At 51.2% G+C, this 60,948-nt stretch overlaps 6 protein-coding genes across 16 annotated transcripts; 3 read left to right on the top strand and 3 right to left on the bottom strand.

The window, feature by feature from the left end:
• The first annotated feature begins 2,848 nt into the window (after positions 1–2,848).
• LOC131587603 (polymeric immunoglobulin receptor-like) lies at positions 2,849–9,818 on the top strand. Its single transcript, XM_058855648.1, has 8 exons — positions 2,849–2,975; positions 3,960–4,295; positions 4,566–4,853; positions 5,493–5,819; positions 6,468–6,543; positions 7,316–7,431; positions 7,758–7,807; positions 8,269–9,818. The coding sequence occupies exons 1-8, from the start codon at positions 2,891–2,893 to the stop codon at positions 8,467–8,469; spliced, it is 1,479 nt and encodes a 492-aa protein (XP_058711631.1). The 5' UTR covers positions 2,849–2,890; the 3' UTR covers positions 8,470–9,818.
• Positions 9,819–10,221: 403 nt separating this feature from the next.
• Positions 10,222–15,501, top strand: TREM2 (triggering receptor expressed on myeloid cells 2). Of its 2 annotated transcripts, none has more exons than XM_058855659.1 (4): positions 10,222–10,609; positions 12,588–12,929; positions 14,010–14,067; positions 14,186–15,501. In XM_058855659.1, exons 1-4 carry the CDS (start codon positions 10,429–10,431, stop codon positions 14,397–14,399), a joined length of 795 nt encoding a protein of 264 aa, XP_058711642.1. In that variant the 5' UTR covers positions 10,222–10,428; the 3' UTR covers positions 14,400–15,501. The 2 variants fall into 2 exon arrangements, with proteins under 2 accessions (XP_058711642.1, XP_058711643.1); XM_058855660.1 differs by having other exon boundaries at positions 14,013–14,067.
• Positions 15,502–20,347: 4,846 nt separating this feature from the next.
• Positions 20,348–35,304, bottom strand: NFYA (nuclear transcription factor Y subunit alpha). 8 transcript variants are annotated; one of them, XM_058855658.1, is made up of 10 exons: positions 35,149–35,304; positions 32,787–32,874; positions 31,041–31,127; positions 28,845–28,991; positions 27,423–27,554; positions 26,686–26,791; positions 26,097–26,263; positions 24,876–25,049; positions 24,384–24,485; positions 20,348–23,603 (listed from the first exon to the last, which is right to left on the bottom strand). In XM_058855658.1, exons 2-10 carry the CDS (start codon positions 32,859–32,861, stop codon positions 23,550–23,552), a joined length of 1,044 nt encoding a protein of 347 aa, XP_058711641.1. In that variant the 5' UTR covers positions 32,862–32,874; positions 35,149–35,304; the 3' UTR covers positions 20,348–23,549. The 8 variants fall into 8 exon arrangements, with proteins under 8 accessions (XP_058711641.1, XP_058711639.1, XP_058711633.1 ...); XM_058855656.1 differs by lacking the exon at positions 27,423–27,554 and having other exon boundaries at positions 26,097–26,245; positions 35,149–35,302; XM_058855650.1 differs by lacking the exon at positions 27,423–27,554 and having other exon boundaries at positions 35,149–35,302.
• A 232-nt stretch (positions 35,305–35,536) lies between these two features.
• OARD1 (O-acyl-ADP-ribose deacylase 1) lies at positions 35,537–39,778 on the top strand. 2 transcript variants are annotated; one of them, XM_058855665.1, is made up of 6 exons: positions 35,537–35,678; positions 36,117–36,181; positions 36,798–36,942; positions 37,049–37,107; positions 37,824–37,936; positions 38,198–39,778. In XM_058855665.1, exons 2-6 carry the CDS (start codon positions 36,149–36,151, stop codon positions 38,298–38,300), a joined length of 453 nt encoding a protein of 150 aa, XP_058711648.1. In that variant the 5' UTR covers positions 35,537–35,678; positions 36,117–36,148; the 3' UTR covers positions 38,301–39,778. The 2 variants fall into 2 exon arrangements, with proteins under 2 accessions (XP_058711648.1, XP_058711647.1); XM_058855664.1 differs by lacking the exon at positions 35,537–35,678 and adding an exon at positions 35,685–35,823.
• A 175-nt stretch (positions 39,779–39,953) lies between these two features.
• Positions 39,954–44,775, bottom strand: APOBEC2 (apolipoprotein B mRNA editing enzyme catalytic subunit 2). The gene is made up of 3 exons (XM_058855661.1): positions 44,416–44,775; positions 40,703–41,250; positions 39,954–40,299 (listed from the first exon to the last, which is right to left on the bottom strand). Exons 1-2 carry the CDS (start codon positions 44,538–44,540, stop codon positions 40,710–40,712), a joined length of 666 nt encoding a protein of 221 aa, XP_058711644.1. The 5' UTR covers positions 44,541–44,775; the 3' UTR covers positions 39,954–40,299; positions 40,703–40,709.
• Positions 44,776–48,807: 4,032 nt separating this feature from the next.
• On the bottom strand, positions 48,808–55,062 carry TSPO2 (translocator protein 2). 2 transcript variants are annotated; one of them, XM_058855667.1, is made up of 4 exons: positions 53,503–53,706; positions 52,873–53,011; positions 52,062–52,241; positions 48,808–51,375 (listed from the first exon to the last, which is right to left on the bottom strand). In XM_058855667.1, the coding sequence occupies exons 1-3, from the start codon at positions 53,673–53,675 to the stop codon at positions 52,068–52,070; spliced, it is 486 nt and encodes a 161-aa protein (XP_058711650.1). In that variant the 5' UTR covers positions 53,676–53,706; the 3' UTR covers positions 48,808–51,375; positions 52,062–52,067. The 2 variants fall into 2 exon arrangements, with proteins under 2 accessions (XP_058711650.1, XP_058711649.1); XM_058855666.1 differs by lacking the exon at positions 48,808–51,375 and adding an exon at positions 54,969–55,062 and having other exon boundaries at positions 51,631–52,241.
• Positions 55,063–60,948: the final 5,886 nt, after the last annotated feature.

A 60,948-nucleotide genomic window follows, 5' to 3' on the forward strand; every position in this document is an offset into this window, starting at 1 on the left:
CCTGGGATGTCTCACAGGAATTTCCATCCACCTCCTGCCCAAGATTTGCAGCAAGGATAAGCCGGGATAAGCAAACTGCCGTGTCTGGGGACCTGCCTGCAGCAAGGGACGGTCCCTGAGCGGAGCCACTTGTCCTCAGGTGAAATGGGGAGGGGAATGTCACAAAGCCACCTGAGTGTCACAGACACTGTGCCAGCGGCTGCCTGGTGACAGGCAGATCCCTGCAGGTGTCCCAGGCCAGGCTGGACGGGGCTTGGAGCCACCGGGGCTGTGGGAGGGGTCCCTGCCGTGGCAGGGTGTCACCGGGGCTGTGGCAGGGTGTCACCGGGACTGTCTCAGGGTTTCACCAGGGCTGCCTCAGGGTGTCACCAGGGCTGTGCCAGGTTGTCACCGGGGCTGTTACAGGGTGTCACCAGAGCCATGGCAGGATGTCACCAGGGCTGTGTCAGGGTGTCACCGGGACTGTCTCAGGGTGTCACCAGGGCCATGTCAGGGTGCCACCGGGGCTGTCTCAGGATGTCACCGGGGCCATGTCAGGGTGTCTCCAGGGCTGTCTCAGGGTGTCACCAGGACTGTCTCAGGGTGTCACCAGAGCCATGGCAGGATGTCATCAGGGCTGTCTCAGGATGTCACCAGGGCTGTGTCAGGGTGTCACCGGGTCCGTGGCAGGATGTCACCAGGGCCATGGCAGGGTGTCACCGGGTCCGTGGCAGGATGTCACCAGGGCCATGGCAGGGTGTCCCCAGGGCTGTTACACGGTGTCACCGCGGGCTCGTTGCTCTCCGGGGGCTCTCGGGGGTCACCGGGGCTCATTCCTGAGCCTCCCCCGCCCCCTGGCGGCCCCGCTCCGCCACTGCAGCCCCCGCACTGCTGCTCCCCGAACCCAAAACCTCCCCGAACCCAAAACGTCCCCGAACCCAAAACCTCCCCGAACCCAAAACCTCCCCGAACCCCGACATTTTCAGCAAAGTCCAAGCCAGAGGAGCTTCTCTGTGTGTGAGAGCAACCAGAGTAAATCAACTGCAATTGCAGCCTTTCCTGGAAGGCAGCAGAAAGGAATTGGCTCCATCCTTAAGCTCCAAAGGAACTTTGGGGAATCCAAGGAGACAGTCAGGGAAGAGGTGGATTGATAACAGAGTTCAGAGAAAGGAGGAAAAATGATCCGAGTTGTCAGGAACACAGCTGAGAAGGGAAAATCAAAATATTGGGATGCAGCTGTCCGGAGTGGAAGCACTGAGGGGAGGAATGGAGGATGGGAATGATCTGATCTCCGAGGTCACAGTGGCTGCAGAGGCATTAAAGTGGAGCAAGGCATCAAAGAGCAGGGAGGCAGAGCTGGGAGGAGCGTTCAGACAGGGCTGGTGCAGCACCAGAACAGGAGAACACTGCAGCCTCAACTGGGTAAAGAGATCTTTAGAAATGACATGGACAGGCCTGATCCTGCTGTGTCACTGGGCTGGATTAAGTGACCTCCTGAGATAAGATTCATCTTCTCTCCTGCAATTCTATAATTAAAATCATATTGATCCTCTGTCAGAGGTGCAGCAAAAGGACCAACTTCATTACATCCCTGCTGCTCCAAAATGCCAGGATAGGACAGGCATCTCCTCACACCCTGTCCTGCCCCACAGAGCCTCTCCCCTTGGCCAGGACCTCCCATGGATGCAGGGAACGCCGTGGGAAGGGCTGAGGAACAGCTCTTGACTCAGTTTGGAGGCAACCAGTTGCAGCAACTGAACTAATTGCAGACTCCTGGGATTTGTTTGCCGGAGCCCGAGCATGTTCCCCCTTCTCGTTACCACGCATCAAGTGCCTGATGAGAGAGGGATTTGGGGACAAGACAATGCAGAGATATCTAGCACAAAATGATTAGCCAGAATGTATTGTTAATAAGCTGCTTATTCATATAATTGGAAATGATTTGCAGCCGGGGTGTCAGCGGAGCCTGTGTGTGCTGCTCTGCTGGAGCGGGGCAGGTACCGGCCCAGGGGACGCTGTGCTGGCACAGCAGCTCCCTGCTCTGCTCTCGCTCCTTCAAGGGCAAGGAAGGACACAGGGAGGGGAAGGGGAGGCAGAAGGGGTTGAGCCAAGTCCTGCTGATGAGGGACACGATTCCCAGTGTGGGAAGTATGGGGTGTCTGGGAGCAGAGAGAAGCACAGGCCTTCTCCAGCATCCTTACAGCAGCCAGAGAGAGAGGCTGGGAAACCTTGGCCTCGAGGCAAATAAGAACTGACACTGCTCCTGCTTCCCAGAGCAGCTGTTTGGGGCAGAACTGGGTGTGGAAGATCATGAGGGAGTCCCCCCAGAGCTGGGACAGCTGTCACCAAAGGGTACTTTGGTTGTGGGATGCACACAGGGCAGCTCCAGGACTGACCTGGAGGATTCCACAGGTGGCTTTGCCAGGAGTGCTGGCTTTGTATGGATTTGCAGGAGGCTGAGTTCCTCACAGAGGAGGAAAGGAGGAAAAAAGCGACAGAAACCAATCCCTATTCCCTCTGCTAGCCCAGGTTGAGCCCAGGCCTGCAAAGCACCTGGGTGCAGAAACAGGGAAGTTTATGTGAGACCGAAACCTGGAACATTTCTCTCCTACCAGCCAGGGAGGAAGAGGAGCCAGGTGGGTCAACCTGACCCTTCACTTACAGATGGGGGGACAGGAGGGTGACAAAACAAATGCCACCAGCCAGGCAGGAGCAGCAAGAGCCTTTGGCACCAGGACAGGCTGTGCTCTGAGCTCAGCCACTTCCCCAAAAACACCCCGAGATTATGTTCATATTAATGTTGTGACAAAACATGGGGAGGTGTTTCCGTTTGAGGCAAGAGCTCGGCACTTCCCCTGGCTGCGTCACTGCCAGGCAGGGGGATCACAGGACACCCACACTGGCACAGGACATGCCAGGCAGCGATGCCCCTTCCCTGGGCCTGAGGATGGCCATGGAGCTGAGAGCCCTGATCCTGCTGCCTCTCTGCTTCCCAGGTAGGAGAAGGGCTCGGCATGTCCTGGGGACAGGGACAGCTTTCCCCAGTTCCTGCAGCCTGGGGAACTCCTCCAGCACCAGCCAGGCTCTGATCCGGGTGGGAGGGAAGGGCAGCCCCAGTTGCCACCACACAGCCCTGGCTCCTCCAGGTTGCTGGGATGATCCACACTGGGAGCACAGAGCCTCTCCCAGTCGGCCTTTCCCACCTGCTCAGCTCCTCTGAGGGCAGTCCTGGCTCAGGGCAGTGTCCAGGGCAGCAGCTGTCCCTCCCCAGCCCTGCAGAGAGCACAGAGCTCCCGGCACGTGCTGGGCTGGGGAGCGAACCCACAGCCAGCACAGCCTCACAGCCATGAGCCGCTGGCATCGCTGAGGATGTGGCAGGGGGGAGCTGCTTCCCTCTGCTCCTTCCCACCATCCCAAACAGAGCCCCAGGGTGCTGTGGGGAGGGGATGGTCCCCATTTGCCTGCAGGGACAAGGGACAGCTGCAGACACTGTGCCACACGTGGCTTGAGGGCGCAGCACCTCTGTGCTTCTCTTCTGTGGGGTTTAATCCACGGCTGCATCCCCAGCTCTAATCCCAACACTGCCCTTCCCATTTCCAAGCAGGTGAATTCAGCATGGGGAAGGGATTTGGGGTTTTGGAGTTCTTCCAGCCACTGGAGTCCACGGGGAAAGGCTGGAGGCAGAGTTTCCCTGGAGAGGCTGTGGCAGCTCTGCACCTTCACAGAAAGGGAGATTGGGCTCAGAAGGGGCTGCCCGGGGAGGTGGTGCAGTCACCACCCCTGGAGGTGCTTAAGGAAAGACTGGATGTGGCACTGAGTGCCATGGTCTGGGTGCTGTTAGGACATAGCTTGGATTTGGTGATCTCAAAGGTCTTTTCCAACCTTATCGATCCTGTGTTTGCTTCTGTCGAGCTGCAGTTCTGTGCTCCTGTGGTTGTGTGATCAGCTCCCCTCTCCCTCACCACATCTGATCCTTCCAGGTCTCCAGGGCCAAAGCCCTGAAGTGCAGAGACGACGGGAAGGGGACGCTCTGTATTTCGAGTGTCCTTACACAGCACAGACTGAAGGCTGGCATATAAAATACTGGTGCCTCCAGAAAGGTGGAAGATGCCAAGAAGTGGTGAACACATATTATGGACACGAGAAAAAATTCAAAGATGGGAGAATTAAAATAGAGGATAATGCCACTAGTAAGACTCTGTTCATCAACATGACTGACCTCAAGGCAGAGGACTCAGGCACATATTTCTGTGCTATTTACCAACATTACAATCAATATATACCACTAAGGGTGGTCACACTGGATGTTTTCAAGGGTGAGTACCTGCACCCCACCCAAAGCAAAGTCTTGTCAGGAAGCAACATCATTCCATCCCCTGCTCTTCCCCTCGTTCCCCACAGCTGAGCAGCTTCCCCTGATCCCCCCAGCCCCTCCCCAGCCTCGCTCCCTGCTTTCCTTCCCACACAGGGAGTGAAGGAGCCCTGCAGACCTGGCTGGTCCTGCTGGCTCCCAGCTCCCCCCTGCCCTGCTGAGGGGCTCTCCTGAGGGAGTTGTGTGCCCAGCACACACCTTTGGTGTTTCACAGAGCTGCTCAAGTGGGAGCTGGACACCCTGGCAGTGCAGTGCCCAAACAGCAACAGCGTGGTCTGGTGCCGGAGAGAGCAGACTGACTGCACGGTCCTGGTGGAGGGACAAACATCTTCAAGACGGAGTGCAATTCAATCCCTGCAAGACAGAGCATCAATCAAGTATGCTCAAGAGACTCCCACTGTCACCATGGAGAAGCTGCAGACCCAGGACTCTGGAGTGTACTGGTGTGTAGTGGGCTCCGAGCACACACAGATAATGGAGGTCGTGCTGTCTGTGTTCAAGAGTGAGTTCCTGCCATGTTCTCAGTTTCCAAGGGTGGGTTCCTACTGCACTCACTTTCCAAAAATGGGTTCCTATTGCATTCTCACTCAAAAGTGAGCCCCTTCTGGCAGCCAGGTGTGGATGTGGGCAGGTCTCAGCCCAGGTGACACCCGTGTCTCCTCCCTCCAGCGCACACAGTGACAACTTATCCATAGGACCTTTGAGCCAGAGCTCAGGCCTGGCCCTTCATTCTCTGTCTGCTCTCAGAAGGGGCTTAGGAGAGGTTCCTGTGAGTCCCACAGATGAAGATATTCATCCCAGCTGCTCCCACAGGGCCAGACCGGTGGCTCCAGCACTGGTTCCCACTGGGAGCTGCTGGGACTCTCCCCCATGCCAGGCACTGCTCTTGCTCTGACCCCACAGCCACCAACTCTCCCAGATCCCAGGCTGAGTGTCCCACCCTGAGGGAACCGGAGGAGGAGGACAGGAGCCCCAAATTTATGACACCTCTGCTTGAGCAATTTGGGTGCAGTCCCCTTCTGCTTAGGGGAGGTGGAGGTGTGGAGGTGGATGCAGCTCCAGGGTATTCCAGTGCTGGGGAGGGGGTGCTGCTGTGGGATCCCGCTCTGGGGTCTCAGCACACATCCTGGCTGTTTTCCAGGGACCCAGCAGCACACGGCCGAGGAGTCGGGCAACATCTCTGTGCAGTGTCACTACAAGATCGCGGCCTACGGGGCAGCCAGCAAAGCCTGGTGCAAAAAGGAAGAGGGGAACACGTGCAATGTGCTGGTCACCACCAGCTCAGAGCCCCCAGCGGGCCCCAGCACAGCTCGGGAAGGTGTCAGGATCCAGGATGACACCCAGCAGGGCACTGTCACCATCACCATGGAGCAGCTGCAGGTGCAGGACTCGGGTGTTTACTGGTGCGCGCTCCAGGAGCGCTCCGGTCTGTTCCGCATGGAGGAGGTCACGCTCAGCGTTTCCAAGGGTGGGTATGGATCTGTCAGGACATGTTTGTACATTCCAGACTCTTTGCCCTGCTCTCTCCCTCTGCATTGCCCAGCTCATCCCACTTCCCACCTTGCCTGTGTTTGCCTGCCCAAACTCTACAGCTTTGGATCTTCTTGTGGCCACCACCCTGTGGAACAGCAGCAGGATGGGAGCAGATCCACACTGGTGCTGTGCTGCTCCTCCTTAACCTGGGAGCAGCTTCAGCTGTCCTGAGACAGCTGTTCTGTCACTCAGTGTTTGATATCAGCTCTTTAGAGTGACTTTACAGCCCCTTTAGAGTGATTCATCCTTTGGCTTTCAAAGACCTTCCCTCGGGTTGTCAAGGGAACAACTTCAGACTCGGATTTTACAGATCTGTGACTTCTGGGTTCTCTTTCAGACAATGTTTTAATGGGAAGGGAAGGCACTGAGACCCCTGGCCATGGCAGAGCAGCACCAGGCTGCAGCCTGGCTCTTGCAGAACTAGGAGCAAGCAGTGCAGATGATGAGAGGGGACATTGGGATGCTCTGGATAAACTCACGGGGTCAGGGCCCTGGGCATGGGAACAGCAGTGGCAGAGGTTTCACTGCTGAACACAGAGCAGCTCCACAGTGACCATTCCTCTTCTCATGTCTGTGATTGCAGCGCTGACTCCGGGAGGTTTTCCAGACACTGAAGGCAAAAGTCGCAAAATTCTTTTGGGTGACAGCCCAGAACCCAGGTAAGGCCTAAGAAGAGTCTCTGAGCCTGAGCACACACAAGATATTGGTGTTGTACACCTGGGGCAGGCAGGTCCTGGGCACTCCTGCCTGTGGAGGAACTGGATATGACAGGATCCTCACCAAAGGCCTCTCCTCCTCCAGCTCCTGCCCTAACCTTAATTCCGAAGGAAGAGGCAGATTGGTAAAATCATGTCACAGCCTTCTGCAGCCTCTCTACTTCTTTATCCTTCTCTCTTTGGGCTCTGCACTTTATATAAACAGAACCCCCAGATTCTGCCCCTCAGCCTTGACTTTACTCCTCATGTCTGAGTATTTAACAATGGGACAGTCCTGCTATTATTCCATTTACCAGTTAAATGTAAAGGATTTTTCCCCTTTTGTAGATCTGCTGTCATCAATGCTACAGCAGCATCTTAGAGCAGAATCATCCCTGCTGCAGAGAGCCTGGAATTGTGCTTGGAGCTTTGAACACTGAGCCTGGAGAATGGTTTAGGAAAAGCTTAGAAGATACAGCCAAGTAGAAAAATCAAGAATCAGGAAGCAGGGAAGGTCCCCAGTGCCTCTTATTCCCTTCTGGATCAGCAGGGACTTGCCCAGCCTCATAGATGTAGGATCCTACAGGATCTGCAGGAAATCTTGCAGGAGAAACAGGCCTTCCTTCCAAGTGCTTGAGCTGAGCACATAGAACCTGTCCCTGCCCCTCTTTTGGTCCCTGTTTGGTGATGGGCTGTCAAACCATCCCACAGTGGTAACTCCCTTCCTCTCCTCCAGCTCCAATGGGAACACCTTCATCATCCTGTCTGTGGTGCTGCTCATCCTGTTCCTCCTGGCCCTCATCACCTCCATAGCCCTGGGTGTCAGGCACTACAAGCTCCTGGGGAGAACAGGTAGGTGGGATTGTCCCAGGCAGAGCCTTCCCTCCCTGAGCCCAGGTGAGCTCATTCCCAGTGCCCGGAGCAGGTCAGGCTGGGAGACTTGAGCAGGCTCCTCCCTGCTTCCCCTCACCATAAATCAAACCCAGGTTCCTCCAGAGCCTGGACAGGGGTGCAAACACCTTGGAGGAGGAGTAAAGAGAGCAAAGTGTCCCCCAGGCCCAGGGCAGAGGCACATCCCATCACTGAGCAATCCCACAGCCTTCCCAAACCTCATCAGGCACAGAGCTTTTCATGGATTTCTCTGCATCTAAACCCTCTGATTCTGCCTCATTCCAAAGGTCACAGAGAAGCAGAGGACACCAGTGACAGACCAGAGGGCACAGCACAGGTAAGGAAAATGAAACATTTCCCACACAGTGCCAAATCCCTGACCAGCAGTCTGGGAGGAGCTGTCCAACCCACCTGGTGAGGAGCTTGGAGCTCAGTTTGGTTATAAACAGAAGAGAAATGGTATTTAAGGTCAGCAGAGAGAGGAATATTCCTAGCTGTGGAGAGAGGGGGGTAATTATTGCCAGGAAACTCCAGCAGGAACAAACCCATTGGAGCAAATTCTAGTAACCCCTGAGGAGGGACTCAAGGAGAAGCAATCAGGGTCAGAGCCTGAGGTTGTCACCTGTATCCAGGAGAGGTTGTGAAGAAAAAAGTTCTCTTTTCTTTCACCTCTGTCACAACCAAAGGTAAATTTTGACATGGCTTCTCCTTTCCTTGGGGGAAAATCTCATTCTCCTGGCAGCAGCTGTGGCCTGGCACTGACTCATGCTAACGACTGCTTTCCCTTTCTTCTCCCAGCCTGGCAGCGCTGGGAGGAGGGAGAGTTCCCAGGATGACAGCCAAGGGCCAGCATACATCAACCTGGATGTGCAATCCCAGCCCAGCCCCCAGGATCCTCTTTACTGCAATGTGGAACCAAGTCAGGCTCACAGGAACCCCCAACACGTGGAATACGCCGTCATCGCCTTCAACCACTCCCCAAGGAGCGGAAGGGAATGACACACAGGATCCCAAACCAGCCAGAAATGGGAGAAAGGAACTGGAATACAGAGTGGGAATGAGGAGCAGGAGGTGTGTGGATGGACAAGCTGAGTTTTGCTGCCATGTATGTGGTGTTGCCTGAGCATTTTCTGCCCTCCCTCGTGTTTTAGGGCCAAGCAGAGGTTTTGCCACACTTGTGGGTCAGAGAGAGCTGTGGGGGAATTCCAGGATCTCTTGTACATCTGTTTTTCCAATTCCATTAAAGTGCAGAGTCTTGCAGGGTCAGGTGTGGAGGCCTGGCCTTGTGAAAAGGAGCAGTCTGGACATGGCTGGGTGGGGTATTCCAGCTGTGTCCTGGTACAAACCCTGCCCCAATCCCAAAAATTCAGCTACTTTGGCCAAGCAAACTCATTCCAGCGCTGCAGGGATCGAACTCGAATCTCACTGTGGCTGGGTTAATTTTTCATGGAATGGGTTTGGCATGCGAGTGCTGGATTCTCAGAATAAGCGGAACCAAGTCCTGCACTTCCCTATCTCTGCTGGAAATGACACATTTTATTTAGCAGTCATGTGAGGAGCAACATAAAATGAGTTTATGGAACTCAGTTCCATTTCTCCAGGATCTCTGGCTCCCGATTTCCCTGTCCCAAGCCCTGCTGCAGGTGACAGACCAAAGGGGCCTGAACCAACTCTCATTCCCAGGCCAGTCACATCCAACAGGCTTCTCTTGCCAGGGCTGCAGCAGGGAGGCTGATGGAAATTTTTTGAGATTTTCAGAGTTGACCTGACAGAAAGAAAAAGAAAATGGTTCTGGAAATGGTTCATTCAGCCCAGCATTCCCCTAACAATTTGCTCTTCATGCAGTTGCACTGGGTCAAGCTGTGGAAGAGTAATAGCAAAAAACAGTGGAGTGGAAGAGACGCATTTTTGGGCAGATTCTTGAAGAGAATCCAGATTTGTGCTCACTGGAACAAGAAGGAAAAAACCTGCAATCAGTCACCTGACAGAGAATTTCTGGTTACTGTGAGAGATCATTTTCTTAACCACTAACTCGAGGAAAGGCACATTCAGGAGTGGCCAGGCCTGCAGGTTTAGCACCACTCCAGTTTAGAAGGCAGAGTCTGTTTGTACTTTCATGGAAGACCTCCAAGTAAATAAATCACCTCAAAAATGAAAAACCAGCAGCCCACTCCCATCAGTTTGCTGATGTTCTGAGGGGTCAGTGGGTGCATTCCTGAGCCCCTTCTGCACTGTGGCTGGCTCAGAATCGGTGTCCCCAGCAGAGATCCTGTGTCCTTTGTGCCAGGTACAGAGCACAAGTGGGTGTTAGGCTTGTTCAGGGCACCCACAACTTCTCCCTGAGCAGTGCCCCTGCCCTGCTGCGTGTGGATGGATTTCACACAAGGATGCTCCATGCACAGGCTCTTCTTTCTCCTGAAAACCCAGAGGATGATGTCCTTGTGCTCCTTCATCCTCAGGATGCTGCCAGAGCTACCATGAGAGCCTCCCTTTCAGCTTTCCAGAAATCCCCCCTGCACAGCTCCTGGAAATAATTGATCATGATTTATAACCATTGTGCTTGGAGAGCCAGCACAAGGGGAAGGCTTCCCACTACCACAGGGATTTTGGGATGGAATTCTTCCCTGTCAGGGTGGGGAGGCCCTGGCACAGGTGCCCAGAGAAGCTGTGGCTGCCTCTGGATCCAAGTGTCCAAGGCCAGGTTGGAGCAACCTGGGATAGCAGAATGTGTCCCTGCCATGCAGGGATGGAGGTGGAAGAGCTTTAAGGTCCCTCCACCCTAAACCATTCTGTGATTCCATGATTAAATCCTGCTCCAGTGGAAGCCTCCAGGCCTGTGGCTTAAGGCCACCACGTGCTGCTCCCTTCCAGGCTGACTGAGCTGCGGCTGGGACTGTCAATGCTGATGCCTGAATTTTCAGCCCACGAGAGCAGTGCCCATCCCTGGAGAGTTGCTCAATGTGCAGGATGAAAAAGATGCCAAGTTCCTGTGCTCCTTCCTTCCGGCACAGCGAGGAGGAGGGGGAGAGGAGCTGCCCAAGGGCAGAGCCAGCGTCACTCCTCTCCAGGCTCCTCTCCCGTTCCTTCTCTGCTCAGCTCATGGAGAAGCTCCTGCACCTCACCTTGGTCTTCCTGTCAGGTAAGAACCGCACGTGGCTTTGGGGTCAGGTAAAGGGTGAAAGACTGGGGCAAAGCTTTGTCTCTGTCTGAAGGCTCCATCCTCAGAGTTTTCCCTTTATTTACCAAAGGGCCACCCATCAAAGGGTGATCCCAGAACTCCCAGATTTCCTCACAGGGATCCTTTTGAGTCAGAACAGGAAACACTGATGAGAGAAGTCCTGTGTGCAATGTGAAATTGCAAAATCCTGGGTTGTTTGCATTAGCAAATGGGATTTACATTGATGCAAATGACCACAGGCAGGGCTCAGGGGGAGGGAAATAAAACCCAGTGAAGGGCACAGCTCTGAAATCCTGGACACCTGGGTTTTCCAGCTTGCAAAGGAATGTCCATCCAAAATGAGAACTGAGGTACAGGGCCCAGCTGGGGCACTCTGCAGAGATTTGGAGACCCCAGATCCTCACAGCAGTGCAGGGAAAGGCAACAGACTCGGGCTGTGGGAGCACAGGAACCTGGCCCAAAAATTGGGATGAGTTTAGAAAAAGTTCACTGTACGTTGCCCAGTGGCACCCAGGAAGAGAGGAGGAACATCAATAGTTTATGATCTGTCAGCAGAATTGGTTGAAAAGAGAATGACAGAACATTTTCCAGAGGGATATCAGGGAATCTTTCAGTGATTCTGTTTGAGAGATGTTTTGCAGTGCTGTGGGAATTCTGGGGCTGAAGGGGCAGAGCTGGAGGAAGGAAAAGGAAACAGGAGAAGCAGTTAAAGAGTTTTGGAGGGACTGAACAGGACTGGACTGGATATTCCCTGAGGTAATCCCTGACTGGAACACCTGAGTGGACAAACACATCAGGATAAAGCTCTGTAGGTGTTGGATACTTGCAGACCACAGATCCATTTTAGGTCTTCTTCTAGTCAAGCTAAAATAACTTCATATTTTTTCGTTTACAATTCACTTAGAATTGTTGAAATTATTGTAAGAAGTGTTATTAAAAGGCTCAGCCAGCACAAAGTCCTCACAAGAGCCTATTTTTAAATTTACTTCTGTTTTATCATTACTTATGGTCTCACAGAAGCATTTGCCTGTGATTTTTTTCACTAGAAATAGAGATTTCCACAAATACCACACTGCACTTCTCTCTGGAAGTATTAATAGCACAGACTGTCCCCTCTGCCTCTGCCTGTCACAAAGAGGAATGGAAATTAGAAATGAGGAACCAAGACAATTAAAAAAAAAAGTCAAGCAGACAAAGACCAGTTGTCAACAGAGTTAAAATTAGTAAGATATTAAAAGATAGGGTGGAAAAAAATGTTAAACTGGATTTGAAAATTTGGAGTGGGATTCAGAAGGAACCAGCGAGGGAGGCACTGGTTTGGAGGTGTCATTGGGACAAATTCCAGAATATCTGAGCCAAGATCTGAGTACACTGGGCTGGTCATGGGGGAGGTGACAGGTGACACCCTATGGGTGACAACTCTGAGGGTGACAGCCCTACAAATGACAGTCCTACTGGTGATAGTCCTGTGGGTGACAGCCTCATGGGTGACAGTCCTACAGGTGACAGCCCTATGGGTGACAGTTCCACAAGTGACAGCTCTAGAGGTGACAGTCCTACAGATAATAGCCCCATAGGTGACAGCCTTAGAGGTGACATCCCTATGGGTGACAGTCCTATGGGTGACAACTCTACAAGTGTCACCTATGGGTGACAACTCTCCAGGTGACAGCCCTATGAGTAACAGTCCTACAGGTGATAGCCCTGTAGGTGACAATTCTACAAGTGTCACCTATGGGTGACAGTCCTACAGGTGACAGCCCTATGGGTGACAGTCCTATAGGTGACATCCCTATGGGTGACATCACTGGAGGATGAAAACCTTCAGTATCCCCACAATGAGGGATAGAGCCTTGGCTCACCCCTCCCTCTGTCCCTCTGTCCCTCTGTCCCTCTGTCCCTCTGTCCCTCTGTCCCTCTGTCCCTCTGTCCCTCGTAGCATCCTGTGCTGCAGAGAACGTCACCGTGGTGGCCGCCATGGAGGGGGACACCATTTCTGTCAACTGCTCCTACGACCCCCGGCAGTGGTGGCGGGAGAAGAGCTGGTGCAGGCAGCTGGACCAGAGCCGGTGCCAGCAGGTGGTGAGCTCCCCACCCGCGTGGCTGCCCTTCCCCAGGACCAGGAGAGGCACCACCTCCATCAGGGACAACACCCGCACCGGGCTCCTGACGGTCACCCTGAGGCGCCTCCGCAAGGAGGACGCGGGGCTGTACCAGTGCAAAACGGATTTCCTGGGAGAAACAAAGAGCCTGAGGAAGGTGCGGGTGGAAGTGCTGGCAGGTGCGTCCTGGAGCTCCGAGTTTGGAAGGTTCCAGATGGAATTTCATGGGTTCCTGATGGAATTTCATGGGTTCCTACTGGAATTTCTCAGGTTCCTACTGGAATTTCATGGGTTCCTACTGGAATTTCATGGGTTCCTACTGGAATTTCATGGGTTCCTACTGGAATTTTTCAGGTTCCTACTGGAATTTCATGGGTTCCTACTGGAATTTCTCAGGTTCCTACTGGAATTTCTCAGGTTCCTACTGGAATTTCATGGGTTCCTACTGGAATTTCTCAGTTTCCTATTGGAATTTCATGGGTTCCTACTGGAATTTCACAGGTTCCTGATGGAATTTCATAGGTTCCTACTGGAATTTCACGGGTTCCTACTGGAATTTCATAGGTTCCTATTGGAATTTCACAGGTTCTTAGTAGAATTTCACATGTTCCTGATGGAATTTCACAGGTTCCTATTGGAATTTCACAGGTTCCTATTGGAATTTCACAGGTTCCTACTGGAATTTCACAGGTTCCTACTGGAATTTCATAGGTTCCTACTGGAATTTCATAGGTTCCTATTGGAATTTCACAGGTTCCTATTGGAATGTCACAGGTTCCTGATGGAATTTCACAGGTTCCTGTTGGAATTTCACAGGTTCCTATTGGAATTTCACAGGTTCCTGATGGAATTTCACAGGTTCCTGATGGAATTTCATAGGTTCCTATTGGAATTTCATAGGTTCCTACTGGAAATTCACAGGTTCCTACTGGAATTTCATAGGTTCCTAGTGGAATTTCACAGGTTCCTGATGGAATTTCACAGGTTCCTGCTGGAATTTCACAGGTTACTGTTGGAATTTCATGGGTGTCTGCAGCTGCCAAGGGCTCATTTGAATTAACATCTACTTTTGTCTCTCTCTAAAGAGGTTCTGTGCTTCACTGCCTCTTTTTACTCCTGATTTACAGCAGCGTGACCTTGCTGTTAGAGGGCATTTGGCACCCCCTTATTGCTCCCAGTGCCCTGTCTCACCTGGGTTATCTGCCCAGCTGAACTTCCCCCAGAAACATCTGCAGACTAAACTGTTTTGTTTCCATCAGCAGCTGACCTGGTGACCCACGTGCCAGAGGAGCCCAGAGCTGTGCAGAGCATCTCCAGGTGAGCCCAAAATTCCTCATGCTGAGATCTCTAATCTTCGTAGGACTAAGACAGCGCTACAAGAGATTTTTCAAGGTTGGACCATCCCCTTCATAGTTGCATTTCTGGTTCCCCACAGGTCCCCTCCCAAGGTGGATTTCACTGTTTTCTACATCCTCGCTGGATTCCTGGTGGCCAAGTTCATGGTGGCTGTGCTGGTCTGTGTTGTTGCCCACAGCAGGAAGAACAGGGAGAGAGGGCAGAACCCAGGCCTGGGTGAGCAGCAGGTGCTCCCGTTCCCTGCTGACCTCAGACGTGATGGAATTGGCCTCTCCTGGGAGAGCTCTGCATGAGCCAAGCCAAAGGGAATCCATGGAAAAGGAAAATCAGGCGTTTGCCACCTGCCGTAAGTAAAGGATCGCTACTCAACACAGGAAGAACCTGTCACTCTGGAGAGGGAACATCCTCATCTTCTTCACCACCTCTTCCCCTTGGCACCTCATCCCCAGGCAGTTATTCCAGGCATCATTCTCAGGACCATTCCATCATGGTCTGAACTGACACCCATCAACTTTCTGTCACCTCAGGGCACAGCCAGGTGACAGATTCTGTCTTTGCAAGGTGAGGAAGAGCAGCTCCCCAAAGCTGCTTTGGACAGTGGGAATGCTTAGAGAAAATCCCTGTGGAAAGGAGCAAGGAACTGCAGGATATACCAGGAAAGGGATGTGGTCTCCTTGCAGCTCCAAGCTGGTTTCCTCCTCTCTGAAGGCACTTTGTGAATACAAGAACAGTCTCTCTGTTGTTCTTCTGTGTTTTCTCTCCCATGTTCCTCCCTCCCCACAGTGAGGCTGCACTCAGCTCTCCCAGGCTCCAAACCCATGGGCACTCACATTTCTTTTTCCCTGCAAAACTCAATAAAATGCAGCTGATTCTCTGGCTTGGTGTGGATTCCTGCAGGACACCAGGTCACAGTCATGTCCCAGAGGAGAGGTGATGCTTGGAACACACTGGAGTGTTTAGAACATCCAGGAACACTCAGAGCCAGTGGGACAGGCTGGAACATCCAGAGCCAGCTCCCTGCAAGAACAGCAGCTCAGAGCCCAACCTCTCATTGCCCACAGAAGCAATGACTGAAATCTGCTTATTTCAATTACACTTTTGGGTTCTTATTTTTAGAGTAGTTCTGTGTTTTGTCCAGAAATTTAAATTCATGGTGGGAATCTGGCAGCCCTTGTCCTTCTGAGGCCTTTCCCTCTCACCACTGTGAGGTTCTCAGTCTTAAATCAGCAACTTTTGTGGAAGAAAATCTTTCTTTGTTGCACTTTCCTGGTTCAGACAGGTGACTTGCTGTATGACTGCATCCACAGAGAGGAATTTGCCATCTGAAATAAAGCATCTCCAAGGAAATGAAAAGAAATTAGTCAATAATTTACTGATTAACATCAAAAACAATGCATGTAATTTGGTAGGACTGTATTAATCAAAACCAAGTGGGTTTGGGACAGAAATATTTCTGGGGCTGGTTCTGTCCTTCCCCTGTTCCCTCTGCGCTGATGTTGGCTCTGTTCCTGTGCTGGGTGATCTGGACACTCCATGGGGGTTGTTTTTTCCTGTCTTCCCTCCCGATGAATCACAACTCGAGGTTCATCAGAACTTTTGGGGCTTTTTGCAAAAAAAAAAAAAAAAGGAACTCGGTGCTCCCATCCTGTGAGAGCCAACAAGAAACTGCAGCCCTGTGTTTGGTGCAAAATGCTGTCCCAAATTCAAGTAACTCTGATCAAAGTCTCATTAAAGCAGGAGGGACTGGGATGATTAATGAGTTCTCATGGAATATGATTAGAGTGCAGCTGAGAAAGCTCCAGCTTAATGACTTGGGAGAAGATCATCTCAGGAGCCATTTCCAGGGGAGAAACAAACCAAGGACCAGCATCAAGCTGGAAGTTTGGGGTGAGTTAATCAAAGAATTAATGATCTTCTAAAAGTCAGCAATTTCTTATCACTTGACAAGAAAGATTATGGGTCAGTGCTAAAGAGCTCTCTTCAGAGTCTGGAAATTTCCTGAGACACAGATAATTCCTGAATTTTATTTTTTTTAACAGATTTTTGATACATGCTAATGGGATAAACAAATTGGAGCTGACTGGTGGAGGGTGGGGCTGGCTTGGCTTCATTGATGATAAATGAAATTTTATATTTACATCAACAGATGGAACAGGCTCTGAGCAATCTGAATCTTTGCAGGAGGAAAAGTCACTGATTTCTCAGTAGCAGAAGAAGTCCCCAGGGATGGATTGATGTGGGAAAATCACCTGCTCTTTGTCACTGTTGTTGCTTTCCAAGGGAAAGATCAAAGATAGACCCTGAGAAGGGCCAGTGCATCCCAGTGAGGGATTCCCCTGAACCCTGGTGGCACTCAGGAAGGGAATCCAAGCTCCTGAGGGATGTCTCTGAACCCTGGTGGCACTCTGGAAGGGAATCCAAGCTCCTGAGCCTTCCCCAGGCTCACCAGATGCCGAGGGAAGCACTGCTGGGGTGGATCCCCTGCACTGTGGATCAGAGCTGCCCCCACAGAACCACCCTTGTTACAGCGACAGTAGGGGTGATGCACTGCGATTTTTATCCTGGAAACATAATCCAGTGTAAAGCACACAAAGTCCCCTCCCAGATGAACCTCATCACTTGTAAACATGAATGAAGATATCCTGTTTTTCCCTGTGCCCTCGTGGGGCTGAGTTCCTTCCTGCCCACCACTGCTCTGGTTGCTGCTGTTCTCCTTCTGCTCCTCTCCACCTCTACCAGAAGGAAAAGGGCAGGTGAAGCTCCTAAATCCTCTTGGCTGGTTTTCCTGCCCCTGCAGCTTGTCATCGCAGGAACCCAGGTATTGTTCACAGCAATCCTTGGCCAGGGAAGCAGAGATGAGCTGGGAGTGAGAGTCAGGTTTAAAATGAGCAGGGAAGGTACAGTTTTATACTCAAAAGAGTTTCTGGCCTTCATGGCAGGAAAAGGGATGGACTTTGGCAAACCCCAATCAGAAATCCCTGGTGTTTTATGCTAGTTCATCACTCCAGGGGATTATCCAACAGTTCCATCCATCCCTCATAGGCGTGAGGCTTCTCCTCGAGCTCCCAGGCTAAAGCTGCCTGGATTTGTTGGTTGTCTGACACCTTCTTTCAAGGCAGACACAAATCACTTTGTTGGTTTGAGGAAGTCCCAGCCCTTCTGCTTCTTTCTGCTTGTGGTGATAACAAAAATACACAATGTTGATCATTAACTGGCCTTGAATCTGCAGGAATGACATCAAATCTTCATTGAAGGAAGACTTTGCTACCTGCAATCACCCCAAATATTCCATGTGCTGACTCTGCTCAGTCCTTTAACCCTTAGGAAGTGCAGTTTGTGCAAGTTTCCTACACATCTCTGAGCTCACATTCCCTTTCGCCACACACTCCTCTGCTCTTCCCCAGTTTCACAAGACAAGGAGGAAATATTTGCAGCTGTAGAGGAACCAAGGCTGATATTCAGAAGCCAAAACTGCTCTTAAAACCACACAGCTCGGTTTGTACCCAGGTACTGAGGGTGGTGGTGGGGTGAGGGAAAGGACACACCTGGAAGTACAATCTCCCTGAAAACAACTGTGCTTTTCTAGCAGCACAGCACCTTGGTGGGCAAACCCAGAAGAAAGCTGTGGTGCATTTGCTTTTCCAAATTACTCTATTTTTAAATAGCAGGGAGCTGTAAACCCAAATACAGCAAACTGGTTGTATCTGGCAGCAGCTGATACATCACCACAGCCAGGCCAAGTGAGCTGCTTCCTCTGGACTTGAATATTCACCAAAAAAAAAGCGTTAATTACTGCCCATTCTGATCAGATTCAGCAGTGGGAAAAATCTGCTTTATTTTAAACCTATTAGTTTTTTTCCTGGGCTTCAAAGAGACAAGGAATGCATTTGACATCTTCTAATAAACAAAGGGCTTCTTGGAAAATATTTGTCTACTTTATAGTATAAACTGTCATCAGCTTGAGTTCCTGAGATGGAATTTACACTACAAGATATTGATTTGTTTTACAAAGAAATAACTCTGTATTTCCCTGTTTGTTGTTTATTAACACACACCCGTGCTCCAGGATAAATCTAGCTTGACTTTATTACAAATTACACCCCTGTTGATCCAACTACAGAATCCTGTTATCATGGTGATATGAACAAACATCCCTCAGGGATTATGGATAAATCCCCAGCTTCAGCTGACTGAGATTTTCCTGTTAATTCCGTGAGCTGGAGACCGTGGATGCTGAACAGGACACAAAAATGGGTTTAATTTTTGGATATCAAGATTGCAGGAGGACTCCAACCTGGATACTGGGTGGCAGGGGAGGCAAGGAAGGTGGGAAGGCAGGGATCCATGCCTTCATGGATTGGATAAACTCTTGTCTGTGAGTGCTTATGCAGTTCTGAAGGTGAGGGTGAGAGAGAAAAGTAAATTCTATTGACTTGCTTTGATGTGGCTACACAATACCAGTTTTTTAATATACCATTATATCCGAGATGATTTTATTATTCTACTGCAAATTGTCTGAAAAAAAAATAAAAGCTAGAAAATTACATCATAATAGCTAAAGAAACTGATTTCTGACTTCCTAAACAGGCTTGCATGATTGTTCTCCTCATTTCCTGTCCCCACTTCCCATTCTGATCTCACAAACTGTCATTTCCTTCTTCTTTTTGTTTGTTTGTTTGGGTCGGGTTTTTGTTTTTTTGCAATCATCACTGTATTGACCAATTCTGGAAAGAATTCATGACTTCCAGCTTTGTGCTTTGGGGGTTTTGAGATGCTGAAATGTTGGTGTGGGGTTTGTACCATTAACTATTTCTGATATCACACTGAGTGTGCAGCCCCAATCCTGGGAAGAGCAGCATGCCCAGAGGGATTACAGGAGACTGGGAAATTCACCGTCACTTAAAGCTTTCAAAGGCCACCCAATCCTTCTAAGAAGGAAAACTTTTTGTGCCAAAACACAGAAATAAACTCATTCTGAGGGTCTTCATTCAGCGGTGTTTGGACTAAAAAAGATTATGAGAGGATCCCTGGGAGCTGGGGATGAGGAGGAATCACCTGTCTGGAGATAACCTGGAATATAAGGGAATTAAATCTTGGAGAGAAGGGTGGGTGGGCACCTGAGGATGGAGCGGTACAGGTACAGATTCCATCACCACTTCCATGGACACTCCTGGTGCTCAGCTTCCAGGTGACTTCAGGAATAAATACAGAACACAACGAATCCTGCAGGAGGTACCGGAGCATCTCCATGAGTGCTGTGCCCACAGCTCTCAGGACATGGAGCCACTGCCAGGGACATTTCCCATCCCTTCCAGGTGGGAATGGTGGCACAGCCTCTTCCTGCCCAGCCCACACCCAGCACGTGTGGGGTGCCCCACACTTGAGGGACAAATGGAGAAACAATGGCCAGCTCAAAGCCAGCCTTCCTACCTTCCTGCCTTCCTTCCTTCCTTCAAGCCCATCTTCTTTCTCTCCTGCCTTCCCGTCTTCTTTTTCTTTCTCGCCTTTCTCTTTTTTTCCTCTCCCAGCTCTGAGGGCCCTGCTCAGGCCTGGGCTCAGGCCTCTCCCCACACGCCGCCATCTTGAGGCACCGCCTCATCCCTGAGACAGAACCACGGGCCAGGATGGAGGGTCCCGCTCCCAGAGAAGCCCCAGACCAGGAGCTCCTCTGAGGGGACACCCCGGTGTTCCTCAGTCCCCTCAGCACCCACAGCCCAGCCCTGGGGCCACAGGAGCAGCACCCAAAGGCAGTGATATGGCGGGATGGGGCTGAGGGGTGCCAAAATGGCCGCACTGGCCCCACAGGGCACGGAGTGAGGGCAGGGCTGGCCGGCCATGCTGGGGATGAGGACAGGGGGTGAGGACAGGGGGTGAGGACAGGGCTGTCCAGCCATGCTGGGGGTGAGGACAGGGGGTGAGGACAGGGCTGTTTGGCCATGCTGGGGGTGGGAACAGGGGATGAGGACAGGGCTGTCCAGCCATGCTGGGGGTGAGGACAGGGGGTGAGAACAAGGGGTGAGGACAGGGCTGTCTGGCCATGCTGGGGGTGAAGACAGGGCCTGTTTGGCCTCTTTTGGGGCATGGGGGTGCAGGGGTTTTGTTTGGCCACACCAGGTCAGGGCAGGGCTGTCCGGCCATACCAGGCTCCAGACAGGGCTGCCCGGCCACCCCAGGGCAGGGCAGGGCAGGAGCTGCCCACCCCACACCCCATCACAACATCCCAACACAGAGCAAAAGCTTCTCAGTTTATAAATTTTATTAGCTGGAGAGTGTACACAGTACTTACAATTGCATCTATTAAAGACCAAAATACACTTGAAAAAATGCATCATATAAAAAAAATTAAAAACTCTGAACTATGTACAAACTTTGCCTGACATTACGTTAAGCTCAAGGCCCCCCTATGCCCCTTCACAAAGAAAAGTTTATTTTTCCTCTCTTTTTAACATGCAGGGCCTTAAAGTTGTTTAGCATCACTTAAGGACCATTTTTTTTCCAAATCCTGTTCTTTACACTCCTATAAATCTGGGTTTTGATGGGTTTGATGCTTCACTGCTCTGGGTCAATCAAACACATTTCTCCCCAAGCCTCTTTCATCTTCACCCACTCTTTTACTCACTCCTAAAGTGGAGTTTTTGCTCAAGTATAGCCAATCTACAAAGAATTCCAATTTAATTACTGGGGAAGTTTGAACTGGACATGTCTCCAATTTTAACAGATTTCCCAGGAAAAGAAAGCAGATATTTTGGTACCATGGTGTTGACTGCTGGCTCCAAACTCACCAAATAAACACAACTTTCAGCAGTGATACACAGAACACAAAACAAATAAAAATATGACAGAAGCACTCAGGCTTTCACATCACTATTTAAAATATTAACAATAAGACTTCCTAGAACACAAATCTGTATTTCTTCACACGCAACCTACAACAGCGGATCAGAGAACTTAGATATGAAGGGATATTGGGACAAAGTTTACAAGTTCTTTAAGAAAAGTAATTACTCATTTAAAAAAAAATTAAACAAAATCTATGTCATAGCAATAATCTTACTTCCTGAACTTCCAGCTCTCAAAAAGGTGTTTCAGGACAGAGATTTATCATCAACTGAAGAGCAAAAAACATCATCAAGAGGCTCTTACTCCAGCACACAAATATTCCACCAACAAAATGTAGAGATGCTCCAAAAAATAACAAAAATAATTTACAGAAATGCTGCAAATCCAACTAAAATCCCGTAAGGAGAGCTGCACGTTCCTGAAATGGGGGAGGAAATGCTGCATGAGGGTTTCAGGAGCCAACAGAGGAAAACCAGCACCGTGCTGGAACTGGGCAAGGATTTAAGGCAGAAGCAACCAGAGCCCTGGCGATGCCATCGATGTTAAAAATGCCCTTGAAATCAGGAGGAAAAAAATCCTAATTAAGAATTGTGAGCAGTGTTCCAGATTATTGGTCTAACTTGGGAGAAAAGCTGAAAGAAAGGTTTATTTGCCTGCCAGGAGCCAGGCCAGCTCCTCCTGCAGGTGTCTCTGAGTGTCCTGCCCAGCTCCAGCCGTGGGGAGGGACACGGAACCAGAATTCACACCAAGGAGATGAGCTGCATTTAGAGACCCAGCTGCCAATTCCAAACCCCTTCTGCAGCTCCTCCTTGTCCTTCCACTGCTTCCACAAGGCATCCTTAAACCTGGACAGGGCTCCCTCTTCATCCAGGATTGCCCGCTCACAGCAAGGATCCAACATTTCTCCTCCCTCATCTCCCTCTTATACTCTCAGGTTTAGTATTTTTCTTTCATCCAAAGGAAATAGAATTTTCCAGGCTCTGTTCTTTTATATCCTCCCAGTCTTCTACAATTTGCTATCTGTCCTCCACTTTGTCTTTAGCCATAAGCTTCCCGTAAGTAAATGGGAAAACATGGGAGGGAAGAAATATAATTTTCAAGCTGCCTTTTTTTGCCACTTGAAATCAGCATTCACTGAATTTAACCCAGTCTCATCCATCCTTGGCTGCATTTCCTCAAAAACTCCTCATTCTTCAGCTTCACTTGGCCAGGTTCACATTCACCTAGCAACATTCCCAACCCCAAACCTCACTGCTGTGATCCAGTCCGAACTACAGGACACAAAAATGAGAAAATCTGACTCCAGCAAGTAGATGATTCCCAGAGCAGCCGTGTAACTCATCAAGGTGGGAGGGGACAGGAGTGAAATGGGGAGAAATCACCTGTTAATTGCTTTGAAGTACTGCTCCCATCACCAAAATTCAAATTATAATAGAGCAGGCTTAGAATCTAAATTAAAGCTCTGTTGATATGCTCTGCCCAAAGCCAGCTGTAGATCACGGAAAAATCCTATTTTTTAAATAAGTATTGCTCCTTTACTAAGTGCCACTTTTGTTTTGTTTTTTAGAGCTTAATTTATAAAAAGCATGAAAGGTTCATCAGTATCTGCCTTCATCTGCTGAGTCCTTCAGGTACCTCAGGTTGAGCTGCCTCAGCTGCTGCTGTCCTGAATCATCCCTCACTCTGGAATTGTAGAAGTGATTTAGGCATCAGAAACTCCACCCCAACAATGGACAAGTGCTGCCACTCTGACACTGCGGGCTCCACGTCTCTTGGAGGAACCATGGTCTTCACTGGCAGGTGAGAAAGAAGATTTAAAAAACAAAAACAGCAAAAAAAATATCCTTTGGAAGAGATTCACTTGAAAGTTTCAATCCTTTTTATACTCGGATCCAGTTTTCTTCCAAAGCAACAAGTACTGGCAATGAACATCCAAACCCACCCAGAGACTGATTTACTGACCCAATCCCCCCCACATCTCCCTCTCCCACCCCACTTGCAACAGAGACACAACACATCAAGTCCTGCAGTAATCTTGACTATTTCTAGCATTGATTGGATGGCTGATCCTTTCCCAGAGAAGAGCTTCTTTACACATTTACAAGGTGGAATTGAAAAGAATCCCCTTCAGTTTCTGCCAGGGTCTGAAGTGCAACAGCAGGGCCCAGCTCAGGGAAAACCAAGTCCAAAGGGGTGAGGAGTGGATGGAATACCAAATCTCTGCTGGACAAACACAGGCCTGTGGTGCAGCCACTCAGGGCTGGCTGCAGGAGCTGGAATCTGTTCCTGGACAGGGCTGAGCTGCACCAGCCACGGAGCTTGAGGTGGGAAAATGAAGGAAAACCAAAGGGATGAGCGCTCAGACTCCAAATTCCCTGTGTGGGATGGATCAGGAGAGGGCACCAAGGAAGTCTGAAAGGTTCTTTTTGTAGAGGTAAAACCTCAAGCACATCCTCAACACGTGGTGCTTGCTCTGTGGAAAAGGACAGGCTGTGGCATGGAGATTGTCCCACTCCAGGATTCACTGGACACTCTGGGCAGGCAGGACAGGCTGGCAGGAGGGATGGGAATTCCCTTCAGGTGTTTTTCCCTGGAAGCAGGGGTTAGGAGACCCTGATCATCTGTGTCATCGCTTCTTCGTTGGTTTGACTTGGATCCTGTGGACACAAAAGGTAGGAAATTCCACAATTTTCCATGAAGCAAAGAGAACCACACACAGCTATCAAGAGCAGACCCTCCTGCACTTCCCTTGATCTCCAAAAATGTCCTATTTTTCCTGGGTTTTACATAAAAATCCTAGTGCCTCCCAGGAATTTGTTGTTTCTGGTATTTAGGAAGACTTAAGACTGGTCCAATATTTAGGAATGATTTTAGTTCAAAATAAGAAACACTCCCTGAAGGCACAGGACTGCTCTAAAGCACTGAGAAACCACAGAACCTGCTCATTCTACTCCATTGTGTCCATTCCTTTAAAAAATACCTTGCACTTCTTATGCAAATCAAGATGCAGCTAAGAATCTGATACTCCCATTTTTTAATTTTCCATCAGATTTAAGATAAGGTGTCCCTACCTTTAAATTCATGTCCTGAAAGAACACCCCAGTACCCAACAGAAAGGCTGTTTTACAAATACAGAATATTGGTGTGCATTTATCCTAGGAACTACAAAGTGAACACACTTCTATCCACATTATTGTCATTTAATTCCTCAGGGCAAACATCCCTTGCTCTCCACAAGCAGTGACAGGAGGTTTTATTCCCAATGCTTGGAATAAATTTAAAGGCAGGGAGGGATGAGGGGTCAGCAGTAGAGAAAATCGGAGCCAGGGAGGGACAAGGGTCAGCAGCCAAGCCCAAAACCACAAACAAAGCAGCACAGGCACCTCTGATGTGTGTCCTGAAGGGCTGAAAGGGGATTTTCCCCAAACCCCACTCACCTGCATGTGAGGGCTGTCCTTTTCCTTGGGGGAGAAGAAGCGGCCCCCCTCTCCCCGTTTCCTGGCCATGGCGTGCCGGTGCCGGGACTCGTGCAGGTATTTCTGCAGTGAGGGAAGGAGCAGTTGAGGGAGCAGCCTCACCTCTTCCCAGTCACTGCTTTCCCAGGGGAAATTCCCATCCCCTGCCCCACAGACCCCCAGTCACTGCCTCTCCAAGGGAAATTCCCAGTCCCCATCCATCCCCTGCCCCACAGACACCATGCTGTCAGTGCATGCTCACACACAGCTCCAGACACTCCCAAAAACACCCAAAGGAAGCAGAATTATCCTTAAGGGACTTAAAAAATTTACTCTGATGTAGCTCATGAACAACAACAAAAACATTGTAAAACTGAGGAACACCAAGATTCTAATCCTCATTTTCCAGCCCAGGTGGGATTCTGTGCCTTTCTCACAGAGCAAGCCTGTGTTAGATCCTGGTTTTATTCTCACCCTTCTCTCTTTGGGGATTTTTCCCTCTGCTTCCAGCTTGGCCCGTGCCTGCCTCCTCTTCAGGATGCGGTGGTACTGCTTGGCATTGACATAGAGGGGCTCCTCTTCCAGCATCTCTGCTCCAGGCAAAGGGATCCTCTGGATGGCTGGGACGGAGCCAGCTCCAGGCACCATCTGTACAGAGAACCTGGGTTTAGTTCTTGCAGCTCAGCACACAAACTGAACAGAAAAATGGCATTCAAAGCCCCACTATTGAAACAGAAATTGGGTTTTGCTCAAGTAATGCAGCTACTTAAATGAAAAGGAGCAATAAAGGTGTTCTCAAACTGCAGAACCAATTAAAACAAATCAATTCCTTATCAGTCCTGCTGGGTTTTCCTGATGAAGGTAAAATTTCAATACAATTTCTTGACTGTTGCTGCTTCTTGGACAATTAAACAAACAGGACATGGCCCATGCTTCCCTTTATTTTGGGTTATCTCTTATTTCAATTAGTTCATTTCAGAGCATCTCTAAGCCAAAACTGCAGAGCTGCTGACCTCTAGTGGGGACCAACAACATTCAAGAGCCTCACACTACAATGAAATAGGAATTGGCAGGAAAAACCTCTAGAAGCAATGGAAACAAATCCTAAGGGATACTCAAGAAAACCAGAAGTGACTCAGTCTATTTAAACCTTTGCTCATCAGCTCACAGCTCAGTTTGCATTTCAGTTTCTAGATTTCTGAGCTGCTGTGGGAGAGACAGAGTCCACAGCAAAGACCACAGCAGGATCCAGGCCTTTGAAACTGAAAATTTGTATTATTTAAACTTTGAACTAATGGAACTTACAGAGAGGACTGACCACAGTATCTGAATCTCAGACAGGAGTTTATCAGAGAACCAGGGAGTCACCGGATGGTTTGGGTTGGATCTTAAGGATCATCCAATTCCAACCTTCTACCATGGGCAGGGACACCTTCCACTATCCCAGGGTGCTCCAGCCTGGCCTTGAACACTTCCAGGGATGGAGCAACCACAGTTTCTCTGAGCACCTCGTGCCAGGGCAACCCCACCCTCCAGGGAGGAATTCCTTCCCAATATCCCACCCAACCCTGCCCTCCTTCAACTTAAAGCCATTCCCACTATCCTATCCCTACCCCTGTGAAAACCCCACTAGATTTGAGTACAAACACCTTGAAGCCCAGCCTCCAGAGGCAGCAGTGGGAGTTTCACACCTACCATGACCATTCCCCCTGAATTGACCACGTTCCCAGCCACTGGCAGTGTCACCGTGACCGTCCCCTGGCCACTGCTGGTGGTGTTGGTGTTGGCTCCTGTTTGGACAATCTGGGCTCCAGCCAGGCTGGCTGCAGGAATGGTGATCATGCCTGTAACAGGGACTGTAACTTTAAGGAAGTAGAACACAAAAGGAAAGAAAAAAAAGAAAGGAAAAAAAAAAAAAAGAGAAAAAAAAAAAAGAAACAAAAACATGCACACAAAAAGAAGGGAACAGCATTAGTCCCACTTCTGTGTTTTACTCATTCATCCTTCCAAAACATGCAGCGAGTCAGGAAAGTGTTGAAGTGAGGGATTAAATTCCATCAGAATTCCTGGTTTTTGCATTTGTAACCTCACTGTGAGTAACCACGTACTCTTGAGGTGGAAAATCAAAATTAAGGGGTTTTATTCTACCAGCCCTTGCCAGAGACAAAGAGATTTTCTGGTTCTGGGGTAAGAACCCTGGAGTGAATTCCTGCAGAGCACACAAACACCTCAATAAATAAAAAGCCTCCCAGAGAGATGCCCTGGCTCCTCCCAACCCTCCTACCTTGCTGCAGGATGGTGCCATCAGCATTCACGGGCTGGTACACGATGGTCTGGCCCTCAGCAGCCTGGGCAACCTGCTGGCCTTGCACTGCTATCTGCTGCTGGGTCTAAACAAAACAAAGAGCACAAAAACGTTACAAACTGCCTCTTTTTTCCAGTGTTTACAATTCCTGAATGAACACATGGTGCTTGAGGTGTTCCAGGCTTTTATTTCTGTTGCCTCATTAGCAGCAGTAAGAAATAGGCTGGAGCACAGAGCAAATACCTGGAGATCAAACACCTGAAGCACATGTAAGATGCTTTTTCCAACAGTTCAATAATGAAAAAAAAACCAAATTCTAGGTTTCCTGTCTCACTATGAAGATGTGAAAGAACTGCTCTGCTCCGAAATTTAATTTTGGCCCTAACCAAAAGCATCAGCAGAAACCCCAGGTGTGACTGGACTACTGCACACAATGGCCCAAGTATGGAATTAGCAATGCTTCATGTTTTCAAAATTCAACAAAGACAAAAACAACCACGAACCAATAAAATACAGAAACACGATGGAGAAAAACATGCAATCTAATTTTTCTGCCCCAGAGTCATGTATGAAACACTACAAAAACATGACACTTGTTCTCAAGTTCTCCTCAATATTAATAATTCCTTTTTTTTTACTTAACCACATCTTAAGTAATTTGCCAAGTTTCTTTTCCTGTTCCTCTGCAGAAAAGCCTTTCATGCTGGTGCAGTTACCTGTGTCTGGCCAGCAGTAACTGCAGTCTGGGGCTGCTGTATAATGATCTGCTGGGTCTGGCCCTGCTGCCCCTGTACCTGCACAGCCTGCCCACCTTGAATCTGAATCTGACCTGGCTGGACCAACTGAATCTGTGGAAGAAAGAGTCAGAAAGGAACATTAACTATGCCTCTGATTTCTCCCTCCTCGGCCTCAGCATGACCAAGTCATCTCTGAGGGTGATTTACTGTTGCACAGAAAAAGGAAGCAGAGACTCTTCTCTTTTTCCAGTTGAAAATGAGGAGTTTTAATGGATTGCTCCCTGTGACACAGCCACACAGGGCAGAGGGACCAGCGTGCTGTGTCACTGCTCCAGCAGCTCTGCACTGCTTACACAATAAATCACTCAGGAGAAATCAATTATTCACATCCACTGGGAACAAATAGTCAGGTGGAAGAGGAGGACTAAGATTTAAGACATCTGTGGGGTGTTAATTATCCAGCACTCAGAAGTACTTCTGGGATATATCAAGTTGTCCTCAGCTTTGCAGAGTCTCTCCACCACTGTGGAACATTCTTAGATTAAAGAAGAAGAGCTGGAATATGGTTTGAAGTTTGTGTTTAAAAATACAGTTATGGATTTTCCTCCACCAACCAGACTGAGAAGAACCTCATACAAATTACAGTGGTTTTCAACAAAGGAAATTTCAAATAAACCTCTCAAAACACCAAGACATCATTTGCCTTCCTGGACTGTGCTGGGTTCCTAAATCCCATCCTAAATCATCAGGACACTTTCATTATGCCATGGTTACAGTTCTTCCTTTTGCTTTTGAGGAGCACTTCAACCACCTCCTAAAATTTACCAACTGTCTTTTAAACAGGTTATTACATCCAAAACAGTCCATTTTCTACACCTCCTTCACTACTGCCTTCTGTGAAACAGGGATGTTTAAACTCCCCTTCAGCCATCACATATTAGAGGGACTCAAGCACAAGTTACTTGCCAAGTTTTCTTAAATCATTTTTTTTTTTAAATCCTCTTTCTGAGCCATAAATTGAACAGGCACCAGATCCCCAAACTACATTGCAAGGGCCAGATAAAATACCCCAACAAACAAAAATCCTGCTCTAGGGGAAGGTATCCCTGCCCATGGCAGGGGGGTGCAACTGGATGAGCTTTAAGATCTCATCCAACCCAAATCATTCCACAACAGAAAAACCCAAACCAGCCCGGCTGTGTTTTAGCATTGACCTAAAAGGTTCACACCAGGCCATAAAACATAAAAACCGAGTTCATAAAGGACTTTCAGTCATTCCCACCATGCCATAGCCACCAAGCACCACCTCTGCCTGGTTTTGGGGTGCTGAGCAGAGCCCTGGGTGGCAGTGGCAGCATCCCAGAGCGTGCCCAGGCAGTGCAGTGCCCCGGGGTGTCTCACCTGCTGCAGCCCCTGCGTGCCGGACACGGGCACCTGCATGATGGTCTGGCCCTGGCCCCCGGGCACGGCCTGCACCATGATGGGCTGGCCCGTGGAGGTGATGAGCTGGCCCCCGCTCACCTGCACCATCAGCGGCTGCCCCTGCACCTGCCAACAACAAGGCAACAATGAAAACCCCGCCAGAGCAGCCCCAGAGCTCACCTGTGGCACTGTGGGGGCAGAGGAACTGGGAAACTGGCACAGAGCTGCTCCAGCTCTGGGTTCCGGATGTGCTATGGATTTAATGAATTATCTGCTTCTCTTGCAGTCTAGTTGTTATAAAGCATGAAAACCACATTTTCCAGCCACAAGAAGAACCTTCATGCACAGCCCAAGAGCAAAGTGGGATAAAAAACTTCAGTATTCACCTCACGATTACTGGTTTTTAATTGAGGTTCCTATCAGAGCCCTGTTCTGAGGTGGCTTCAGCTCCCTCCAATTTAATGCTTACAGCATTCCCATCTCCAGACTGACACAGAGCATGGGATGTGCTGAGAGAAACTCTCCATGGTTATCGAGGGAAATTTTAACTGGAGCAACACAAAATGGAGTTCAGGGAGGAAAAGTCAAAGTGCATGAGCAGCAGCCACTTCTGGGCCCAAAAAGGCTTAGACTATAAATATAAATAAATATAAAGTGTGAGGGTGGGGAGGCCCTGGCACAGGTTGCCCAGAGAAGCTGTGGCTGCCTCTGGATCCCTGGAAGTGTCCAAGGACAGGCTGGACAAGGCTTGGAGCACCCTGGGATAGGGGAAGGTGTTGGGGCTGGAACCAGGTCAGCTTTAAGGTCCCTTTCCACCCAAACCAGTCTGGGATTCTGTGGTGACTTTGGCCTGAGGATCTCTGGACTCTTGGACCTGGTATCTCTCCGGTCACTGGGAAAAAGGCCCACGAGAAGAACAAGAGGAAAACCTCTCTGTTTGTACCCCCTCACCTGCCAAGTGCCCAGATTCCCCAAACACATCTTGAAAAATGCTCTACATTCAAGGCCTAAATACAAAATGAGTCTCATGAACTCGGGAATCACAAAACCTGATTTGTTTAGGAACAAGAGCATCGCAATGTGGTAAAGCCACTGAGTTCCTGGGTTTCAGAGGGGTGAGGAGCCACATCCTGCCCTGGCAATTTGAGTTTCCAGGTCCCCACTCTGTCCCTCAGCCTGTCCGTGTCCCATCCAAAGCCCTCAGCCTCTGGGCTGGATCACACAGAGAGGAGCATGCTCAGGTCAGCACAGGGAAGCACAGGCAGCAGCACAATATTCAAGAAGCAGAAAGGAAAACAAGACATTTCAGGATTTTTGTTAATGAATTAGAGCAAGGCAAAATAGAAAAAAAAAGAAAAATGGTAGGGAGAACATAAAAACAACCAGAGGCCCCAGTGAGCCCAGCAATCCAAGTCACGCAGCATTTGAGATTTGAACTCTGAACATAAAAAATGCTGTGTTAATTCTGCACCTGGCAGGGCCATTCCAGCCCCTTGGAACCACCCTGCTCTGAAGAATTACAAACAAAACCAGAATACTGAGTGCCCACGGTCTGTCAACTGCTCTACAAAGGGCTCCTGGAAAGCCTGGGTGAGTTAAGGAAGTGGAGGCTGCAAGAGAGGAAATACTTCACACTGAAACCAATTTCTTTCCCAACTGGGATGTACTTGCTGTTTGGATTCACATGGCTCCTGGGTTTCCCTGTGTTGTTCACAGGTAAATAAGGAATTGGATCTCTCAGTGCCACAGAGGCCAATGTTGTCCCCAGGTGCCCTTTCAGTCACAGGTGAGAAGGTTCCACTGTCCAATCTCAGGCTCTGGCACCACCTATGTCTGTCTCATGCAGTGAAGGCAGAGCCCTCCTCAGGAAGGAGCTCAGAACCCTCCTTTCCTTGGAATTACAGGAAATCTTTTGGGTTTATCCCAACTGTTATTTCCTCATTTTGGTGTTTTTAACTTTGAAATCGCATCAAACCACAATTCCCTTCCAGAATTCCTGGCATGCACCTGGGAACAGCTCCAATCCCATGGCAAACCCTACAGGCAGCACCCAGCAGAGATTCCTGCTCCACATCCCCCTACTCCTCCTGGAAACCCTGGGAAAACACAGCATTAGATATGTGGTGCTGGGGAGGGTCATGCAGTGCTCAGAAACACAATCAGAGAGGTCACCACTACCTGGAGGGTCTGGACTTGCTGGCCTGAGGCCGATGCCACCTGGGCCTCAGTCTGCAGCTGGACAGCTGTGACACCTCCCTGCTGCTGGGAACAGGAACAGGGAGAGCTTGAAACATGGAAATGCACAACACACTGCTGGGACAGGGGGTGGGGTTCATACACACTGCTCCAGGAACACAAGGAATGGGAATTTCGGCAAACCTAAGGATGGAGTTCCCTGGAACTGCATGTGGCACTGCCAGGCTTCAACATCCCAACACACAGGGAACAGGGGGATCATTTGGTAGGATTTCAAGCTCAGTTTCAGGGTTTTAGTTTTGAAGTTTCAGGCTTCAATATCCCAACTCACAGGGAACAGCAGGGAAAATGTTGCAGGATTTCAAGCTCAGTTTCAGGGTTTTAGTCTGCTCACTGCCCAGGTTTGGCACTGTGAAGGGCTCCAGATTTTGGGTGCACTGGATTGTCCCAACAAAATCTTTTCTGCAGCAGTCTGAGCTCATCTCTGCCACCCTTGTGTTGGTGTCTGCCCACCAGTGACCCTGAGGGACAGTCTGGAGAGGCTGCAGGAGCAGTCAGAGCTAAAAGTCTTTTCTATCTTTAGTCTCTTTGCTAAGAATCCCAAAATACTCCCAGTAACTGTGTTAGCATGGGGAGATGAAGGACAGCTCCCTCCCAAGTGCTGCAACAGCCTGGTAAAAACAACTTATTTTAGCAAAATGTTTCATGTCAGACATAGGCTTTAAGAAGTTGTACTGAAAATGAAAGCCAAGAGATGGTTTTATCTCCTTTTCACCTAGAAAATGTCAATAAACCAACTACATCCTTGGTTATCTGCTGCAAACAGTTATTTCAGATAATCCTGAATATAAAATGTTTTAATCTCAAGTGCAATCTTGTTCTGGCTGATAAAGTCAGCTCCAGCTAAACCCAGTGGAAGGATCTGGTCCCTGCTGAGGCCAAAGCAAAGCAGATCATCCTGAAAACATCATCCAGTGGCTCAGCCCTTTGCATGGCAAACCACCAAACCCACCGTGAACTACAACAGAAGATGCAACAAAAAATTCAGCAGCAGCTGAGAAAACATCCCCAAATCTGAACAGGAAAAACTTAACAGCCAAAATCAGTAAGGCCTCAAAATTCAGCCCTGATATTTTGCACATTGAAACATGAACTTCTTTGTGGGATGGATGAGTTCATCCAAAGCTACATGGTTGGTTTAATTCCTGTTCTGTGTGTTTGATTTGCTCCACCTGTTCTTCTGAAACAAAGAATCTCTAGAAATGTTCATTTGATAAAGCTGGAGGAAACCTCTGTGGGCTTGAACAAAACCTATTTCAACTTGGGGGGAATTCTTCTTGTGAACAATTGATTGTTTCGGTTAATATTCTGTTTCCTTCATTTTCAGAGATGTGTTAATATACTTTTATATGTCTTTATATTTTACTTTCCCCATGTCACTACAATTTTGCAAACTCACTGCTACACTGAAATTTGGTCACTTGGACATCTGCAATTTAATTTTAATTTTATATGAATTTCTATATTTATATAAAATTTTATAAATTTTATTTTTAAAATACAGTAAGTGCATTTTAAAAGACCACATTTAGTCTGACTTCCAGGCAGGTGCCATCAGTGCCCAGGTGACAGAAGTCAGGTGAACAGGTACCCAGGAGGATCCAGATTGTGCTGCTGTGCCCCTCTGAGGGGTGCAAAGGGCTCCCACATTCCCACATTCCGTACCTGCTGCTGGATCTGCCCTGCCTGCACCACGATCTGCTCTGTGGAGCTGCTGCTGTTGGTCGTGTACTGCTCCATGGTGCCTCAGCCCCTGCAAGACAAACAAAAATCAGGTGATCTGCTGTCCCCTGAGCGGGAGTTCCCTTTGTACCCCAGCTGCTGCCAAGCCAAGCAAACCAGGAGCTGCCCCAGGGCAGAGCTCTCCCAGAGTTGCACCATATCAGCAATAAACAGAGGCACTTCAGGCACATCCAACCTGAGTGAGCAGCAAAACCACCTCAATTCTGTCCCAGATTTCATGGACTCCACCAGTTCTCTGAGTCTGCACCTCCTGGCCTCCAGCCAGGTGCCCACACAGGGGAATGTCTGCTGGAAAACCTCAGGAAATGCAACCTTTAGGTGTGAAACTGAACTGCACTTCCAAGAATTCAGCAGAGCTGTGAAGGCTTCTCTCCTTCCCCCACTACACACCACGCTCTCCTCATTTTTCTTCCCTCCCCTCCTGGAATGGTTTGGGTGAGAAGGGACATTAAAGCTCACCCAGTGCCACCCCCTGCTGTGGGTAGGGACACCTTCCACCATCCCAGATTGCTCCCACCTGGCCTTGGACACTTCCAGGGATCCACACAGCCCCTAACCCAGGGCCTCCCCACCCCTTCAGGGAGGAATTTTTTCTCTAAAGAGGTATTTACATACTCAAATATATCCTTCATGCATTTTGGGAACCACCAGCAGATTTCCCAGCACCTCCATCCTCTCGCTGCCTCTCATTCCTTGGCCCTTTCCCTGCACACATCAACACCACCGTGCTGAAATGAAAACACCATTTCCCTGCCACTGCTTCTCTCCTCACTGGCCCAACAACAGCAGAATTATTACTGTAGTGAGGAGCTTGATTTATGCCACGACTGAAACAAGTTCCTGCTACACTGCTGGAAGAAAACACAGCCTGGAACTTTAATTTTCCATGTCTAAAGCAACAAAACCTCCGGCTCTCTCAATTTTTCAAGGAATGCTGACAGGATTAAGTCACAGACTCTCTGTACCCGTTGCTGTGGTTACTGCTGCTGTTTGAGCTCCATCCTTTGCCCATTTCCTGACACTTCTTCATAGCCAGAATAAAAGAAGATAAATATTCTTTCTGAAAATGCTGCTGTCAGGGTCTCATTTCAATTTCACACTGGATACTTCATTTCTGCCTTAAATTAAAATCTTTAATTAAAACATTAACAGCTGTGTAATCCCAACACTCTACAGCAGCTGCCCAAAGTTCTGGACAAGGTTTTACCAGTTCTAAATCCTCATCATCCAAGGGATTATCTCATCCCCTTCATTAAACACAGAGTAGTCAAGTTAAATATTAAAGATCAGGGATCAATCAATGGCAGAGAATGGCAGCTCCTCCCCCAGTGAGCTCATGGGCAGCTCCTCCTCACCGGGAATGCTCTGGGAACGACGGAGTGCTCCAGTTCCAGCAGCAGATATTTATATAGACATGATGTATATATATATATATATATTAAAACTATACTGAGTGGTACGGGATTCTTTAGGACCATCGAACTCCTGGCCTTACACAGGACAGCTCCAAAAACATATAGAGATTTATATATATACATATAAAATACGCGTAATTTATCTTTATACAAATATAGCTGCACCAGGAACACTTTCCTCATCAACCAACCCACACCAAGAGCAAACGAGTGGCATGAACAGTCCGAGAGCTCCAGAGTACCACTTTAACCGAGTCACGGAGCTCCGGAACGGGCAGAGCCGCTGCGGTTCCCGTGGGATCCCCGCGCTCCAAACACCGCGGAGCCGCACGCCCACACCCGGAGCGGGATTTAACCGGGCAGCGCGGAGGGGGCGGTCTGAGCACGACACGTGGAGCCCAGCTTTAGCTCCCGACTGCGTGCGGGAGCCAGGGATGGCCCGGGGCTGTCGTTTCAGTGCGGGAAGCCGCGGCCCGGGGGTCTCTCGGTGTGCTCGAGCCCCCGGCTGCCCCAAGGGCCGGCCCTGCTGCCGGAGCACCGCGTGCCCGGACACATCTGGGGAGGCAGCACCGCGCACACCGGGACGGGACGGGGCAGCCCGGCCCCCTCCGCCAGCGAGGAGGCTCCCGGGCAGGGCGGGGCGCTGCGGGCCCCGCCGGGGGAAGAAGCCAGGCCCCGCTGCGGCGCTCGGCCCCGCGCCCCCGGCCCGGCCGTGGAGTTCCCGAGCCCCGCTACTCGCAGCCCCGCTCGGCCCCGCTCGCCCCGCGGCCCCAGCCCGGCCCGGCCCCGGTTCCCCCCTCAGCCCCTGAGTGGCCGCGGCCCCGCCAATCCCGGCGCGCGGGGGCTCCATATTGGCCGCTCGCGCTCACCGTGCCGCGCTGCCCGGTCCGCGCCCCGCGCTGATTGGCTCCGCCGCGGGGCCCCGAAGCCCAATCAGCGCCCGCACTCGCCCGCCGCGCAAAATGGCGCCCAACCGCGGACAAAGGGGGCGAGGGGCGGGGCCCCGCCCGGCCTCGGCCGCCCAACCGCGCGCCTCGCCCTGCCCGGCTCCGCTGCGCCTGCGCGGGGGCCGTGGCGCGCACGCGCCGGCAGAGCCCCGCCCACCCGCAGGCTCCGCCCTTTCCCGGAATGTTCTGGGCCGGGACCATGGAGCGGGTCCGCCCGCCCGCGCGGGGCGGCCGCCATGTTGTGCGGGGCGGGACCGCCATGTTGTGTGTGGCGATACCGCCATGTCGCGTACGGCCATACCGCCGTGTTGTGTGCGGCCATAGCGCCGTGTTGTGTGGGGCGATACCGCCGTGTGGGCTGAGAACGATCCGCCAAGTCCCCGCGAGGCGGAGCGGCTGAGGCAGTATCGCCAATGTCTCCCTGAGGCGGAGCCGCCGTGCCGGCTGAGGCGGTACCGTGTGCCCGTGAGGCGGGGCCGTGCGGGCCGAGGCGGGGCCGCCCTTGCGGCTCGGCCGGAGCGATGTGGGCGGCGCTGGGCAGGCTCGGCGTGGCGCAGGCCGTGGGCCCGGCCCGGTTGATCGTTGTGCGCCCCGCGGGTGCGGCGGCCGAGTGGCCCTGAGGGGTGGGAGGGGGAGGAGGAGGGTGGCGATAATGGTGAGGAGGAGGAGGAGGGCGGCAGCCTGGGGGTGCTCACTGTGCGGTGACCCAGGGCTGGGGCCTCCTCTCGGAGCGGCACAGCGGGACCTGTTCAGGGGTGCCGGCATCTTCAGGAGTGTTATAGTTGTCCTCCTGCTGTCATAGATCAATTAGGCTTACCCCCGCCCTTTTTAGCACATTCTTACTGCCTACCTTGAGGTTCCTAATAATTGTTTTTCTTTCATTTTTCCAGCCGCAGGAGCCTTCTCCATACCTCACGTTACCATGGCCACCCACTTCTCCAAGGATCAGGAGAGAGTGCGTAGGAAATGGGTTACATGGGATATTATTGTTTGTACAAAGAGACCTTCCCCTCATTACACAGCCCTGACAGCACGGCACTGGCTGTATCCTGCAGCGGTTGGGAGCAAAGTGGCTGCCAGTGCTGAATTCCATGTGCTTTTTGTGGTGCAGCAGCACAGAGCTCACCTGCCTGCCTGAGCTCCTCGATACTGGTACAGCTGGAGGGGTTTCACTAATCCAGCTGTGCTCTCTGTCACATAATTACCCTTTTAAGCTTTGATTTTGTAAGATTACCTGCTGAGCTGGCAGGTGATGCTCATAAATGATCTTGTTGAGACGGTGTAGTGGGTTTACAATTCTCTGTAGTGGGTTTGTAATTCTCTGTATTGGGTTTGTAATTCTGTGAGTGTGGGTTGTAATGCTGTGAATTTGGTTTGTAATTCTGTCTATGAGGTTTGTAATTCCACGTTTGGGGTTTGTTATTCCCTCCCTTGGGTCCGTAGCCCGTGCCAGCTCAAACACTTGTGCCCTGCACAGCAAACTCAAGCCTTACCCTATTGCTGCCCAGTCACCAGAGCCCTGTGTGCCCAGGTGTGCTGTCTGAGGAGGTTTTGTTGTCCCTGCTCTGCAGATCAGGTGTGTGAAGGGGGACCTGTTCTCGTGCCCGGGCACAGATGCCCTGGCTCACTGCATCAGCGAGGATTGCCGCATGGGCGCCGGCATCGCCGTGCTCTTCAAGAAGAAGTTTGGAGGCGTCCAGGAGCTCCTGGATCAAAGTGAGTGGTGCCTGAAGGAGCTCCTTGTTCCAGCAGGGAGAGTGTTGGAGCTGCTTGGCGTTATGGAGTGTGGCTGTTTTTAAAACACCTGATTTTTGTGCTTTAGAGAAGAAGACGGGGGAGGTGGCGGTTCTGCAGAGGGACGAGCGGTACATTTACTACCTGGTAAGGGCTGCAGTGGCACTGGGACACCTCCCTGGAGCTAAACTGTGTCACATATCAGGCATTAATAGCTGTGGGGGTTATGTTCATGGAATCAGGGAATCACAGAATGGTTTGGGTGGGAAGGGACCTTAAAGCTCATCCTGAGCAGGGACACCTTCCCCAGTCCCAGGGTTCTCCAAGCCCCGTCCAGTCTGATCTTGGACACTTCCAGGGATGAGACAGACACAGCTGCTCTGGGCACCCTGTGCCAGGGCTTCACCACCCTCACAGGGAACAATTCCTTCCAAATACCCCATCAAACCCTGGCCTCGGTAATGTGAAGCCATTCCTGTTTTCCTGTCCCTCCAGGGCCCTTGTAAATCGTCTCTGTCTTGCTGGCTCCCTTTGGGCACTCGGAGGGAGTTTCTGGAATGTTCCTCTCAATAAGAGATGTGTCCTCAAACATTGGTGGTGAGGAGCAGCCAAGCTGTTCTGTGCATCTGCATTTCACCTTTACATGGACAGAACTGGCTGCTAAACTAGAGTGTTTCAAGGTGTGAAACACTGTGTTAGTGTGAAACTGTCTTAGTTCTTTGCTCAGGTCTTTCCACAGAGGCAAGTCTGGGTGTAGAGTTTTGGGATATCACGGAATGTGTGTTCTGTAACAGTATTTATAGTAGAGAGAAGTTTGCAGGGGTCATGCCCAAGGCACACTGAGCTTTTTTATTTTGCTGTAGATCACAAAGCAGAAGGTTTCTCACAAGCCCACGTATGAGAGCATGCAGAAGAGTTTGGAAGCCATGAAAGCTCACTGCTTGAATAACGGAGTCACCGACATCTCCATGCCCAGGTGAGGGGCTCAGGAGCTGGAATGCCAAAGCTTGGGTGTTTAATTTCCAGAAGGATGTCTGAGGGACAGTCCCCTGCTGTAAAATAAGAATTCAAGCATCCACCTCTATCCAACTCTTCTGTTAAATTGGACAAATCTAATTTGCATTTCCCTGTGCATTTGAGTTGTTTCTTTGTTCTCCCTGTGTGGGTTTATGGGGAGCTGAGGCAGGGCCACCTTGGGCACAAGGCCCCACAGACCTTTTGGTGCTTTATCTTGCAGGATTGGATGTGGACTCGATGGCCTGCAGTGGGAAAAGGTGTCAGCAATCCTTGAGGAAGTATTTGAGAACACTGACATCAAGATCACAGTTTACAGCCTGTGAGCAGAACAAAGATCCCCATTTCCCCCATATTTGGGAGCAGAACCTGTGAACTAAGGGGGGACCTGTGTGGGGAGCACGTTCTGCATTCGGGTGTCACTCACTTGTGCGACAGCGACAGGGGCTTCCAGCAGCAACAAGCCCCGGAGAAGTTCATTTGGGCTGTTAATTAGCAGGAGGCAGCGGCGCTGTGAAAACCCTCGTGGAGCTCCCAGTGTGTCCCTGCAGCCACCAGGTGTCACTGGGGCTCCACGCAGCGAAACGGAGCCGCTGCCTCGTGAGGCCTCGGGGTTTCTGTTTGGGTTGGTGCTGATGAGCTGCCGCAGGCAGCGCTGGCACCTCTGCTTTGTTCTGTTTGCCGTGTCCTGCCTGGCACTCGGGTCACTTCCCTGTTCGCACGGGTGGAACGGTTTCATTTCTCCCTTCCGGCCACAAATGGGGTTTGCTGGGGTTGTGCTCACTCAGGATCATGCTGTGGTGTTAAATAAACGGTGCCCTGCTGTTGGGTTGGTACCTGTGGCTGTTCTGGGGACAGGCTGGGATTGCAGGTGAGGAAATACACCTGTTGGCTGTGTTTTATACATCAGCTCTATAATTTGTAGGGTGCAGAGCTCTGTTTGGTGAGGATCCAAACAGGCTGATGTGCTCTAAAAACTCACAGGATGGAGTTTAAGGTGGGATTTTCCCATTTCTTTGTTTGTTGCATTTGTAGTCCAGGTGTTACACAAAGGTTGGTGTTTGTCACCCAAAACAAAAGCAAATCAGTACCACCCCTGGTTCCTGAGATCCACGGGAAGCTCCTTATTCTGGAAGAGTTTGTTCCAGAACTGAGGAACTGCCAGAGACATGTCCTTCATGTTTGGTTTCCCACCCTCCCACAGTAACAGATCCTTTGGACTTCTCTCATTCTGAATGCCCAGGAAAGTGACAGGTGTGTTGAAAAAATATAAAAATGGGATGTAAGAGTTGGAAATTTTGTAGCATGGCAGGGTTCCCAATTGGATTTCCTTGGGAAGGGACTGGGTTGCTCAGTTCTGTGTGGCTTTTTTCTGCTACAAATCCTGTTTGTCTTTAAGATCTCCCTGTTCCTTGCCCATATTTTGTAAACCTGTTTGGTGGGGAATTGCTGTAGCTGGGAAAAACAACCTTGGATAAAGAGGAATTTGGAGCAATGAGCTGATCCAGAACAGGCATTGAGGCTGCTCATGGATTCAGTCCTTCCCCTTATTTGTGTCTGGGTTTTTGTTCTGGTTCCTTACTCATGGCATCCCCGTGAGCTTTGTTTTACATGGAAAATGATCCTGCTCTCCAACACTTGTGTGTACTCTGGAAATTCTTTTGGCATTTAGTTCTCCCTTCCCAGCTACAAAATATTCCCTGTGTGGCCGTCCTGGGATGTCCTTGAACTCAGACTTGTCAGGTTCAATTTAGGACTTCTTGCAAGTAGAGAAGAAGGAATAAACAGTGCTTTGGCTTTTGCAGTGGCTTCCCATTTTATTTCACTTTGCTTTTCCCAGGTTTATATCCCAAACATCATTGTTGATACCGAGTTCTCGGGCTCTATCATGATTTGGAAGAGAGCTGTTGGCCCTGAATTAAATCACAGCTCTGACTATTGAGGAGAACAGAGGGAAAAAACTTCTTTTTCACCTTAAACCCCTTTCTTTGCCCCTTTCTAATTCATTTATCTAACCAGCAGCTGTGTTCTAAGATCTTTTCCCATTAAATATTCCCAGACTGTGATCCCACAGCCTGCCTGTGGATCACTGCCATCCCTTTCACCACAGCTTGGGTTTGTTTGGGGCAGGGAGGGGGAGGAACAAAAAACACCCAAAAAATCCCGAACACCAGAGGTCTGTGTTGTGTGTGTGTGTGTTCAGAGTCCCACAGGGCCTTGTCTCCCACAGGCTGGTTCTCCATCCTGCTGGAATCAAAGCTTTGGGAAGCAGGACTGTTTCAGGTGTCCAGGTCTGTCACATCTCTTCATGGATCCTTTCTGATCCTGGGGAGGGAAAAAGAGACATCCTAGAGACTCACAGGTGACCCTGCAGTACCCCATAGAAAAGGGAATTCTGCAACAACTGGGATTTCCTTTAATGGTGTTTTTTAGTGTTAGACTTTGAGGTGTGAGTAGAATCCCCTTCAGTCAGCACTCCTCTCCCTGTTGTCCTGAACATCATCCCTGTGGGGAACAGGGAGGTGTTCTGGTGGCCCTGGAACCTTTTTATTCTTTATTCCTGGAGGAGAAGACAGAAAAGCACTAAATCCCTTGAGGGTGTGCTGTGGGTGAGCCCCTGGAAAGGGGAAACCACTGCCTGGAATTGTTTGGAATGTTCAACTGACATTAAGAGAAATTGGAACCCAGATTAAAGAGAGGAGAGTTAATGAGTGAGCCCCTCACTCACCTGAGCCTCAGTGCAAGATCTCAGCCAGCTTCTCCTCGTAGTACTGGAAATTCTCCTGAATATCCTCCCAGGGCACGAAAGACTTGGCCTCCTCCCCTTCCTCCTGCTCCACAAAGTTCTTCCAGACATACTCAAAGTCTTGAGGCTTCATAATCCTCAGCTTGCAGCCCGCCTCCTTCATGCTCCTGAGGGCGGCCTGCATCTCGGGCTCTTCCCACATGAAGAGCCTGCCCACCATGATGGTGAGGCGCAGCCCCTTGTTCTTGCGCAGGGCCTCGCAGATCCTCTGGGCGCAGGTGACGCAGGGGCTGGAGGACACGTACCAGGTGACGTCGTGGCGGGTGCCCGCCTGGCACGTGGGCAGGATGGTGTTGAAAAAAGCCATCTCGGCGTGGGCGGCCGCGTGCTCGTCCTCCAGGTACCCGCGGCTCGTCACCGGCTCCTTGCCCTGCGTCTCCACCACGTAGCACAGGAAGGTTTTGTTCCTGCCCGAGCTGTATTCCACGTTCCTGAACTGGAATTTGAAGAAGATGGCCGGGAGGCGTTCCCTGGGAACACAGCAGAGAGGAGGCTCAGAGGCAGATTTAGGTAAGAGTCACCCCTGTGTGGGACTGCAGACAAATCACTGCATCTCCCTGGATTTCTCTGTGTTCCAAGGTTTGGGTTATAAAGTATCTGGGATCAAATCTGGCCTTGCTGTGAAAATGTGGATTTCCTGCTGGACTCCCTACTGATAAACTCCACTTCACCTACTCTTTTAATTTACTGTCCACATCTTCCCTTCTGTGACTCCAAGATCACCTCGTGATGGAACATCTCATGGAATGGCTCTGGAGGTGGGAAGGGAAAGGGATGTAAAAGAGTGGGAAAAATGCACGTGCTTCCAAGAACAAGGCTTTTCCTGCTTGGTGTCCTGGATAATGAGTGCTTCTTTGGCTAAGGATTCTTTAATTAATGTTTTTTTGAAGGACAGACACGAGACACCCATTCCTGAGCAATGTCTGCAATGAGTGGTTTCACAGTAACATCAGGTTTTTAAATACATCAGAGGCACAGGGAATTTCATCCCTGATTTAACTCTCTGACAGCAAAGGGGTCACAGCAGTGACGAGGTTGGCTCTGGGTTTTCATGGAACAGCTGAAGCAGCAGCAACCTGCTCCAGGATGGATTGACTCAGGCTGGATTGACTGGGAGTTGCATTTAGCCAGCCCTTCCAGATGGATTTTATTGCTTATCCTGGCATGTGCCTGAGCTTAGCTGGGATGTTCACCTCGATTCTGCTCCCAGCCATTTGGAATCTGCATTAGTTCAATTAATAACGTTCCAATGAGAGCCCATTCCAATGCCTGGCAAGCCCTTCCATGTAGAAATTCCCTCTGATGTCCTCCCCTGGCACCATTTGAGGCCATTTCCCCTCATCCTGTTGTCTGGGAGAAGAGGCTGATCCCCACCTGGCTCCAGCCTCCTGTCAGGGGCATGTGGAAAGTTAAAATGTTTATGGGAATAGTTTAAAAACTATTCACTCAATTCCCCAATATTCTCAACATAAACCCCTGTTCTGACACCAGGCTGGGGTGACACAGCTCACCCTGAGGATAGGAAAGGTGAAAATTGAAACCTTCCCTGAAAAGCATCATTAAAGGGCATTTTTAGGGATTTCTAAATGCTCCAACCTGACTCATCAGTTTTCCCTGGGCAGCAAAGTGATAGATCATATTGAGACAAAAAAAAAATTGCAGTTTTGAGGCAGAATCTTCAGTCTGGGATTGAAGTTGCTGAAATCAGGTGGGCTGGAGAAAATCACAGCTACCCAGTGTGACCCTGGCATTGTCACACAGGAGAGAAGGAAAACATATGGATTATCTAAGAGAGTAACAAGGAATTATTCCTACAAGGAGCCTCATTTACACCTGGGGAAAGTGGAAATAAAGCAGGAAATGCTCCCAGATTGGGATTACAGGCTGTGTTCAGCCAAAAAAAAAAAAAAGGGATAATATTCTTAAAAAGAATAATTGGCTTCCCAGTGATTCCTGGAAGCCAGACTCATCCCAGAGCTGTAAGCAGCAGAGGGAAAACTTGGCTGGGAGTCCTGAGATGCCCTTAATCCGAGGGCTAAAACTGAAATGCGACATAATTGGGTTTAAGTGCTTCTTCCCTGGCTGTAGTTGCATTTCCTCATCACTCCCTTAACTGCCTTGATTAGCTGGGAATTTGAAAATCATTGGAAAAATCCACGTGGTGATCCCAGGTCAAGGCCTGGCCTGATCTCCTGCTGTCCTCCTTAAAATGAAAGTAAAAAAAATCCCTGTGGTTTCTGTACCTCTTTGGGGGTCCTTTAGGATTTCTGCTTCACTTCCTCACTCTCCCCTTTGCAGGGTGGAAAATCCTGTCAAATCCTGGAGCAGCCGTGGCATTCCAGTAAATGATTTAATTGCAGGATGGTGCTAAGGGAGTTTTTCAGCCATGGTTAACCCAGGGCCTGGGGCTTAGCAGGGAAGTTTGGACATCCTGCTCAGTCCCTCAGCATTTCTAACTGCAGGCTGAGTGCTCCAAGGCTGGAAAACCTGATTTCCTCATTAAAATTCATTTTAGGACATGTCTTAAGTGTTCAGTACTTGGTCCAGCGGTTTATATCCACAATTTTTGGTGCCTTAGCTCCATTCCTAGCAGAGGGATGTTCTTTCCTTAAAAACCACTGCCAATCATTTATTTCTATGATTATGTGTGACAGAGACCACCCCAAGAAGGGATATTTTTCACAGCAGTTACATTTTGAGAAGGAAATGGAGATTTTTCGTCCCCTTGGCAGGAATGGAACCCAATTTTTGAGTCCGGCCTCACTCATCCTGGTCAGAACAAGCAGCCAAATTTCACCTGCAGAGCCCATGGCACAGGCAGAAGGATTCCAGGGGATATTTTGGAGGCCTGAGCTTTACTTTTAAGTAGCTGGAAGAAATCCTGAGTTTGGTTTATTTGCTGGGACACTCCTTTGGTGACTGGGAAATGTGAGGGGAGAAGGATTTATCCTGCTGCTCCTACAGGGAGTGTTTGTGAGCGCTTGGAGGGAGCAGACACCAAGGGTTTTTCCTCCTTGCAGCTGTCAATTATGGCTGAGAGTTCAGCTTCCACCAGATCCCTGTGATATCCTGCTTTTCCAAAGGCCAGGCTCCCTGCTGCCCTGCTGCCTTCAAAACTGCCTCTTGTTTTGGAGCCTTTCTGCAAGTTGGGCTTTTTCCTTTCTTTATGAAAGTCAGGTTCCAGCTGTGGCTGTGGAGCTCTTGAAAATGTGAACCTTTAGGTCTCTTGAAAAATCTGTCCCTCAGGCCCATCAAGCCAATCAGCCATAGCAGGGGTGTTTTTCCTGATCCACAGGTGGAGAAACTCTCAGACAAGAGCCATTGATCACAGCAAGAAATCAATACCGTGCTCTCATCAAAGCCAACACCTCCATCCCCATCCCATCAGTGGGGCTGGAAGGGAACCAGCACTGCAGAAACTGTTCCTATAAAACAAGTGCACTTCTGTGCCTGCCTGCTGGGAGTCCATCCTCTAAAAGTCAGCAAAATTTAAAACAAAACCCCACAATAAATCCAAACCATTTCAGACTCTTCAGAATCTCACCAGCAGAAGATGCTGCTTGTGTTGCCCGACCTAAAAGCTGAGAGAGCTCTCTGAACTCCCCCAATTCCATATTTAAATTCCAGTCTCTTACCCTGTCACAATCTCAAAGGGTGGCAGGTCCTCCCTCTTCACCTTCTTCTTCATCCCCTCGCCCTCCTCGGCATTGTCAGGTTCCCCGTTCTGGGCATTGCTGGGCTCCTCCTGCTTCTCTGCCATCTTCCCCAGGACAGTGGGACCGAGCCGTGGCCACTGGGAGAGAGAAAGAACAATTTCTGAGAGCTCTGGGAGCCGAGGGAGGAGGGAAAACAGAGCTGGGAGTTCCTGCCCCAGGCACAGTTGTCAGGAACTAAATATGGAACAAAGCGGCGGCGGCAGGGGCTGGACAGGGTTGGGTGACCCAGGGCTCTCGGGTGTCACCTCCTTCCCCTGCTCCCTCCAGCTCCTTTCAGCGGTCCCTCTTGCTCCCCTTTTAATTTCAAACCAAGCGACAGCTTCGCAGTGGGCGGGATGAGCCCATAATTTTCCCTGATGGAAAATCCTGGAAGCTCGAGTGGGTATTTATCCCCTGGGGTGACAGGCGGCTGGCACAGGGCGCCTCACAGCCTTCTCCCTCCTCTGCCAGTGGATTCCATGGCTGACCTTGAAGGACCAGCTCAGCCTGGCCTGGCTCAGGCAAGAAGGGAAGAAGTCGTGGCCGTTTTGCTGGAAAATCCCTGGGTTTGGTGTGTTTGGCTTCCTGGATCACCTGGAGCATCCCAGCAGGAAACCTGTGATTCTTCCCACCCTGCTCATGCAGGACTCCGAGGGGGAACTCTCTTCCTTGGAGCTGTAAATCCAAGCCAGAACCTTCTCCCAAATATTTCAAAGTCCAGCTGGAATTCCCAGTGGGCAGCAGTGCTGCTTCTCACATTGTTCTGCGTTTTTCTCCCCACAGCCTGAGTGTTCCCTAAGTTCCTGGTGCACTGGGATATATCTGGGTTGGAGGGGTTTCTCCCTCTCTTTTTTGTTCCCTTTAGGATTATACAAAACTATCCCAGTGTCTCACTCTCAATTTCAATCATTTCCAGTTTGTATCAATCCTGCCTGAGCCGAGTTTAATAAAAACCTGGGTGAGGTTTCCCCAGGGACCAATCCTGGCCATGCCATGGGGCAAAGGAAGTGGGAAAAGTGTGGCTGTGCAGGGTTTTGGAATCAAAGCACACTGGAAATTAAACCTACAGTACTGTGGGCTCTGCACTTAGCTCAGAAACCACCAGCAGCAAACCTGGAGTAAATATGGAATATTCAGCTGCATTGGATGGAGTATTCAGTCAGTATTAGTGCAAAAAGCTGCTCTTAGCTTGAGGGGGAGAAGAGGTATTTCATAATAATCAGATCAGTGGCAATATCTGCTTTGGAGCCAAGCAGGAGGCTGCACCATCACAAAACAAAATAAATCCACACCATCAGGCAGGTAATTTATAATCAGAGAAAATTAATAACAGATTAACACAGATAATGAATTCTGGCTGCTGTTCCCAGCCCCCTTGCCATCACCCTGCCTTGCTGGATATCCTTTGGAGCTTTTCCCCAGTGCCACCATGGATGCAGTTTTTGGGGACAGAGCCCCTTTGATGAGTTGTTGTTTAGGTGGTGTTGTTTAGGTGACAGAGCTGGCAGTGGTGACAGCCCAACCAAGGATTTGACAAATTCCAAGACATCCTATCCATGGAACATATATCTTCCACGGCACAGGATTTTATTTATTTTTAAGCTTTGAATACTTTCCTGCAGGGCAGGGGTGGTGTTTTGCCTCCTGTGTGGTGACAACGCTCAAATTCCACCTCCCCTGTCCAATTGCTGTCACCTCTGACATTTCAGGGGCTGCTTTTGGGGTGGGAATCCTCTCCCAATGACTGACAGCTCATTTCCTCCTAATCCTGATGTTTTCAAGAAGCATCTCAGACTCTCTCCAATCCCTCTGACCCACTCTGCTTTATTTTTGGAAGCTCTTCATGGCTGGGGTCCCAATTTTGCTGCAGCTTTAGCCTGGCCCCTCCGAGAACTGAGCTCTAATCTAATCTGGGGAATGTGGCACCGAGGCTCCCCCTCTCTCCAGCCTTTCCCAGCTGCTCCCCAGCTCCTTCTAGGGCAGTGCTTGGAGCAGCCATGATCCTCCCCCCATTGCAGCCAAAAATATAAAAGGGCACCACGGAGCTGCTGCGTCGGTGCTGGGGATGGCTGAGGGCTCTGCGGGCTTTGGTGGCTCTTTGTGGCCCCAAATGTGTCCCCAGGGGCTCAGGAGGGGCCTCCCAGCAGCACTCAGGGGACCCCAAATTGTGCACCTGACAGACAGAGTTTGTGCTGAGATTCCCCTCCACCTGTCCCTGCTGTTGGCTCTGAATTTGTTCAGGATCACTGAACTTGGAAAACCTCTCCAGGATCACTGAGTCCAAACTGTGTCCAATCTCCACCCTGAGCCCTGAGTGCCACCTCCAGCTGCCACCTCCAGGGACGGGGACTCCAAACCTCCCTGGGCACTTCCAAGGCCTGGCCGCCCTTTCCATGAGGAAATTCCTGCTGCTGTCCAAGCTGAGCCTCCCCTGGCCCAGCCTGAGGCCGTTCCCTCTCCTCCTGTCCCTGTTCCCTGGGATAACATCCCAAATCCCCCCCGGCTGCTCTCTCCTGTCAGGGAATTCCCCCTGAGTTTTCTTTTTTCCAGGCTGAGCCTTCCCTAGCTCCATCAGGACTCTCCAGCCCCTTCCCAGCTCCCTCAGGATTCTCCGAACCCTTCCCAGCTCCCTCAGGGTTCTCCAGCCCCTTCCCAGCTCCCTCAGGATTCTCCAGCCCCTTCCCAGCTCCCTCAGGATTCTCCAAACCCTTCCCAGCTCCCTCAGGATTCTCCAAACCCTTCCCAGCTCCCTCAGGATTCTCCAAACCCTTCCCAGCTCCCTCAGGATTCTCCAAACCCTTCCCAACTCCCTCAGGATTCTCCAGCCCCTTCCCAGCTCCCTCAGGATTCTCCAAACCCTTCCCAGCTCCCTCAGGATTCTCCAAACCCTTCCCAGCTCCCTCAGGATTCTCCAAACCCTTCCCAGCTCCCTCAGGCCTCACAGAGATCCCTGCCCAGGGGATCACAGCTCAGCACAGGGGACACACAGGGCAGGGCTAAGGGACAGCCTGCACTGGGAGAAGCTTCCAGGCTTTGCTTGAGTGTTGGATATTGAAGCTCCTGCATCCATCTGAGTCCACAGCAGCTTCTTCAGTGGCTTTAGAGGCACCTCTGAGAACTCTGATGACTTTTACCCCCAAACAGGGATCTCTGCTGGATGCCTGTGTCCCTTGCAGGTCGTTTTCTGTCCCTCTCCTTGCAGCAGGAATTCCTGGAGTTAACCTGGCTGTTCCCTTTCCCCATCACCCACACCTGCCTGCCACAGGCCGTGCCAGGAAAAGGGAGCTTTTATGGCATTGTGGGGCCGGAGGAACATTTTGGGATAGATGTGAGAGTGAAATAAGAGCCTGGCCGGGTGAGTCATGGCTCAGCCGTGCTCTCCATGCCGAGGGGACAGCTGGTGGCACTAACAAACGTCTCCCTAGAGACACTGGCAGCCAGCCCCCTCCTGCTTTTTCCAGCTGTAACTACAGAACAAATAAATAAACACCGACAGCTTCCTTTCCTTCCTCCCTCCCTCCCTCCCTCCCTCCCTTCCTTCCTTCCTTCCTTCCTTCCTTTGGAGTCCTCACCTGTCCCTCTCCTCCTGCCTCAGCATCAAAAAGGTTTCACGGAGAGCTGGAAACCCTCCTGTCCCACAGGATTGACCTGGGCAGTGCCCAAATCCCGGTGAAAGATGCTCCAGCTGTGCTGAGCCCCAGGTGAGGGATGTTCTCACCTCCGTACCTGCCTCACCTTCCCATCCAAACCCTCCCTGGCTCTCAATTCCCAGCCTGGCACAGGAGGAGCCCTGGCAGGCGCTGCTGCCTCCCCAATTAATTCCAAGCCCAACTGGGAGTTAATGACAGCTCCCAGCAGGGCTGGAGCTCTCTTTCCCCCAGAGCTGCTCACAGGAAACTGCAGCAGGAGCTCCAGCCCTGCTGGGAGCTGCTCCAAGCACAGCAATTTCTGTCCTGGAGCACCCAGAGCTGGGGCAGGGCCTGGCAGAGCGGCCGTGTCACCTGCAGAGGTGACAATCCCACCCCCAGTGGGTGCCTGAACACAGCTCCAGGCAGCAGCAAATGTGGGAAAACTCCATCCTGCTGCAGCCAGAGTGCTGGGACAGCTGTGAAATATGGGGGGGAAAGGGGAAAGGGGAAAGGGGAAAGGAAAGGAAAGGAAAGGAAAGGGGAAAGGAAAGGAAAGGAAAGGAAAGGAAAGGAAAGGAAAGGAAAGGAAAGGAAAGGAAAGGAAAGGAAAGGAAAGGAAAGGAAAGGAAAGGAAAGGAAAGGAAAGGAAAGGAAAGGAAAGGAAAGGAAAGGGAAAAGGAAGGAAAGGGAAAGGGAAAAGGAAAAGGAAGAAGAAAGGAAAGGTTTGGTTGTGCACAAATCCTGAGGCTGCAGCAGCCAGGGAGTGACTGCTGGGCCATTAATTGTTTAATGGGAATTTCCTCCATCTCCTGGAGACAGTGGCTGAGCTGGGAGTGAGGGGCTTCCCCAGAGAGGTGGCTCTGGGCTCTGAGTGCCACAGCCCTTGGGAGCCATCGGGAGCCCCTCAGGAGTCACAGGGACCAGGGCACATCCCTGGAGGGGACAGTGCCTGTTCCAAAGGCAAATCTGGGGTTGGGGCTGGACTAACACGAGCCTGGACAGGCTTGGACTGACCTGGGACAGTGGGAGATGTCCCTGCCCTTGGCTGGGGGTGGGATGGGATGATCCTTCCGTTCCCTTCCATCCCAAACCATCCCAGAATTCCAGGATTCTGTAAAACCAAGGCTGGCTGGGGGCTGTGCTGCACAATCTGGGCAAGAAACCCTCCAGATGACTTTGAAATGTCATTAAAGTTATTTTTATGCAAGGGGGTTCGGTGTATCTGTTTAAACAGCAAATGCACCAAACGATGCTTTAAATATTAATACAGGAGGGTGTCTCACTGAATTTAATTTTCCCAGTTGATTTCAAGCTGCTCTGGATAGCACAGGGAGGAATATTTGCTATTTTTGCTGCCTGTGAGAAGAGGCAAGAGGCAAAGAAAAGCTCCTTCTGCACTTACAGGTGGGCTGGGAGGAGGAGAAACTGGAAGGAAAACAAGAACAAGGCAGCCAGTCCCAGCAGCTGGGAAAATGGGAGGACAACCATGGAAAAAAATCTATTAATCTTAATTTCAGATTTTCTTTTGCCTGCAGATAAAAAGTGGGAAGAGGAAATAGACCCAATTTATGAAAGATGATCAAATATGCATTCATCTATTTAATTGGAAATGTTATTAAAGAGTTGCAGGTATGAGCCAGATCTAGAGAGCCACCAATTTAAATATGATTTAAATAATTCTCTCCCTTTTCTAAAAGGAGATAGAGGCTCCTTTAATCCCTCCTGGCCTCTCTGGATGGCTCTGCTCACCCCTGTTCCCTCAGGACAGGATGGGCAGAGCCAAAATCAGCCTGAACTCCCCCAAATCAGCCAGACCCCACCTTCATCTGAGGGAGAAATAATTTACATTTGCCCATCCTTTGGCATGAGGGACATCCTGGGAGACACAGAGGCTGTAAATAAGTGCGGTGGTACCACAGAAAATAAAGCCCTGAAGTGTTATAGGATTTGGTTTTTTATTTCTTTTTTTCTTCCAGCAGCTTTTGGTGTCGCCAGTGCTGCTGGCAGGGCTTTGGGGCTGCTCCTGCTCCCAACCTCAGCTGCTCCACGATCTTTTCCTGCAGCTTTTCCTTGGGACAGCTCAGCCCTGGGCTGGCAGCAGCCCTGGGGAAAAGAAGTCCTGAGCCAGGGGGGAAAAATAATGGATCAAAATGACAAAATCACCAAATTTTACGAGGAGCTGCAAATCCCAGCTGCTGCCAGGGTTCGTTTCTCAGTTGTGCTGAGCCCCCAGCTCTGCCCTGGTGGATCCAGGAACATTCAGTGTGTCCCAAAATGCAGCTGGGGGATCCCAGAGCCAGGAATTGTCCTGCTCACCTTGGAGCTGGGGTGGGGGAACAGAGGAGCCTGGCCCAGGGGTGTCCCCAAGGAGGGACCTCAGGGACCTTTTGGGGTCCAAACCCACCTGGACCATACCCTCCCAACCTGAATCCACCTTTGGAGCCTTCCCAAATCCCTGCCCTTGACCCCCCGAGCTTTTTGGGGACCTCACCCCAAACCAGTACAGCAACAATAACTCAGATTTATTTATTTATTTATTCTCAAAAAAACCCAACAGCTTGTTTTATTCAAAGCAAATACAATTTATGTTACAACCCCAGCTGAGCCCTCCCACCCCCAATTACAGCCCCAATTACAACCCAAATTAATTACAGCCCCAATTCCAGCCAGTGCCAGGATAAAGATCCACGTGCCCTTTCTCTCTACACTTAGTGCTTTTAACAATTAAAAATAATGTAAATTGTGTCTGGAGACACCAAAGCTCAAAGGTTTCCATGAAAAGGGATAGACAAGACCCCCTGTGTCTGATTCCATGCCATTTCTTTGGAATTCTCATTATTTTAACCTTTCCTGGTTAATAATGGCATGGAGAAGCTGCAGGATCAGGCACTTGCACTGCACTGACAGATTCTATGCGGGGCTTTTTGCCAATTATATAATTAATTACAACCTTCCAGGCAGTGGGAGCAGGCTCACAAATTCTACATACTCTGGCATCTCTGTACTTGGAAAAAAAAGAACAAAATGAAGGTTTTCTTCAAAGACACCGGCATGAGTTTTCAGTTCTGCTGAGGAATGGCACACCGAGGTGGGAGAGAGGAATTTCCTCTTGGGAGAAGCATTTGCCTGCTGCTCGTTGCTGCTTTATCCCGGAGCAGGGAGGGCAGGGAGGGGGATGCTCCCCAAACAGGAGGCAGAGCCCAATCTCCATCCACCAGCAGAGCAAGACCCATCCCTGCTGGCAGATAAAGAGCTAAAGCACAAACCAGGGCTTACAGGAACATGAAGCAACAGCACGAAGAGCAAAAAAAATGGAGAAATTTCTTTTTAAAAAATCGAGGAATTAAAAAAAAATCGAGTAATTTTTTAAAAAATCGAGTAATTAAAAAAAGCAGGTTCTTAAAAAAAATCAGATTGTTAAAAAATAAAGTAATTTCTTTTTTATGAAATCAAGTAATTTCTTCCAATAATGAAGTAGTTTCTTTAAAAAAAATCAAGTAATTTCTTTTTTTCTAAAAAAACCCAAGTAATTTCTTTAAAAAATCAAGTAATTTCTTAAAAATATATCAATTTATTTAAAAAAAATAAAAAAAATCAAGGTCTTAAAAAATGCTTGTGCAGAGGTGAAGATCATTCTGGTCCCAGCAGAGGAGATGGGATTTGCCACGTGTGTGACCAAGCTCTGCTCTCGGGGGGATGGTGGCAGTGGCGAGGGGTGCCTGGGGCTCCCAGCCTGAATTATTCCAGATCATTTGCAATTTGACCTGGTGGCAATGAGACCTGGAAATATCTGGAACATCTCCCAAACCTACTGGAAAAAACCTTATTTAAAGCAGTGAATGGTTCAAACCTCTCACGATGGAAGAAGAGGAAGAGGAGGAGGCAAACCCCAAAATGAACCCCCACCAAATTATTACACCTCGGTTCACCTCGGGACAGTTTAACCACACAAAACACCTGGGTTTAGTCCTTTTTCTGCTGGGGGTTGTCCTTCCAGACGCGGATGGTGATGCAGGTGGCCATGGCCAGCCAGGCCAGGTAGGGCAGCAGCAGCGCTGCCGCCAGCCTGTTGATGCGGTACCAGGAGCACATCGTGCCGATGGCCAGCCCGTCCAGGCACAGCACATCCACCAGCGCCTGCGGCGGGGAGAACTCGCTCAGTTCCCTGACAATTGCGGAATTTGGCAGCCCTGCGATGCCCAAAGGTCTCGGTGCGGCTGGGGATGGGCGGGATGGCGATGCCAGCCCGTGGGATGCGGAACCTGCGCTCCCCATCAGCGACAGCCGAGCGTGTCACTCTAATTAATGCGCTCATTAAGGAATCCCGCGGATCAACACCCTGCTCGTGGCAACGTCCCCTTTGCGGCACAGAACCTGCTGCACTTTCGGGCGACACTTTCCACCCCCAGAGTGACAAAATTCAGGTGGAAACGCCAATCCCCGTCCGTGCCGCTGGCACCTGAGCCCCGGCGGCGCTGCCCGGCTGTGGCAGTGCCCGATAAGCCCCCGGGAGCTGCTCCCCGTCAGGGATGTGACAGCGCTGTTGTCACTCAGGGTGTGTCCCCACAAAGGACTTTATCTCCCAGCCCCGACCCTTAACTGGGGGCTGCAGCCTTGGCACTGCCCAGCCCCGGATCCCCCGCCCCGGCTATCGGGTGAGCCTGGAGGGGCCGATACCATCGTGTGTGGCTGGAGCTGGGCTCAAACTCCTTGGAGAGCCGCGTAATCCCCCCCGGCACAGCCCCAAAGCCCCCCAAAGCCCCATTACCATGTTGAGGTTGTGGGCACCGAAGAACAGGGGGGGCCAGGCCCAGTTGAGCGCCAGCTGAGCCCCGTAGAGCCCCATGGGGACGATGGCCTTGCTGCCGCAGCCACCCAGGTCGTTCCACACCAGGTAGGAGGCGTAGCTGTGAGGAGGGACAGGGGGGCTCCTGCAGGAGTGTTTTCCCCAGCAGGGATTTGCACAGCAGCAGGATCCAGGTCAGGCTCTCTGGGAGCAGGGCCAAAGGAAGGGTTCTGGGGAGGGTTGGGTTGGGTAGCAGGGAAATTCTTCCCCCCCAGAGGGTGCTGGGCACTGCCCAGGCTCTCCAGGGAATGGGGAGTTCCTCGGGGAATCCTCCCTGAGGCTCCCATCGCTCCAGGAGCACTTGGACACCGCTCCCGGGATGCACAGGTGGGGTTTTGGGGTGTCTGTGCAGGGCCAGGAGCTGCAGTGGATGATCCCTTTCCAGCTCGGGCTATTCCACTGGATTCCATTCCACACCTCTGTGTCCCTCGCTCCTCCCAGAGCTCCCCTGTCCCACACCTGGGAGGCTCCTGCCCCCTGCCCCGGCTGGTTCAGGAGAGCCCAGGGCAGGGCAGAGCTGGCAGGAGCAGCAGGACAGGAGGCAGCACTCACCCCATGCCCGTGTACAGCATGGTCCAGGCCACAGGGAACACTTTGCGGGGTGGGCACCACGAGGGTTTCTTCAGCTTCTCGTACCACTCCGGGATTTCCTTCCGGTTGAGGAACCAGCCAAGGAATCCTCCGACGTGGGGCAGGACGGTGAAGCCCACGGTGTAAGCCCACATCTTCCCTCAGGAGCTTGAAATCGCTTTTTTCCTGCTCAGAAACAAAATCACAGCATCACTTTTAAAGGAACAGTTTTTTTACCTACTTTCAGCCTCTGATTCCATGTTCCACTTCAGCTCCTAAGGCAGATGGAAAGGATTTAATGTGTTCAGCCCCCTCTGTCCCTCTCTGAAATGAGGATTATTCCTGCCCGGGATGCTTTCCCCTCTGATTTTCCCACTCTTTCCCACCTCCCTGCAATATTCCTGCGAGGTGGGAGGATTGTGAGGGCTGTCCCCATCCCCGCTCCTGGAGCTGCTCCCCCTCCTCTGCTGCCCTGGGTGTAAAAACTCAAACTCCATTTAGACTTCCCCATGATTTTTCAACGTGGATTTCTATTTTAATTTCTATTTTGAAAGATGTCTATGACAGAAAAATCCTTCCAGTGGCTTGAAGCACTCCAGGAACCCACGGCAGAGAGGACTCGGCTGTGCAAGAGGGGAGCTGAGGCACAGGGGGAGGCTCTCAATTTGTTCACGGACTCCTTTTGTATAAAACAGAGGGAAATTTGCTTTAATAATAAAAATGTTCCCACACAATGCAGGGTAACACCAGGACACATCCAGAATTCAGCGTCTGTCCTGCGTCTTCCCCTGCAGAGCTCCAAACCTGCCACTCTTCCATCCTCCCGAAATTCCCCTTCCCTCTGGATCTAGCCAGGAATTAAATCCCGATTAGCATTCGGCAGGAGCGGCAGGCAGGAGCCGCCAGGAGCGCAGCTCTGAGCTGTCAGCACCGGCACAAAATGCGCCTGGGAAGGTTTGGGATTTAGGAATTCAGGAAGAGCAGAGCTGGCACGGAGCAGTTCCTGAGCCAGGGAAATGTCCCAGAGCCGGGAGCACTGCCCAGGGAAACCGGGAATAGAGGATGGCACTGACCTGAGCAGGCTCTGCCTGGGATTTCAGTTCGCAATTAACGCTCCGCTGCACGCTCAGCTAATTGTTGTTATTGTTACCGCAAAGTGTTTGGGAATGCGGTGGGAGCCAATTCCCGCCACACCTGGACACCCCGGAGCCCACCTGAACCAACAATTCCTTCACCTGACAATTGCTGGCACTCTCAAAACACCCACGGAGCCAGGAAACGACTGAAAAATGAGACAATTTCAGTTCTGCTTTAACCGTGACCCAGCCCCGCCGGGTTCTGCTTCCCACACACACCGCAGGAGCGGAACGTGGGAAAAGAGGATTTTCCCCAATTCCTTTGCAGAGGTGAAGGGGGGTTGAAAATCCTCGCAGCTGCCGAAGCCTTACCTGGGTCAGCGCCTCGCTCCGCCTGGCCTTGGGAAGGGCTGGGACATCCAGGAGCGGCGAGCCCCGAGTGCAGCCGGGTTTTACCCAAATAGCCCCAAACTGGGCGGTGCGGGGCGGCTGCATCAGATTAAACCGGGAGCTCCCGCTGGGGACAATCGCCGAGAGTTTGGGGTGCTGGAGCCCGGGACAATCGCTGGGAATTTGGGATGGTGGAGCCTGGGAATAATCACTGGGAATTTGGGATGATGGAGCCCGGGACAATCGCTGGGAATTTGGGATGGGGCAGCCTGGGACAGTCGCTGGGAATTCAGGATGGTGCAGCCTGGGGATGATCACTGGGAATTTGGGATGGGGCAGCCCTGGGACAGTCGCTGGGAATTTGGGATGGGGCAGCCCGGGGACAGTCGCTGGGAATTTGGGATGGGGCAGCCCAGGGATGATCACTGGGAAATTGGGGTGGGGCAGCCTGGGACAGTCGCTGGGAATTTGGGACGGTGCAGCCTGGGACAGTCGCTGGGAATTTGGGATGGTGCAGCCCGGGGATGATCACTGGGAATTTGGGACGGTGCAGCCTGGGACAGTCGCTGGGAATTTGGGATGGTGCAGCCCGGGGATGATCACTGGGAATTTGGGGTGCTGGGGCCCAAGAGGGTCACGGTGGCTTTGGGGCTGTCCCCACCGGGATGGAGCCGGATCCACAGCCGGGTTACCCCACGGGAGGGCTCATCCCAGAGCCTGGCCCTGGCGTGGGCACCGGGCGGGAGCTGCTGCTGCTGCGGGGTGTCCCTGTCACACTCGTGTGTCACTGTCACATTTGTGTGTCCCTGTCACACTCAGGGATGTCCCTGTCACACTCACGGGTGTCACTGTCACACTCACGGGTGTCACTGTCACACTCGTGTGTCCCTGCCACACTCAGGGATGTCCCTGCCACACTCAGGGGTGTCACTGTCACACTCGTGTGTCCCTGCCACACTCAGGGATGTCCCTGTCACACTCACGGGTGTCCCTGTCACACTCACGGGTATCCCTGTCACACTCACGGGTGTCCCTGCCGCACTCGTGTGTCACTGTCACATCCATGGGTGTCCCTGCCACACTCACACTCAGGGGTGTCCCTGTCACCCTCACAGGTGTCACTGTCACACGGGTGTCATTGTCACATGGGTATCCCTGCCACACTCAGGGGTGTCCCTGCCACACTCGTGTGTCCCTGTCACACCCATGGGTGCCCCCACCACACTCCTGGCCTGTCCCACCCTCCCGTGCCCCCAGGGGCTCATTAACACCCAGTAATTAACCAGCTGCTTCCCAGCGCCGCCAGTGCAGCCCTCTGGCCGAAAGGCTCCTGCAGGTAAAACGGAGCCGCTCCACGGGCAGAGGGAGAAGCCAGAAATCAATTTCCATTAGGGAGCTGTCTGCCAGGGCTGCCAAAATGAAACACTAATTCCCAGCAGTTCTGGGTCATTACCTGGATTTCATGGAAGCAGGAGCAGGGCTGGCTCCTCACACGCTGGGATTTTGCTGCTGCAACAGGAATCAGGAAAATCTCCTTTTTTACTGGACTCCCAAGGGAATTATCTTGGGTTTTTTTTCATGGGAGGAGAAAGAAAGGGGAGAAAAAAACCACTGTAAAAAGAAAAAGCAGGAATTCCAGCTGGCCCGAATCCTGCCGTGGGTCGGTCCAGTGGAATTCCCACTTCCACAGTGACAGGCTCAGTGCTCGTTAATCACACCCCAGCCACCTGCATCTTCTCCCAGAGCCTGTTGCTATTTGTGACTGGAAATTTGTGTCATGGAATGATGCAGCTCCTAAAAGCGCCCGAATGGTTTCCATCGGAGTCAGCCCCTGCTGCCTCCACCAGCCCCCGGCAGCTCCAGCAAAAAACCACGGATTTTGACAATTTTCAGCTGGAGATGTTTCCCCCCTGGGCACGAGCCCAATCCCAGGGTTACTGCATGGCTTGGCAGGAGTGTGCCCAGCCTGGGCTGGAATTTAATGTGCTGGAAGAATGAGAAGCTGAGGGTCAAGTCCCGAGGATCTGTGAATCTGTGATGCTGGGAATGGAGGAATAGAAATGTGATGGAAGGAATCTGTGATGCTGCTGGTGATAGGGGAATAGAAAAAGGGAAGAGGGAAAAAATAACAGGGGCAGCTCCAGGCCTAAAATTGTGTCTTTGCTGAGCTTTAGAACAAAGAAAGGGATTAGGAAGTCATGGAATAGTTTGGGTTGGAAAGGACGTTAAGGACCACCCAGTGCCACCCCTGCCATGGTAGGGACACATTCCACCATCCCAGGCTGCTCCAAGCTGTGTCCAGCCTGGCCTTGGACACTTCCAGGGATCCAGGGGCAGCCCCAGCTGCTCTGGGTACTCTGTGCCAGGGCCTGCCACCCTCCCAGGGAATTCCTTCCTGATTCATTCACATGGAAACCTGGGATGCACAGAAAAATGGGCTGAGATTTGCCCCAGGTAGCTCCCAGCAGGCTCCCATTCCCTCCTGGGCACGAGGCTGTGGGAGCTGGCTGGCCTGGAGCTGGGAAGAGCCTCTCTGCCGGTGATCACTGGGTGCTGATGAAGCTGAAATTTGGCAGGAGACAGCGCGAGGGAGGCAGAAACAGCAGGATCAGCTTTGGGAAGTTTTTGGTGGCACCACCAGTGCTGGAGCCAGCCTGGATTTACCTGTGGCACAAATCCAAGCACAGCCACCCCGAGGGACGTGTGTTGTGCCCTTGGGGTTCCTCCTGCCCTGGGCATGTGCTGGAGCAGGGAAAAGCTCTGGAAAGGTTCTCCAGCACAGGGAACAGCCCTGAGAATGCTCTGGGAAGGTTCTCCAGCACAGGGAACAGCCCTGGGAAGGTTCTCCAGCAGAGGGAACAGCCCTGGGAATGCTCTGGGAAGGTTTCTCCAGCACAGAGAACAGCCCTGGGAATGCTCTGGGAAGGTTCTCCAGCACAGGGAACAGCCCTGGGAATGCTCTGGAAAGGTTCTCCAGCAGAGGGAACAGCCCTGGGAATGCTCTGGAAAGGTTCTCCAGCACAGGGAACAGCTCTGGGAATGCTCTGGGAAGGTTCTCCAGCACAGGGAACAGCTCTGGGAATGCTCTGGGAAGGTTCTCCAGAACAGGGAACAGCTCTGGGAATGCTCTGGGAAGGTTCTCCAGCACAGAGAACAGCTCTGGGAATGCTCTGGGAAGGTTCTCCAGCAGAGGGAACAGCCCTGGGAATGCTCTGGGAAGGTTCTGCAGCACAGGGAACAGCTCTGGGAATGCTCTGGGAAGGCTCCCTCCAGCACAGCCCTGCCTTTCCCCAGCTCCCACGGATTTACACCTGGATATTTCTGCTCTGGATCACCCCACAGTGACCCAGGCTGAGCTGAGGCTGCTCTGCAGTGGAGCCTCGCCCTCCCCAGGGCTCGGGACACTCGGGATTTGGGAGCCCCGGCTGCTGCATCCCTGCAGAGCGTGGGACACACAGAGCTCTCTTACACAACGCTGTTTGTTTTCCTCTTCTTAGCAACCCCCGCACGTTGTCCCCGGAGGTGCTGGCTCCGTGCAAGATTAATTGCTCAAATAGAAAGGCCCTGTTAACCTGAATATATTATTGAAAAGCGGCATATTTCAATCCGCCCTAGATTTGAAAATAGAGATGCCGGGTCAGCTGCTGGCATAAATCTGCAGAGCTCCTGGAAGCCGGCGGAGCTTCCCTGATTTACACCGGCAATAAAGGCGGCCTGGCTCGGCCCTGGGGTGGGGACTCGCCCGGCTGCCACCAAGGACGTGGCAGGGGACAGGCAGGACCCTCGTGGCCATCCCTGTGAGCTGCCAGCACCGACACTGCGGCACCAAACATTTTCTTGTGCTGCACTGAAAAAAACAACAACAAAACCAAAGCACCACCCTACTTTTATTTTCTTTTTCTCAAAGTATATTTTTTTTTGTTTGTTTTCCTTTTTGTGATGCAGACATAAAAATCCTGGCTCTTATGAAGAGATACAGGAATTTCCAGCTGGCCACTTGGGGTTTTTCCATGTGGGCTGGAGCCCCCAGCCTTTCAGACTGGATGTGGGATGAGAAGGGAGCTGGATTTCCACCTTCTCCCCGCTAGAGGGGATTTTTAAACGGATCGTTTTTGGGGATGAAAGTTCGGTTTTGGTGTGTTCTGAAACCCTGCCGAAGGGACGGGCTGGGCTGGGGTGCACAGGGGTTGGAAAGGGCTGGAAGGGGGACGGAAAAGGGGGGATGGAAACGGGGGGGATGGAAACGGGGGGGATGGAAACGGGGGGGATGGAAACGGGGTTGGAGCTGGCTGGAAGAGGCTGGAAGTGGCTTCAGGGGACAGAATGGGGCTGGAAGAGGCTGGAAGGGGCTGGAGGGGACAGACGGGGACAGAAAGGGGCTGGCAGGAGCTGCCTGCTGTGATAACACCGGGCCGGGGCTCGCCCTTATCTGCGCTCAGGAGCCTCCCGTGCTCAGCCAAAGGAGCGAATTCCAGCGGCTCCAGCTCCTCTCCTGCCCCGCTGGCACCGCCGGGCCACGCCGTGCTGGGCTTAGCAAATTAGCACCGTGCAGCTAATGAACCGCGCTCGGGCACGGCTCCGGGCCGGGAAATATTTGCATTTCGGCTCCCCGGACCGGTAAAACCAGCTCGCTGCGAGCCTCGGGACAGCCGGGACAGCCCCTGCCAGCCACGGCCAACTTCTGCTAGCCCCTTCTGACTCTTTCCAATCCCTTCCATCTTCTCCCAAACCTTTCCACCCCTTCCAGCCTCTTCCAACCCTCTTCAGCCCATTCTAACTCCTGACAGTTCCTTCCAGCCCCATCCAACTCTTCCCAATCCCTTCCAGCCTCTTCCAGTCCTTTCCAGCCCTTTTCCAGCCCCATCCCAGCCTCTTCCATCCCCATCCAACTCTTTCCAATCCTTTCCAGCCTCTTCCAATCCCTTCCAGCCTCTTCCAATCCATTCCAGCCCCTCCCAGCCTCTTCCATCCCCCTCCAACTCTTTCCAGCCCTTTCCAGCCTCTTCCAACCCCTTCCAGCCCCCTCCCAGCCTCTTCCATCCCCTTCCAACTCTTCCCAGTCCCTTCCAGCCTCTTCCAATCCTTTCCAGCCCATTCCAGCCCCCTCCCAGCCTCTTCCATCCCCCTCCAACCCTTTCAAATCCTTTCCAGCCTCTTCCAACCCCTTCCAGCCCCCTCCCAGCCTCTTCCATCCCCTTCCAACCCTTTCCAATCCCTTCCAGCCTCTTCAGCCCATTCTAACTCCTGACAGTTCCTCCCAACCCCTTCCAGCCTCCTCCAGCCCCTGCCACCCCACTTCCAGTCCCTACAAGTCCATCCCAGCCCCTTCCAACTCCTGGCAGCTCCTTCCAGTCCCTTCCAAATCCTTCCAGTCCCTTCCAGATCCTTCCAATCCCTTCCAAATCCTTCCAATCCCTCCCAGCCCTGTCCTGGCCACAGCAGGGTGGCACTGCCCGGGCCCAGCCCTTCCCTGGGGATAAAAACGCAGCAGAAATCCCAAATTCCCCGGCAGGGGATGGAGCGAGGCAGGTTCGGGTGATCCCAGGACTCTGCCATTGTCACACGTGGGCCGGGTTTGAAGGGAACTACAATAAAAATATTCACAAAGGACTTTAAAGGGTTTGAGGAGCAGTTAATTGAAGTTAATTGCCGAAAGCTGTTGCGGCTCCAAGCGATGCTCTCACTTCACTCAAGTTCACTTTCAGGTGCTGATGTGCCCTGAATTACACCGGGACACATTTCCAGCTGGGAAAGGCTTCGGAGCATGGGCATGGTGCCCACCATGGCGTGAAAAATCAGAATATAATGTGAAATATTCCTGGGTGCTGCCAGAGGAGAGCCAGGAGCTCTGAGGACTCTGGGCTGGGGTTCCTGCAGCTGTAGGAAAAACTCTGGGGTGTTTCCCTGCCCAGAGAAAGCTGGAAAAGCACCGGCAGCAGACTGGAGAACTCCAGGAATTTGC

Source organism: Poecile atricapillus, chromosome 23 (genome assembly GCF_030490865.1).
Source record: "Poecile atricapillus isolate bPoeAtr1 chromosome 23, bPoeAtr1.hap1, whole genome shotgun sequence".
Taxonomy (NCBI): domain Eukaryota; kingdom Metazoa; phylum Chordata; class Aves; order Passeriformes; family Paridae; genus Poecile; species Poecile atricapillus.

Bases quoted from the DNA above. Each gene is read 5' to 3' on its own strand.
- LOC131587603 (XM_058855648.1), top strand. From the start codon at position 2,891: ATGCCAGGCAGCGATGCCCCTTCCCTGGGCCTGAGGATGGCCATGGAG. The intron at 4,296-4,565 runs GTGAGTACCTGC...GGTGTTTCACAG, and splicing joins CACACTGGATGTTTTCAAGG to AGCTGCTCAAGTGGGAGCTG. The intron at 7,808-8,268 runs GTAAGGAAAATG...TTCTTCTCCCAG, and splicing joins GACCAGAGGGCACAGCACAG to CCTGGCAGCGCTGGGAGGAG.
- TREM2 (XM_058855659.1), top strand. From the start codon at position 10,429: ATGTGCAGGATGAAAAAGATGCCAAGTTCCTGTGCTCCTTCCTTCCGG. The intron at 12,930-14,009 runs GTGCGTCCTGGA...TGTTTCCATCAG, and splicing joins GCGGGTGGAAGTGCTGGCAG to CAGCTGACCTGGTGACCCAC. The intron at 14,068-14,185 runs GTGAGCCCAAAA...GGTTCCCCACAG, and splicing joins GCTGTGCAGAGCATCTCCAG to GTCCCCTCCCAAGGTGGATT.
- TSPO2 (XM_058855667.1), bottom strand. From the start codon at position 53,675: ATGTGGGCTTACACCGTGGGCTTCACCGTCCTGCCCCACGTCGGAGGA. The intron at 53,012-53,502 runs GTGAGTGCTGCC...CCCTCCTCACAG, and splicing joins ATGCTGTACACGGGCATGGG to CTACGCCTCCTACCTGGTGT. The intron at 52,242-52,872 runs GTAATGGGGCTT...TCCCCGCCGCAG, and splicing joins GTGCCCACAACCTCAACATG to GCGCTGGTGGATGTGCTGTG.
- APOBEC2 (XM_058855661.1), bottom strand. From the start codon at position 44,540: ATGGCAGAGAAGCAGGAGGAGCCCAGCAATGCCCAGAACGGGGAACCT. The intron at 41,251-44,415 runs GTAAGAGACTGG...CTGTGTTCCCAG, and splicing joins CCCTTTGAGATTGTGACAGG to GGAACGCCTCCCGGCCATCT.
- NFYA (XM_058855658.1), bottom strand. From the start codon at position 32,861: ATGGAGCAGTACACGACCAACAGCAGCAGCTCCACAGAGCAGATCGTG. The intron at 28,992-31,040 runs GTGGTGACCTCT...TGTTGTTGGCAG, and splicing joins AAGTCCAGACCCTCCAGGTA to GTGCAGGGGCAGCCGCTGAT. The intron at 25,050-26,096 runs GTAGGTGTGAAA...TTCTCTGTACAG, and splicing joins ATTCAGGGGGAATGGTCATG to ATGGTGCCTGGAGCTGGCTC.
- OARD1 (XM_058855664.1), top strand. From the start codon at position 35,748: ATGTGGGCGGCGCTGGGCAGGCTCGGCGTGGCGCAGGCCGTGGGCCCG. The intron at 35,824-36,116 runs GTGCGGCGGCCG...TCATTTTTCCAG, and splicing joins GATCGTTGTGCGCCCCGCGG to CCGCAGGAGCCTTCTCCATA. The intron at 37,937-38,197 runs GTGAGGGGCTCA...TTTATCTTGCAG, and splicing joins ACCGACATCTCCATGCCCAG to GATTGGATGTGGACTCGATG.